The sequence below is a fragment of the Biomphalaria glabrata genome, chromosome 8 (genome assembly GCF_947242115.1).
Source record: "Biomphalaria glabrata chromosome 8, xgBioGlab47.1, whole genome shotgun sequence".
Taxonomy (NCBI): Eukaryota; Metazoa; Mollusca; class Gastropoda; family Planorbidae; genus Biomphalaria; species Biomphalaria glabrata.
The window spans coordinates 11,731,953-11,800,376 of record NC_074718.1 but is presented as its reverse complement, the minus strand read 5'-3'; the positions used below and the strand labels follow the sequence as shown (position 1 = coordinate 11,800,376).

Sequence of the window (68,424 nt, the reverse complement as noted above, 5' to 3'; positions counted from 1 at the left end):
GACTCAAGTCCGTTCAGCAGACAACATTAAGTTTATTTACAACATAATAATAATAATATACTGCACTCCTTGTTAGTGCTACAAGTCAAGAAATAATAATCCTATCCGCATAACAGCGGTATCAAAAGTATCAATCACGTCCGCATCTCAGCGGGTAACAATAAGAACAATTACTACTAGTGACACTGGAGCTTCGACTATAGATATCCATTGAAATACGAATAATACCTTAATATTCAATAAGAACATTATGAAATCAACTCTCAAATATTATTAATCAACAATGACTAGTCCTTCGACTTTCATGCTATATGCATATATATACAAGTGTCCAGGAAGAAACGTCCAACCTTCCTGTACCGGGAGCAAGACCTTACTGACTTGACTGAACTCCAAGTCAACTTTTCATTCTACTTCCTGTTTTCTACATCAGGAATTCCACGTGTCTTTTAAACTCTTAACATGACGTGAACTTAAGATCATGCAATGTCAACTAAGACTGTGACATTACGCCCTTTCCCTCAAAAAAGATTTTGCCAAAAATCTTTCAAAATTTAAGTATCAATACAATTATGTGTATAGTCACATCTTTTGAGAAAAATAATTTATACAAATGTACAATGTGTGCTATAATCTCTTGCACATGTCTTATCATGCTATCAAAAAATTTGATGAGACCAATATGTTGTCTCATTTGACTTCACAATTTGAAAAAAATATTTGTCTGTGTAGACAGTACTCATAGTTGTCAACATTACTCAAAAAGCAAGTGTTTCTTCTTTACACAAAATTTCAAAGTAAATTCTCAATTTATCAAAAGAATGCTTTCAATATTAATTTTACAACAGAGTGAGCAGCCATGGAAAATGCTCGTATACAAATATACTTAGTTTATCCAATCAAGTTACATAATCAAATGAAAAATATTGACAATGGTTACATGGTCAAATGAAAAAATATTGACAATTTTCTTTAAAATAAATCAGTGCAAGTGAAATATCTCTATAATAAATATTTATGTTGTCTCAATGGTTTGTGTACGGAAATAATGACAATGTTTTGACAATGCAACTAAATCATGAAAGTCAAGAAAATATATTCTTCAATGATGATTTATGGGGAACGTCTAAATCATCAAAGTCATAAGCATATTAAAGCGTGAAGGTCGTTATCATGATATTCATTTGGCTCATATGTCTTACTGTGAACTCAAGTTGCTTTAACATATGTATAAGTTACAATCCTCTCTCAAAAAATGAATCAGCCATTAGTAGTGCTCTAATAGTCTTCATCAATCAAATACAATGTTCTTTTCAAAAATCAAATATATTACTTTGAGCCATTAATATTGCTCCAATAGTCTTCATGAATCAAGTACAATGTTCTTTCAAAAAAATCAGTGCTTACATCACACATCAAATATATTGCATTGAGCCATTGATAATGCTCCAATAAATTTCTCATATTAAATACTATCTTCTCAAAAAAACAGTGTCTACGACACATCATCAAATATATTGCTTCACGAGCCATCAATAATGCTCCAATAATTTCTCATATTAAATACAATCTTCTCCTCAAAAAATCAGTGATTACATCACACTTTATATATATTACTTCATGAGCCCTCAATGCTCCAATAATTTTCTCATATCAATACAATATTCTTCTCAAAAATCAGTGTCTACATCACACACTATCAAATATATTACTTCACGAGCCATCAATAATGCTCCAATAGTTTCTCATTAAATAAAATCTTCTCAAAAAATCAGTGATTACATCACACTTTATATATATTACTTCATGAGCCATCAATAATGCTCCAATAGTTTCTCATATTAAATGCTCCAATAGTTTCTCATATTAAATACAATCTTCTCAAATCAAATATACTGCTTGAGCCATCAATAATGCTCCAATACTTCTCATATTAAATACAATCTTCTCAAGAATTCAGTGTCTACATCACACATCAAATATATTACTTCACGAGCCATCAATAATGCTCCAATAATTTTCTCATATTAAATACAATCTTCTCAAAAAATCAGTGTCTACGACACACATCAAATGTATTGTTTCACGAGCCATCAATAATGCTCCAATAATTTCTCATTGAATACAATCTTCTCTTTCAAAGATTCAGTTTGCATTACACAGTATCAGTTATATTTCAAGCCATCAGTAATGCTCAAATAGATCTTACTAATTAAATACAATATTCTTTTCAAAAAATCATTGTTTGTATTACATGTCATCAAGTATATCGTTTCAAGCCATGAATTAAGCTCAAATAGTCTTCAAAATGATGTGGGAAAAAATAAATTCATCAGTGAAGATCAATGTCACAATCAAATCTATACAATTTACAAAGGTTATGTACATTTGAAAAAAGTGAAAAATACATTTCAATAAATAGTGTCACATACTCAGGTTCTAGTATGACTGCGTTCTGTTCAAATGGACTCTTGGAAAAAAAATTTGGACACATATGACCTCTTGAAGTGTCATGTGTATTAATACAATCAAAGTTATATGTAGAATATGGCATCAACAGATTCAATAAATTACACTTGTACTGGCTAATGAGTCCTTAACGGTGCTAGTGTTATGTAAAATAGTGTGATAATTATAGTTGTTGACTTATGTGAACAATGTCATTGTTTAGTTATATTACTGATATTTAATGATTTTGTGATGGTGTTGTATCCTATTGTATAATAAACAAAATTGTATGTTGTGCTGACCTATGTCTAGCTTGCTAACTACTAGTGTCATGTGTGTTTCCAGTTCTAATGTTACTGTTTCGTGGTGCGTTGTCCAGCCGGTTTGTAAGTAATGGATAGGAATTATTTTCTGGAGTTGAGTTCATGAATGCTACATGTTCGAGTTCGTGAGTGTCGATGGTTGCGGCTGAGTTGTCATAACTGCTAGGGCGTCTATGGATTCTATTGTTGCTGTTACTTTGCCATCTGTTTGAAGTATTTCTGTTGTATCTGTTTCGTTCGTAGCCGTCACGTCTGGATTGTCTGTAATTGTTCTGGAAGTTGTTGGTATTGTATTGCTGTCTTCTTTGATAGTTCTGGAAGTTGTTGGTATTGTATTGCTGTCTTCTTTGATAGTTCTGGAAGTTGTAATTATCGTTGTTGGTGTTGTATTGCCTTCTTCTATCATTAGGGCTGTAACTCTGGGTTGCTCTGCTGTTTCTTCTGTTGTCATATTTATTGTCCCGATATGTGCCACTTCGATACTGGAAAGTGCTTCTGTTGATTGATCTACATTGGCTCTTTATGTGACCCTTTATGCCGCAGTTAAAGCAGGTTTTATTGTTGCTGTACTTGAATTTACTTGAATTAGTGTTAATGGTGGCAGCTATTTGATGGTCTCTTCTGTCGATGGTGTGATTGGGATGGCTGTCTTTGAATAAATTCAGGTTAGTTATGAGTTCTGTTTCGTTTTTAATTTTCTTCTCTTTCAGGAAAGTGAAAACGTTGTCTGTAACATTCAATAGTACACTGTCAATTAAGAACATATCAATGATTTCGTCTGGTTTCTTCATGTCACAGTTGGAGAGTTCGAGCCACTTTAAGATATTTTGCTTAATTTCGAAGATGATTCTGTTGTAATCACCGTTCTTTTGCAATCTGATGTCTCGAAAGAGTTTTCTGTAGTGGTCCTCGGATTTGCCAAAGTGTTCGAGGAGTCTGTTTTTCACAGCCTTGTAGTCAGTCTTTTGTTCAGGTGTCAGGGTGGCTATTATGTTCAGCGGTTCACCTGCGAGATTGGCGAGTAGGTGCTTGGCCATATCTCTGGGAGACATGTCATACGTTGAGGCTATGTGCTCAAATTGCACGATGTAGTTTTTAAGAGTTTCATTTTTCTCATTGAACTTATGGAACTTTGAAACGTATGGTTTGGCTTGCTGTGTCAGTTGTAATACGTTCGGATTCACTTTTGCAGCTTCCAGTTTAGCTAACTCAACTTTTCCCTCTATTTCTTTCATTTCTCTCTGATGCGCTCTTTCTGCCGCACGTTCATCTCGTTCCGCTACTTCACGTTCTTTCTTCTTTAATTCATCCAATTCTCTTTCGATAAATTCTCTTTTCTTTTCACCCTTCAATTCCATTTCTCTGGCCAACTCCAAGATTTTATCATAGGTAGACATTGTTGATAGGTATGGGCTTAGGCTTCAAGTGTGTATAATGTCAATAAATATTAAATAATCTTCAACGTGTATAAAGTCAACAAATATATAGGATTCCAATCTGTATGTAGTATTAACTGTGTAGTGAGTGCTTAGTTATCAAAATATAAATAATAATGTCTCACTTTGCATGTATCTTTGATATTTAAATAATAGATCGCCAATAAATGTGTTGAGTTTGTAATCAATGTGTGCCAAATACAATGTACAAATGAGTCAATAGTAATAAGTGTTGCGTCAAAATGTACCAACAAAATAATCAGAGTACGAGAAATGTGTCAATACAGAATAAGTACAAGAGCTCAAAAAATAAGGCTCTAATTCAAAAGATAGTATATATGTACACAATATTATTACTTCAAATATATCTTTGTAACATGTTATATGTGCAGTGAAAAAAGTGAAATGAAAAAAAAATTAATAAGAGAATAAAGAGATAAATTAAAGGATAAGTGACAAACACAAAAACAATATAGATAACAATACAGTCTGCTTTAAAAGAAATCAATAAATAGAAGACTGACAGGAGAATCACAGATGTGTAAATACAAGACTTACACGAACAAACAATATGAATACAAAGAGAAATTACACTACGATTGTACAAAAATAACTATATACGACTAAACAAAAAAATTTCTAAGTGATCTAGAAGTCCCTACCGAACAAGGCTGGTCTACTCGGACCTTATTAGGACTAGAACAAAAAGAAAATCCCTAAAGATCCCTATCAGATGAAGTTAAATGGAACGGAACAAATAAATTGTGCCGCTTCAGTCTCAAAACATAAGACAGACCCACGCCGACCGCCCTTTAAGGTAACAAATATAAAAAATGAAAATCAGTTTAATATGGTTCCAAGAGTTATCTATCACTAACTCTCTATATAATCAACTTCAATTACTGCTATACCACAGCAGAATCAATGTACTTTATTAATCATATATCCAATTCTTAATTATTACTTACAGATTCTTTCTTTTGTAGACTAGTGTAGATTCATCCCCTTCTCTCTTGTAGCTTGTCAAATACAAATACAGCTTGAGTAGTTCCATAATAATCCATGGGTAAGGTAACTAAGTAATCCAATTGAGAATACACATCAATGTGAGCATCAAAGTAGTAGTAAAATAATCCAGTCATATGCCATAAGATGGCTCAAATGCTCAAGTAATGTCAAAAAATATTTCCGCTTGACCTTTACAATTAACACAAGTCCAACAGGTAATCCAAATAATCCAATAAGATAATCCAAAAGGTAGGTGTAGTAATGCAGGCACGTGTTATTTCTTCAGCGTACAACGATGACTAGGAGAGCGCCAATAGGTACAAGTTAGTCCAACTTCAACGTCAAAGATCAATAATCCAAAAGTACTTGAACATTCGTATAAATAATTCAAATAATCCAACAGTACTTAAGTGGAAAACTTCAGCTTAGATAATCCAAATATGTAAAGTCTCTGAAAAAACAGAATGACCATAAGTGAAAAGAGGTCTAAATGGAGGACCTTCTGTATAGCAATGTAAGGTGAGACCTCGACAATGCAAGAGCGTGTCAAAAGTTGGTGACGAGCGCTCACGTGGAAACGATGTATCATCTGTCTTCAGGCGACGCCTTGAATTTTTCACCCACACAAATGTATCAGCTGTCTTCGAGCGACGCCTTGAGTTTTTCACCCACACAAATGTATCAGCTGTCTTCGAGCGACGCCTTGAGTTTTTCACCCACACAAATGTATCAGCTGTCTTCGAGCGACGCCTTCAGTTTTTCACCCACACAAATGTATCAGCTGTCTTCGGTTTCTGCCGATGGTGATGTCACGCCGTGCTAAATCTCAAGATGTCGACAATAGTGGAGAAATAGGCATTGACCAGGTTTAAAATATACAAGCTATTGATGTTAAGTTCGAATTGGTCAATGATAAAGTGGACTCTAGTAAATACGGGTCAGGTCAACAGGTGAAAAAGTGCAGGCTCAGGTTAGTTCAATGATGATCTACTTGAATACTTGTGACTGGTTTCGCTTGAGTGGTGTTTGAGTTGAGTCCGTGCGTGTCTAGCACACAACATACTGGCCGCCAAAAATGTAAATGAATGACAAGACGAATATTTGAGACTGACTCAAGTCCGTTCAGCAGACAACATTAAGTTTATTTACAACATAATAATAATAATATACTGCACTCCTTGTTAGTGCTACAAGTCAAGAAATAATAATCCTATCCGCATAACAGCGGTATCAAAAGTATCAATCACGTCCGCATCTCAGCGGGTAACAATAAGAACAATTACTACTAGTGACACTGGAGCTTCGACTATAGATATCCATTGAAATACGAATAATACCTTAATATTCAATAAGCACATTATGAAATCAACTCTCAAATATTATTAATCAACAATGACTAGTCCATCGACTTTCATGCTATATGCATATATATACAAGTGTCCAGGAAGAAACGTCCAACCTTCCTGTACCGGGAGCAAGACCTTACTGATTTGACTTGACTGAACTCCAAGTCAACTTTTCATTCTACTTCCTGTTTTCTACATCAGGATTTCCACGTGTCTTTTAAACTCTTAACATGACGTGAACTTAAGATCATGCAATGTCAACTAAGACTGTGACAGGCTGCCGAAACTGTCAATAACTTTACTACTGAATTGCTTCTCTTCGCGATGGACAAGACAGCGATGAACGCTTACCGTGCTGAGATTCTTCTTTACGTTGCAGCTGATGCATAGTTTTATGATGAAGAAAAAAACAAGCTGACTTGAGCATTATTATTGCTTGAAAAGTGAGACCTTAATGAAGAAACTAACGAATATAGGCACTCATTGTAAAGCCTTGTTCAGTAATAACTCCCAAAATCCAAGCATCTGGTTTTTGCACTATGTGTCTGTCGACTGTAAATAAGGCAGCACAAACTCAATACCCAGTACGATGTTTGTCTGCCAGCAGTCTCACCTTCTTCAAGAGGCCATCCATGAAGTGTTCCTCAGAATGGTCAAGTTAGGTTTCGAATATGTTGAACGGCCACTACGTTAAGTTGAAAAGACTGCAACATCAGGAAAACTAGTTCAAAAAACAGATGAATAATTGACGACAGTTAAAAGACGAATCAGAAACAGAAGAGAAGCAGGCACTGATTACACGTATGCAGTTTGTCTGGTTTCATATGCAGTCGTTATTTGTTATTTTAAGATCCGCGAAACAGTTAAAGACCTTCTCAAAGTTGTGACTTAGAGCGCTAATGGATTCGTATTTCTCAGTCCATTGTGTTTCACACAGAAGAGGTAAATTTAGCCGAACACCCAAGGATATCTTCTCAGTGCCAGAGATATCTGCAGCTTCATCACCAAAATACCCAGCAAATGCAGTTAATTCATGCTTCTGCTCCTGTTCGTATTTTATTTGTATTTTTTTTTTGTTTCTTGCTGCTGTCTGTTGTCGATACAAATCAACGTTTTGACTCACATGGCATGTGAAGAACTTTCTTATATCTCTTCTATTGTAAACTGGTGGATGTGTTTGACCTGCTATTTAATAGAGCACTTACACCGACCGAAACACTGAAAGACGTAAATACATCTTATCCTCTTATCTTACATAATACAGACGTTACTTTAAAAAAGAAGATGATTACGTCCTACGCGTCATGCATTTAGTCATGCATATTAACCAATGACCTAAATTCTACCAAGTTATTGGTTTTCCTGGCTAGCTCACTCAACCCATGCTATGCTCTAATAGCGCTATGAAAGAAGGCGCATTTGTACAGATTTGTCCCAGCATATGGAATGAGGAATGTGCCTTTATCTTTGTGTCTTTATGAGTATTTTATTAAATTTTGTTTTTGTATTTCAAGATTATGGTTCAGTGTTTTATGACCAAGACGACTGCACTCTTCAATCTTGATAAAAAAAAAACGTTCACGTTTATCACACCGAAAGACAGCTGGAAAAGAATTGTCCTCCAAAGCAAAACACACAGTCACACACACACAGACATAAAAACATTTATCATAATGTAAGCCTTAATTAAATATAATAATAACTATGCCTATAGTTGTGCATGGTAGGACATGAGCTATAGATTAAACTATTCTATTTTATTACAACAATAACTGTAGGCCTACTTCAGTGGAAGCACTACTTGTTAAGTTAATTGCTACTCATAAGAAGTTAATTGATTTGAAGGTATAAAAATTTGCTAAAATTGACTACTCAGAGTTCAGAGAGGTTCACGAACATGGTCAGCGATCAATTCCTGATAAGGCTAGTGTAATGCAAAGTTAACTTATCCTTCTAATGTACTTCAGTCATCAGGTGGAAGCACTACTTATTCAGTTACGAATTAGATTTTAATTGATTTGATGGTGCAAGCACTACTTATTCAGTTACGAATTAGATTTTAATTGATTTGATGGTGCAAAAAATGACTAGAATTTGGTTACTTAGAATTCAGGTAGGTGCATGTGCACCACCTTGCACCCCCCCCCCTGCGGGCGCCCATGCTTATTAGACTTTTAGACAGAAATAGTAGACTATAACATTAGGCCAATGCTATGTAATTAAAACTTCGACTACCATTTGCACCAGAAAATGTACGTTTCCCCCCCCCCCCATTAACAATTGGTCGGGAGGAGCGCTTAAACCTCCCAAAGCTATATCTGAAGTGTGAGAGTCGCCTGATTTCATCCGAGGCAAATGAACAGTGTTTCTAAAACGTTTACCGTTGGCGCCCGTTAAACGTTAAGTCTTTTTCTTTTCGCCAAGCGTTTTCCTGCGTTCTGAGCTTAATAAATTCTTTATCTGACGTCCACTTCGTATATATGTTAAAGTATAACTGAGTCGGACGTTCCGATTATGAAGTATTTTCTTAGAATTTGAGTGCACTATTTACCCTTAAATTAAGCCTAATAAAGAAAGGATGTTCGAGGTACATATAGCACACCTAGGTCTTAAGACATGTTAAGATACGCGAACTTATTAGTTTTTGTCACACAAAGGTCTTCAACTTAAAGATGTTAAACATTTGAGAGAATTTTGACCATTCGAGAAGAACAAAGTAAGCGGAGAAGTTTTGAAAAGTTTTCTTCAAAAAGTTTTGAATCGATAGTGTTGCTAACGCCTCTCGCGAAAACAGTAGACATTTTAAAAAGTCCTTCTAAGAAAATGATTCGAAGTCTTTAACTTACAATATTATCCATTTTTCAACATTGATAATAATGCCATTTTACTGGGATAATATTCAAACACTTATTAATAACTACAATCAAAATACAACTTTTTAAATTATGCTCTTGTAAATTAAATTGAACAGCTTCGTCCCCTCCCCAGTGGTCAGAACGTCGCGCCTCCAATTAGAGGACGTCCCACCCCCTATGGTGAGCCCACCACAACTTGAGAAAAGCTGTAGTAGATCATGCAAGTTTGCAATGGCTTGTCGTTCTAAGATCATCTTTGTGTTTAGCAAGACATTTTGTATTGTAGCGGGCCTGTTAACGTCAGAAGCATGATGTCGGGAGAACTTGTTCCGTTCTGCAGTAGAAAGGAAGTAGAATCACGTTGCTAAAGTGGTATTAAAAAGTTTTCCTTAAAAGATCATTTTGAATAAATCGTTTGGATAAGTCAGAAAGGTTCTAATTAGAAGATGAAACAACGTCACTTAAATTAATAATTTAATTTCTTCAAGTTTGGTAGGCCTAATAATGTAGCTTTAACCTGATCATTGTGCACGTTTTGCTCACTATTCCTCTGCTTTCGTGTCTTAAAGAAGGGATTGGACAGAGTCTGGCTTAAGGCACTCTGGTGAAAATACAAAAAATAGGCCTACAATATAAATAAATTTCTATGAGCAATGACTAATCTGAAGCCAACATTATTTTATAGACCTAAGATCTGATAAAAAAAAAAAAAAAAGACTTCGAAAACATTATCATGGAAGTAAACGAGTTGACTTTTATTTTTATAAACTCTGATACATAATTTACTCGATCGGAGATATCTAGAATAAAAGAAAAAAGAAAATATTTTTGATTTCGAGTATACTTTATTATACCTCTAATAGATCTAAGCCACACTGGATTTCAGAAAGTACATATTGCTTACTATGAAATTTTGGCAGTCGATCTAGACGCATTCTGGCAAGGATTTTTCTCGCTAATGACAGCAATAACTTTATGAAGTATTACAGTAATTATAGCAGTTGGAAGTGTCCATTTTTTTTTATTTTTTTTTTTTACAGAAATGTGATCCAAGACTCCCAGCATAAAGTAAAGAGGTCGGTCTGTTAAACGTTCTGTGAGAGCAGCACACCACTTTAAAGGACTTCTGCCGGAAGACCATAAAATCCAGGCACTATGTCTTTTGAGTTTTCCTATTGCCGTCTCAACTTGATCAAGAGTTGGAAAGTCATAAAGCTTTGTTTCAACTGTTTCCTGCGGAATTTATATCACAATCTGACTTTGTATGGGTTAGGAAAAAAAGATTTAAAATGTTTAGGGTCGTTAATATGTTTATCATAATAATAATAAAACATTGGCTTCCGAAAATTAAGAATGAAAGCAGCATTTCAGACAAAGCCAGTTGCATTTTTTGCATCACCTGATGCAGACAATGCCATTTTTTGCCGGATTTTTGTTTGTTTGTGTGTTCTTTGGTCGGCTGCACCTGTCTTCATTTGATCTCCAAGTGTCCTTTGCGATAGCTCTTCGGATGTCTTTTTCGACTGCTTTCTTCTTTCTAATAATAGCATTAGTGTACCTGGGTTGATCTTCCTGAGGGGGGAGGGGGGGGGGAACCTCTATTACGACATCTACTTTAACACTCTCTCTTTAAAAAAAAATGCCTTAAACATGTTGTCATCCCCCACCTACGGAACAGGTGTCAATTTAAACCAGCGCAGCTGTAAAATAGTAAGTAATCCTTCTACACTCTACACAGGCCTTTAGCAGAACATAATTATTTTAAGGATAGTCTTTTCAGCTTTAGATGCTCCACTGTGAGAACCCATGTCTTAAGAGTCAAACAAAAGTGAGCCGTTGCTTTGTAATCATTGGTAGGCGACATTTCCTATTTCACCATACTCTCATTTGGAGAGGGGGTTGCAGTGGATGAGTGATTATAAGCGCTAGGCTTCTGAATCTGGGATTTCTGGGTTCGAATCTATGTGAAGATTGGGATTTTGAGTTTCGAGATTTTTAGGGCGCCCCTGACTTTAGTTGGGGAAAGCGGTTTGTCGTTGTGCTGGCCACATGACACCCTCGTTAACCGTACTTTAGGCCACAGAAACAGATTACCTTTACAATATCTTCCCTTTACACCACAGGTCTGAAAGGGGAACTTTACATACCTTGGCATCATAACAAACGATGGCGGATGCCTACCATGACGTATCGTGTCGAATAGGAAAGGAAGGAAGCACAATCCAAAGGCTGCAGCCTATTTGGACAAGCCAAGCCATTGGACTTGAGACAAAAAATACACCAGCAGCAGCATATGCATGTGAGACATGGAAGTCATCTGCCAAAATTGAGAAAAGACTAAGTGTGGCTCAACAAAAATGGCTTAGAAGGAAATCCTATACCGAACTGGGAGTCGACCACTTAGTGAGAATGTGACAAAGTGTCGCATGAGGTTTGCGGAACATGTTCTCAGACAAAATGAACAACGCATAGTGCATACCAAGAGTTACGATGACATGGAGGTCAACACGAGGAAAGCGCAAACAGGGACGTCCTCGTATAACATGGCGTCACACTTTCATGGAGGACCTCAGAACAGTGGACACCAGGTGGGAAGAGGCTTCAGACATTACCAGTGACATATATCTTTGTGGAGTCAGCTTGCCGCCCAGTGCGCGAACGGCGCGGGAGGATCTAATTCTAAGTAAAAGAATATTATTTGTGCAAAGTTTCAACTTGATCCGAGAATGGGCAGTGGGAAAATAATTTAATATGTTAAGGATTCCACCGGTCCCATATATACAGGCGAAGTGAGATAATGTAGGCTTTATAAAAGATTTTTTTTTCGATGGTCTTAGGCGACATCTGACAGATTGTCATTCGATACCATCCCCCTCCTGATGGGGGTCACGATACAAAGATTGAGAACCTCAGTATTTTAGTTATAGTCTACATCAAGTTTAGTTGGTAGTGAGGTATTTTTTTTATACTGTGAAATCTCTACGCTATCCGTTTCTATAGCCATTTCCTACAACAATTACAACCAATAGGAAACGAGTAGATTTTTATGTTGGTTCACAGGCATCAATTTCAAAAGCTTGCTTACTAACCAAGAAATCTAGAATTACTAGACTACACCTTAGATCTAGATTCTAGATTTCTTCTAGATCTAGTCTACTCTACTTCTAGTCTATGTTCTAGATCTAGAGTCTACTTAGCTACACCTACCTAGATCTATATAAGTATATTTTTAGTTTTTATGTAGATCTAGTCTAGTTTTCTAGGTAAAATTACAAATGTCTGATAAGATCTCTGTTTTCGCAAGGATTCGGCCTATGCTCACACGGTAAATTTATTATAATAGATCTACTGTAAATTAACTTTTATTAGACAATTAGTCAATTTATAATTGTCAATTAGATCTACATGATCTAGACGTCTAGGACTAGTAACTAGTTTTATATCTTTTTTTCTTACTTAAATTATCATAAAAAACTTGAGATTTAGTCAATTTAGACTCTTTCTACACTACACGTACTGACGTAACACTAGTCTAGATCTAGATTTAAATCTAAAATCTAAATCTATGAATCTATCATCTATGTCATTGTGACTGTCATCTATAATTTCTATAATTAGATCTAGTATATTATATAATATCTCTCTCTATGACTATGAGTATCAGTTATCAGTATGAGTCGAGTATCTTATCTTATCTTATAACTATAAAATAGTTAATACAGTTAATACAGACGTTACTTCAAAAAAGAAGATGATTACTAGATATCTAATACTAATAGTACTATGAGTATGACTATTCTAGATTCTACTAAATTCTAGATCTATCATCTAGTGACTATATTTAATATTAGTCATTAGTGATGGGCAAAAGTTACCTAAAAAAAAAATTAATTAAGGCCAAAAACAAAGTTTAACTAGAAAAAAAGAGTTTAGTCAAAATCATAGTTTAGTTAATTTTTTTTTTTAGTTACAAACTAAAAAGTTTAATTAAAATTTGTAAAACTTTTCAACATGTTTGATGATGTGGTAGCTTTTGAAACGCACATCCCTGTTTTCTGGTCATGTGATATCAACAGCCTTGATTATAAAAAAAATGATGCAGTTAACAACTGTTCTGCCATTCTGCATTTGAAGAGGGTAAAACTAAAGTAGAAGTAAATAGGAGTCAATATCTGCACTTGAAAGTAGCAGTATTATAGTGGGAATCTGATAAATATAAAAGTGAGTTAGGTCAATATTAAGTAGTTTTAATCAATTCATTTGCTGCAATCAATAATTTATTAACTGCAGGAACATCAAGTACAACCTTTTAATTATAGCTTAAACCTTAGATGAAGCCCAAATGTATTTATTATAATAGATTCTGGTCTTAGGACTTTAGATCTAGGTCTAAACTGACAGTTAGGCATATACATCTAAAAGCATTAGGATAACCAACTCTAGAAAAAAAACTACACCCTCCCTGACCAAAAATAAATAGACTGTGGAGTGTGTCTGACTGAATTTAACAACCTGTAGGCCTAGTGTACGTGTCTAGTCGATGATACTACAAGACTACCCAGGTTTTTTTTTTTTTCATTGCGCGTTATGCAATAGTGTTTGCTTAGTGTCAAGTGGTCAGACAAGAAAATAACACACTGGCATGGTTAGTCAAGCATGTTTGTAGATCAATCTTTACACTAAAATAGTTACACACCCTCCCAGCCCAGAAAGTAAATAGACTGTGTGTCCGATTGATTTTAACATCCTGGTCAGATAGACGTACATATGTAGGCCTAATGTACTGTAGTGTGCAGCCCATAATGACAAGACCACCACATGTTTTTTTCCTTGCGCGTTTAACGGTTATGCGATAGTGTTAGTGAGTGTTCAGACAAGAAAATTTTCACATTGACATGGTTAGTCAAGCATGCATTTTACACTAAAATAGTTACACAGGTCAAATGTTTCATAAGACTCCCAACAATTTCGTTTCTATTTCTTTGGTTACTAGATCTAAATGTGAAATTCTAAATCTGTTATTTAATGAGATTTTAAACTCTACCAGTATAAGTAAGATTTTCTGTTATATAATAAGGTAATATAATTAAAAAAAAAAAGAACCAGGTAAAGTTTTAATTCAAGGCAAAAATATAAGTACACATATTTATTTAGACATCTTTTTTTTTTTCAAATTTTATTGTGCATTAACGTTTATGTATGAAACATCTTCCTTATATAAATCTTATTATGTTCTACAACGCTAAAAGAATTAGTTCGAGCCGTAGTCATAGAGTCAGAAGATTATAGATAGATCTAGGTCCCCCCCCCCCCCCCCCAAAAAAAAAAGTTATGAAAAAGTTTGTATAGTTTAATTAATCTTCTTAAATAGTTTAGTTTAACTACATTTTGAAATTTATGGTAAACTTTTAGTTTAACTTCTTTATTTTAGTTGAAACTTAATTTTAGTTTAACTTTTTAAATTAGTTTAGTTCCCATCACTAGTGACTTTAAGTCTAGAATCTAGATCTATCATCATCTAGTATTCTACTAAGGACTACTAGTCTAAATTCTAGATATCTAGTCTAGCATGCCAAGTCTCTTCTATGACATGCATTGATGATGCATTAGAGGTTAGAAGAAAAGTGCCCCCCCTCCCCCACACACAAACACAACTTTTATTGACTGAGTGAAATGGTAACCCTCATCCCTCCTAACTGGTGCCATATATAGATCTATATCATGACTATATCTAAAGTATAAGGACATGTTGAGACTGTGTTCCATATGTTATCTAATAGGGTCTCAATAACTTTTAACATTGAGGTAACAGCTAACTCCAATAATCTAATCTAATCAAATTGAACACAAGCATAGGCCAGCAAAATGAATTGATTGAGACTGGATGCAATTCAGATGAATTTAATTTCAAATCATTAAATGTAGTTGTCACAACGTGGGTTGTGGTGCCGGGGATTTCACTTGAATTAAAATAGTGGAATAAATGACGATCTAGGATTCACAATAAAGATTCTTTGTTAAAACACAACTCTGGAACTTTATTTAAATATAAAACGTAAGTACAGCTTATGTACAAGTTACAGATCAACAAATAATATTACAAAGGCTTCACGTCAGAGCTCTTAGAAACGTGACTGTCTACTAGGACATTCTTTCATCGACTGGCGTTCTTTCTACTTTCGTCAATTCTCTGGCGCTAACTCTTTTAAGAAAATGTCTTTATTTATTTTCAAATCAACCAATAGATTTGCTACATCGTAATTACGTCTCGGATAAAACCTGAGGCGCTGTCAAGGATCTAGATTTGTGGGGTAATTCCTGAGGCTCAGTCAAGGGTTTATATTTCTATTTACACATAAGCTTTTAAATGTGAAATATACAAATAAATCTATAATGGCATCTGTGACAGTAGTATTAAAGGTTAATATCTCCACTATCGTCGCTGTTTCTGTCAGAAAATTAATACTAAGCTGCCTTTTAAATGCTCTTCTGTATCTACTAACCTTTTATTTCATATTATATATAATATATATATATATATCTATTCCTAGACTTCTGTTTTTTATAATTATGCCACAGTCACTAATTTGGCTAGATGATATTTTAAAACATAAACCAAAATAAACAAATCCTAAACTTATGACCCACATTTAATCCCAATATATCTTAACAAGTTATTAAATTGTATGTCCTCCATTCTCTGGACAAGATCAAGCCAGGGTAGGTGAGGTTAATCCGCTTCTTAAAAATGGCAGTATTCTATTAAAAGCCTTCATAATTAGTTGAATCCTAAAGCTCCAGTTAAAAGAAAATTAACCTCTATTGTTTATATATTTATAATTTGTAAATATAATTTATTATTAAATAGGGAAAAGGTGGAGAATAGGCCAACATTCGTGAAAAGCACAGAGAAGACCATTACATGCGATGGAGAAATTTTTAATTTTGGTAAATGTTTATTATTATATTTCTATTTAGCTTTTGGAAGTGTTAATATAAGCTTATAAAAATAAAATTAGTCTGTAAATTGTAAACTGTTTTTGTCAAATTGAATATTTTCTTAGAGTGTTATATCAGCAAGCATGTATTAAGGCACTTATATTTTATAGACATCTAAACTTGATGTGATGGTGTTTTGTTTTTTATTATGTATATATATAAGTTAAATTTATCATTAATTCAAAATCATCATTTTTTTTTCAAACGTGTTGCACTTTAGTTAAACATTTGTAAAAAAATTTTCATCTAGCTTTTAAAATTTATTGCTTTATTATCACAGTAATACATACATTTTGCCTAAACTATTTCTTTCACATAGACCAAGTATTTGATCAGACTGCAACAAACCAAACCATTTACGATCATGTGGCTAAAAATGTTGTTCTGTCAGCAATGGAGGGCTATAATGGTAGGTTTCTATCCCCTAATTAAAAATGATAAACTTTTTTTTCTGGATAAAGTCACATTTCACATTAACTACAAACTTTTATCATTTTAGCAACTCTCTTTATGTATGGTCAAACTGCCTCAGGGAAGACTTATACTGTTAACCATATCCGCCAGGAAGCATTGACTACAATTTATGATTTCATTGAAAATGTAAGTGATATTGATTGCCATTAACTCTTTTGAAGCCATTAAAAATATCTTATATTCTTTTCTTTTTATAAAAGCCTCAAAACTACTATCCTCTAGATCTTTTAAACATACCTATAGAGACAAAATAAAATTATAGCAAATTTAATCAAAATGTTATAATTGTAATAGTAAAAGTGATACTAGTAAAATAATCAGAAATAATACAAACTATTATGACAGCTTGGCTTTGCACTTAAAGAGATATACTATTGATGAATACCTTGTTGCTCTGTACTGAATGAATTGATAAATAATAATAATAATTTATAACAAGAACAAAAAATCTTTAAAGTTCCTTAATTAAGTAACTAGTTGTAAACATATCCTGTAATATAAATTGTTTTAGGATAAAATTTGTTTTTAATATGTGTTTTTATTTAGTCCCCAGATAGGGAATTCCTTTTACGGATTTCCTATCTCGAACTTTATAATGAAAGATTTGAAGACCTTTTGTCCAGTGATGGTGAAAGCAAATCATTAATGCTAAGAGAAGATTTAGTAAGTATGAAAAAAGGACACAAAGCAAAGTACTTTAAATCAATAATTTTACATTTGTCAACTAAAACAAAATTCATAACACTCTTTCCAAGTGTACTATTAGTAATCTGCCCTCTAGATCTTAAGTGGGATGTAAAGCAATATTTATGCACACTGTTATAACTGGCAACATTCTGGTGCGCTGGCTTTTATCTCTTGTGACTTTCTCCACTTCAGATATTTTCCTTCATTTTCTATTATTTCAAATTTTTAACTTAAATGTAATATTTTGTCTTTTTTTTTTTCAACTCAGGAAAAGAATGTCTTTTTGACGAATCAAACAGAAATTTTTGTGACCTCCATACAAGACGTTGCTAACGTATTAAAAAGAGGGGATGGTAATGCATTGTATTTTCAATATATATACAATCAAACCTTATTAGAACAGATTAATCTTGTTCAGTATATCATATGTTGAGTATAATTATTCAAAGTCTTGTGATATTTATGGTGGGGGATAATAATAGAGACTGTTTAGACTTATAAAATAGCTTCACAAAGACATATAACTGGGTTTAGTATATATGGTGATTAGGGTGTTTTATTTGTGTGCATTTTTCAAATTTAGTCTTCATGATATCCTTCTGGCATAGCGACCTACTTTTACTGACTAGTAAGCAAAAAAAAATCCTACATTTTATTATTTAAATTTTATGAATGACTGGTGCTATCCTGTTCAGTTTATATTGAGATGCATGTTTGATATAAGAAAAACTTTCTCTACAGTGTTAATTTCTAAAAAATTTCATGCAAAACAATAAAATGTGTCTATTGCTGTTTAAAGTTATTATAAAGTCAAGACACTTTAAAAAAAAATAGAATGACCATAATGAACATGCTTAGAATTATGTTAACCATATAACAAAATGTAAACTCTTAAAATAGAAAATACAAAAATTTTAACCTAATCAAGATACATTTTGTGAATGTATTCTTCTCAATTTATTGACTATTTGGTTTGGAGAAAGTTGCCTACTGTTGTGGGTCTGTCATTTGAATCTTTGTGAGTCAATGCTATTTGCAGTGTCATGTTCAAATTTTTAAAATTAGGTGACATATAAATGTCTAGTATGCAAAATATTAAAAAAAAAATTAAAATATTTCCACTTTGAATTTGGACATGCTTTATACACCAAATTGTTCAGAAATGAATACTGTATAATATTCAGTTATAAAAAAAAATCTAAAATTTTGACCCATGGGGGTGTGTTTAAGCTGTCCTTAAATTGAATCTTAATATTTAATCAGTAAAACAATAATGACAAAAGTTAATTGAAAGAATTGTTTAAAAGTATTTTATTTTAACATCAAAAGTATAAAACATCCAGAAAAAGAATTCAGATTATATTATATTGTTATCAAATAGTTTTTTTTTTTCTTTCATAATATCTATTAGAAATCTGTTTCAATAATAATACTTTATATTTCCATGGCAATTCAAAATTAGTTAAAAAATAAAATTATATAACTATTAGTGTGGAATATTTGGGCACATTGGAAAAATGAACTGTTTTACTTATAGTAAATATTGTATGAGATGTTTCTTTATTAGATATTTCTGCTTGTTGGCATTAATTCTATTATGCTACATAGTGCTTAAAATATTTCATCATATTTTAATATTAGAAAAGAGACATGTGGCTGAGACGAAGGCCAATGACTGCTCCTCAAGATCACACTGCATCTTAAGAGTAGTAAGTACCACAATCTATCATTGTAACAGTGTAGTGTCTTGATTGTATAAGCATCTTCTATATAAAGAGATTTTTAAAATTCTTGCAAATACTTTGAGTGTTAATTTAAGATTTAAAAACCACTGTGTTTTTTTGTTTTTTTTTTGTTTTTTTTTTAAACACTTGCTCTGCTCATATGATTGTGTTTTATTACAAATTCTTTTTTTTTTTTTAAATTTTGTTTTCTTAGATTATTGAAAGTCGTCTCAGGGATGATCCAGACTTGGAAAGTTCAGGGGTCTTTGTATCCAACCTGGCAAGTTACACATATTTTTTAAATCCTCCCATATTTTCTTCTTATTATAAATGAATCTGTTATTACATGTTATTCCTGATTTGAGTAAAAGGTGATCTCCCCTATAGTCCTTTTACTTAAGATGCATGTTGATAGATTATGTAAATAGTAAATAACTTAATAAGGTAATAGTAAGTGTAATCTGACTCCCCTAATTCTAGTTTATCTAGTCTAGCTAATATCATTGGTATTCTTCTAATGTGAAAGTTTTGCTACAGAACATATTAAGAAATGATCTTGTATGTATGTTTTCTTCTTATTGCTAAACTTGAAGATGCTTTCATTTGGGTTTGTTGCATCAACTTCCCATTCTTACTTGTGTGCAATAATTTAAAAAATGACTTTTTTTCCCCAGACAATAGTGGACCTGGCAGGTTCTGAAAAAGCCTCTGATAATACCAATTCCTATCGCTTCAAAGAAGGCTGCAACATCAACAAATCTCTTCTGACATTATCCCAAGTGATTCGCAAGCTCAGTGAGGCCTCTGACAATGAAAAGTGAGTTTCTTGTTACTTTTGGCTATTTTTACATAGCTGGTGAGGAAACCAGGACCACTGCTTGTGTTATCTTGTGTGATGTTTTCTGTAACTGTCAGGGTGGAGGATCTGGGCCTGACGGTAAATTTATAGCATAACATACTTTGAAATGGTTTAACTAACAAAATTTCTAAACATGTTCAATAATCAACAAACGCAGTAATGAACAAATACAAAATATTTAATGTAAAAATATTAGTAATGAGTAACAAGCCTTCAATAATTGATTGACAAAGGCATGATATTATGCAATGTCTTGGTCAGACAAAGATTATATGTTAAAATACTTAAACAGTCATGTAAAGACAAACCTGATAACTAAAAAATGTTGGTACAAATCAAAGCCTTAAACATAATAATATTTTCTTTCCCCTCATTTTAGCTGTTTTATAAACTATCGAGACTCCAAGCTTACACGCTATTTACAGAATGCATTGGGAGGCAACTCCAAGACAGCCATAATACTTACAATATCACCCACTTCTCTAGAGGAGACAGTATCGACTCTGAAGGTATCAGCACTGCTCGTATTTTTTTTCGTTTTGCTTAACCTTTTGATAGCATTGATATGACTCAATGTTCCTAAACTCAACAGAATCTAAACACTAAAGTTGCCTTCTAGTATCCTGAGTAACATATTTTGTATGAAATTGAACATGAAAATTTGCAAGTAGGTTTTCAATTGTAAACAAATAATAATTGTGGGTTCTATTTCACCCTCTCCCTGCTCCCACTTCAAGTTTTCCAAAACATTAAGGAATAAAAGCTTCAATGATAACAAGGTATTATATAATTTTCCCCACACCATGTTGTAGCCCCCACATGTCACATCCTCCGCATTTATTGCCATGTTATATGCTCATTTTAATTGTGAATTACGTCCCACTTATGCAGCCTTTGTCTCCTCTTCCCCTCACTTCCACCCATCTTGAGTCACAACTAGTTCACTTCTCTTTCACCCATTGCAAATATACAGTTCACTCCTTAACTAATACAGCAGATCTAGTCTGTTGACATTTCATTATTGTGTTTTTTTTTCTCTCCGTGTTGGACTTAATTATTATTATTATTAATTTTTTGTAAAATGAGACTATCATTAGGAAATAAACAAATAATAAGACTGTAATTAGGCCATAATCCTACTTGTTTTAAAAAATAAAAAAAAAGTTTTTATCATAACTATTAGGAAGGCTCTATTTTAATTGTTGTTTAGTTATTTATTTGCATGGGGTAGTGTTTGCAGTTTGGATTCAAAGGCCATGGCCATGGTGACATTGTTGTGACCACTGACCTGAAACCTGTACCACAGGCTTTGCAAAGCGCTTCAATATTGACACTGTCATCATGGGTTCACACATAATAAGCCAATGCTATGGCGTTCAAGTAACAATGCAGTCTGTACAGAGTCACAAAAGTGTGATTGGCAACACTGTTGTAGACTCCTTAGCCCATGCTGTAGGGCAAATACCAATTACTGAGCAGCCTGTGAGTTTCATTCATTCACTGGCAACAATAAAAAAAAATAGAAATCATTAAATGAATTGATCGCTGGGACAAGTCCCCAAAAAACTGTATGGAAGCACACAAGGTGCCCTGACTGTGCCACTGTCTCATATTTTGCATCTCACAACAAACTTTGACTCTCAGTGCTTCACTGCAGGGAGTAAAAGGAAATAGTCAAATATTCTTTTCAATTTACCAGTCTTGTTGATCTTTGTCTTGGTGGGACTGGACAAGTTGTTGACCTGTATGGGAACATACATGTACTTGGTTTAGCAGCAGGGTTTCTGTCCAAGGCTTTTGCAAGAGAAGATTTGTGCCTTTCAGCCCTCACTCAAATGGAGTTTGATGATGATGAAGATTATGTCTTAGGCTATAATTTATATTTATTTTTATTTAATAGTTAACCCCCCAGCTAAACTTTTAACAGCTGAACAATGTTGATCTGATAATGCTAACTCATAAATAGCACATTAGATGAGGCTTATATTTAATAGGCTTTAATGTTGACTTGTTAGGAACAGAATGTGTAGTAAAGTGGAACTAATACGAATTAGTAAGCTCCTATGCAGGCAAAGTTGGAGTGTTGCAATTTCCTTGCATATTTAATCAGATATTTTGACCAAATTACATTTGCTCTGGAAAGTTGGTTTTATCTAGTATTTAATTGCATTTCTAAAACATTTTTGTTTCTATTTGGTGCTCTCCATTCTATTTCTACCTGTGTAATTTGATTAGATTTACTCTTGACTGTCTTATAGAACATCTGATTGTCCATTGATTTAGACACACTGCCTTAGCCCTAATGATTTTAAATTCAGAAGTCATTTTGCTGCATTCCGTTGTACATTGGAAATGGTTTCTTCTTTCATTATTTATTGAAAGAATTTATGCTGAATTTTTAATATTTATTTTTGTACTTTTGTTCCATTATGAAAGAATTTTTTTTTTATATATGACAGTTTGGACAGAATGCTAAAAAGATCAAGAACATACCCAAGAAAAACGAAATCTTAAATGAGCAAGCAGAACTGAAAAGATCCTTAAAAGAAATTGAGAGGCTGAAAGAATGCATCAAAAAAGTGAGTCTCTTAAGCTTGTCCTTTAAACAGCTTTTAATTTGAGATTGATTTTATTGTTTATCTTTAACCTTTCCTGTTACCTTATCAATGTTTTAGCTGGAATCTACTCAGTCTAGCGATGAATTGGAGGAACAGAAAAAGAAACAAAAGGTGTTAACAGAAGAACTCCGCAGTATGCTCTGCATATCTTCAAAAGCATCAGACAAAAAAGAAAAGGTAAAGGAGTCAGCAAACTTTTTAAAAAACTATATCTCCCATCTATAATGGGTGAGGAAAATAATGTTGATTTGTTTTGATTTGTAATTGTGCTGGCTATAAGACATCCCTAGAGGCTGCTCTGCCCATGTCCATGTTTTTACTATACAAAAAAATGCTTAGTATTAACATGCAATATTTAATTACACCCATTTTCTTACTGAGCCTAAACCTATATATTAAGTAGGCCCATGAAAAATGCTTAAATATACAAGGTGGCAATGGCTACACAGTTAACACTTGATGAAGGGTTTGGAATGTTACTGTAGGTACCATAACTTTAACACTTTCTCTCCGTAATTATTTTTCCACGTTTTGGAAGGAATTCTTCATTTTGCTCATTACTATTTCACTACCTTGTTATGATTGGGCTTCAATAGCTTTGTTTTTTGTTATCAGAAACTGTTTTATTTGGTATAGAATTAAAGGGGAATGCATGCTCTTTTTGTATAATTTAAAGTCAAGTTTAAAAAGTAAACATTAATTTAATTTAATGAGGTCAAAATCAAGGATGGTATTTCTGATTAGGAGAGAAAGAGTTAATAGTGTGATTGACTGTGTCTTTTTTTTCCTTTTACTTAGAATCGCAGGCAGACTGTCTGTGTTCCACAGTTCTCGAGATTTAAGGCAGCTACTGGTGAGTGTAGTTACTATACTGATTATTTCCTTTACAACTATCAAAATAATTAGAAGAATGTGTTAATCTTTTTCAGAATTTATTGTGAGCATTTTTTTTTTCTTCTGTTTATTTCATTTCTTTTCATTAAAATATTAAAAAACATTATTGTTTTCCCAAATAAAAAAATCAACAAACATTTAGATGTGTACATATCACCTGTGAAATTGTCTCCACCAGCCAGCAGAATGCCTTCCAGCCAACAAGGGTAAGGCCTTAACAAATTTTATTCTTTGACTTTTGCATGTGCTCTTTCTGTAAGTGGTGGAAAATTTTCAAGCTATGTTCACCACTGGACTGAATCTCTTAGCTCTATAATAAAACTTTGCCATACCTTTTATATATTTCTCCAGAATGACACTTCTATTATCATTTAGATCAATAAGGCTGCCAAGAAGTCCCCAATGTCCAAAGCCATTGATAAAGCTCGCTAAGCTGATGAAAAAAAAAGACCGAAAGGAACCACAGACCGAAAGTGCTGAACGAAGATAGGCGAGCTTAATGCTGCCATATGGAAATGCCAGCTCAAAAAGGCTCCCGGGCCGGATGGTATCACCCCCGAAATGCTCAAGCATGTAGGGGGGAAAGGAAGGGCTGTGCTCTTGGCATTTGTAAATAGAACCTGGGTTGATGGTCATCTGCCCAGGGCCTGGAAATGTGCCACCATTATTCTTATACCAAAAAACGGAAAAGATGCTTCCACTGCTGAGGGCTATAGGCCCATCTCACTCACATCTTGTGTGGGAAAGATGGCTGAAAAAATGGTAAAAGAGCGTCTGGTTTGGTACCTTGAGAGTGCCCGTTTTATAGCTCCAGAACAGGCTGGTTTCAGGGCTGGAATGTCCTCTATAGACCAAGTCAACATCTTTGTGCAGAGCGTAGCAGATGGATTCCAAAGGACCAAAAGCACATATGTAGTCTTCATTGACTTAAAACAGGCATATGATAAAGTATGGCGGCCTGGTTTGCTTCTTAAGATAAGAGCTGTGGGGGTGCGGGGACGGATATATTATTGGATTAGAGACTTCCTACAAGAGCATACGGAAAAGTCTCGGGGGAAATGACCCTCGAGCACGGCCTCCCCCAGGGCGCCGTTCTGTCATGCATCCTTTTCACTGCCTTCATAAATGACCTACCGGCTCAGCTAAAATGTCAAAAGCTGCTATATGCTGATGATATTGTCCTTTGGAAGTCCGGAAGGAGCGCAACCTCTTTACAAAAAGTGTTGCAAGAAGATCTCCATATGCTCTGCTCATATACAAAAAAATGGAGGCTAGAAATAAACACCACCAAGATGGTCTTTTCTCTGTTCATGCTCGTGACTGGCATTCTCGGGCAACCTTTCCGGCTCTCCCTTAACGGAGTGGCTCTCAGCATGGAAAAGCTATCCAAGTACCTTGGTGTAACTTTAGATTGCAAACTAAAAATGTGTGAGCACATCCAGGAAATTGCAAGAAAGGCCTCAGGGAAACTTTGCATTGTGGGGAAGCTGGCATCCACGAAGTGGGGAGCCCGAGCAGACAAGCTCCAATCACTGTGTTTAGGAGCAGTCTGATCACAGATAGACTACAGCCTACCTGTGCAAATTTATACAGTCCCAAGCCCTAAGATTTGTCTGTGAAACCTTTAGGACAAGCCCAGTAAATGCAGCTGAAATAATGGCTAATGTAGGTCCACTAAACCTTAGGAGAGAAAGGTCAGTACTGACCTGCTTTGAGTGGTATAAAAGGCTGGATGAATACCTCCCAGCTAGAAAACTAGTGGATAGTTGGAAATGCAGAAGACGTATCCAGATGCAGTCTTTTATGCATCATGCCACTAGACAATATAATAAAGCTGGCCTCTCCGCCAACAGACAAAACATTAAACGTTTTCATCCCCTTCCCCTTGGTGTCGCCCAACAACCCCAGACATACGCTTGAATCTAATAGACCCTAATGCCACTAAGCTAAGTCCTTCATCTAACGACCTTCAAATTCTATCACTAGAGACGATTAATGCCTTCAAGCCCAGTGCTATTTTTGCATATAATGATGGGTTGGCATTGATAGATTCTGGAAGAGCAGGCTATGGAGCCTACATCGACTTTCTTGGCTCTTACTCAGTAAAAATTTTTGGACCATGTGGTAGTGTTTGTAGTGTTTTGATGCGGAGACCATGGCAGTCTGTGAAGTCTTAAAAGTCATTGACTCTCAACTTGGCAAGGGACATTTGAGGGCAACACAGATTGTTGTCGTCACTGACTCAAAATCTGTACTACAGGCTTTGCACAGCCCTGGACAATGGCCCCCCAATATCGACACTGTCATCATGGCATAAAGCAGCGCTATGGAACCCCTGTAATAATGCAGTGCGTACCGAGTCACATAGGTGTGACTGGCAACACTATTGCAGACTCCTTGGCCCACCAGGGAGGGCAAATTCCACCAACTGAACAGGCTGTAAGTTTTCATCATGCCCTGGCTATAATTCAAAAAACAGAAAAGGAAAAGTGGTTTGAGTGCTGGGACAAGTCCCAAAAAGCTTGTGGAGTCTGGGAGCGTATGAAGCGCCTGATCAAGCTATTATAGCACAGTGCAGGACAGGCCACTGTCCTGTTGGCTCATATTTCTCACAGCTAATGCCAAATTTCGATTCACAGTGCCCCCGCTGCGGGGAAGAAGAGGAAACTGTGCCTCATATTCTGTTTGACTGCCCCAGACTTGCTATCTCTGCCTCCACAGGCCTGGGAAACCAAAATTCTCAACCTGTATGGTGATATATACGCACTATGCAAAACAAAGTTTCTGTCCAGGGCTTTTGCAAGAGAGGATTTAAGCCTCTCAAGTCATCACTCAAATGGAGTTTGATGATGATGATGATTATCATTTAGAAACAGCATTTTTTTTTGTGGTATCAGCTCTCCCATCCTAAATGTTTTAAAAATAATTTTTCTTTTTCCTCCTTCTGTAAGTGTTTCAATTATTTAGAACTTAATTTTGAATAGTTTCCCTTTGTTAAACATCAAGAGTTTTTTCTTTCACCATGGTCTTTGAAGCAGGGAGCTTACATTTTCTTCTTCTGCTTTTTCTGATTGGTGTAACTTAATAATCTCAAGATTTCTGTTTCAAATGTTTTTGAAGGTGTTATTTATAAAGTTTTGTGTAAATATGGATAATTATAATACAAAAGAATTCTTATCCAATCTGGATCATGAAATATTTTCTAGCTCTACTAGTCTCTACATCTAGATGACTTGTCCACAGTAGGCGAGTTTTCATTTTTTATTTCGTTATCCAAAACTAAAAATAACTTTTGGTCCTTTAAAGATAAATTACTTTTTTTTTTAAAAAGGGCATGCATTTCCCTTCAATTCTTTACCAAATATCACATTTTTTGATAACAATAAGGTTATTGAAGTGTAATCATATCAGGGTATTGGATGATGAACCTGCCAAGTTAATAATTCCACCAGAAGGTGGAAAATACTTATAGCGAGAAATATTTGAACCCGGGCCTTGTACTAGACCAAATCATCTAACAATAAAACAAACTTGTGTGAGCACTAAATGTAACTTTGTTTTTTTTTACTTCTCTGAACCATATATATGTTCATTAAAAGGCCATATGTGTACTATATAATAGGTCAAACTCATGCACTCTAGCAAATCCAAATCTCTGCACACCAAAGAAGCAAAAGTTAGATAAATATGTTTTACATAATCAATTTTTACCTCTTTACTCCAGATCTCCAGAAATAGAGGATTTGAATCTTTCTTTTAAAGAATACGAAAAAATCTTTATCCAGGAAGATTCATTTAAGGTTGGTTGAACTAGAAAAAAAAATAACCTGTGCTCATAAAGTGAAAATAAGATCTCTTGTAGATACATTTTTTTTCTTTTAATTGAATAAGGAATCGGTGAAAAACTATGTCTATTTTTATTTATTGACAGAAACTCTATGATGTGATTTTTAAACTGCAACAAGAAAATCAAAGCTTGCAAGAAAGGTTGAACTTTATGAATCACTTAGAGGTTTGTTAGTGATAGCTAAAACAAATTAACACTTTTCACTTAAAGTTCTCATAAAACCAACATTAATGTACAATAACAATAGCTTTAAAATGAGTTCTTTGTTTGTGCAGCAGCTTTTAAACCGGATGAATAAAAAAATGACATGTTACTAATAAAAGCAGCACTAGGGTACTAAAGTAGCAAGTTGATAAAATTTGGTGAAGCATAAGCTCTTAAATCATTGAGATCTGAACTGCCAACCTTGACCAGGTACTAATCTAACATCTGACTGGATTATACAGGTTCCCCCTGAAAAAAGCTTCCAAGCTAGTAGAGTTATTTAGGCCTGTAGGCCTTATGTAACAAGGATAATGTGATTACAAGTACCTCCTCTATTTGTTTTGTTTCACCAGATTTTCTACCTTTTTTTCTGTCAGCAATTATTGTGCTTATGTTATATATCATATTTATTTGATTTAGGAGGCCTGGTGAATGCTTGGCTTCCAAACCAGGGATCCTGGGTTCAACTCCTGATGAAGACTGGGATTTTTCATTTCAGGATCTTTGGGTGCCTTAATTGGTACCTGACATTAAGTGGGGAAAAGTAAAGGCTGTTGGTCATTGTGCTGGCCACGTGACACCCTTGTTAACTGTGGGCCACAGAAACAGATGAACTTTGCATCATTTGCCCTATATTTCGCAAAGGGGAACTTTACTTACAACACTTTTATTTGTTTAACATTTAAGCTTCAAGTACCATTTACATTACCTATTATAAGAATCCCACTTTGTAAGCTTTCCTGTTTAAACGTTAACTAAGTGGTCTTAGATTTAGTGTAAAATGGTTCAAGTCCATGAGACAAAGATGTAAAGAAAGAAGATTTCAAGTGATGATTGTGTCACACCACTCTCTCAAACTAAAGAGATGTTTGTTGTTCTCAATTTTTGATGCAACAAAAACAAAAGTTTTATTTAAAATTATCTTTTGATGATGCTTAATTTTTTTTAAGTTTAAGGACTTCCATTTCACAATAGCTAAATTAGCTAAGATAATATTTTTTTAGTACCTATTGCAAAGTCTGAAAAAGGGAACTTTACTTTGATTTTAGTAAATCTAATTAACCAATGAATTGATTATTTTGTGTCTTTTGTTTTAGAACACTGAAGCCCCATCTCTGGTGTCCAATGAAAGTTTACTGGACTATGATGGTCCAGTGGTTAACTTCACTATGCCTCTAGACGAGTCCCTAATGGATGGCAACCCAAGAAGAAAGTCATTTGTGCACTGGCAAAATGTCACCCTGCGTGACCACAGCTGCTCCAAGCCCCCAGCAGTGGACTGCATCAGTGAAGGGGAAGAGGAGGAGGAAGTCTCTACAGAAAGTACTGCTACTGAAAATCAAAGTCTGGACTTGGAAACCAAGATGGTGTCAGAGGAGGGAAAGCTGGACCAGAAGATGAAGGAATATATTCAGCTTAAGGATTCTGTGGAAAGTAAGATAGAGCAGCTTTGCTACCTAGAACAGTTAAGAGATGAGATAGAGGAGCTGAAGGATGAGGCTCAAAAAGAAAGAGAAAAAGTTGTCGATGAAAGGAACAAATTTGAAGATGAAAAGAAGCAATGGCTTGAGCAGAAAGAAGCAGAAACTGCTCGGTTCAGTGACAAAAATGTGATGATTGAGAATCATAAAACAGATTTATATTTCAGAACTGAAAAAAGAGACATTGACATCCAGACAGACATGAACACTGCAAACGTATTCGATGAGATAAGAGAGGGAAAGTACTTGAGTCCAGAAGAAACACTTAGAATAGAGGAGCTGAAAGAAGAGCTTATTGCCAAAGAGCTTCATTTGAGTGAGTTAAAATATGCGATGGATAAGCTTGAGAGTGCTATCAGTCAAGAGAGGAAAAGCATGGAGCAGATGAAGCAAGAGTTTGCTAACAAAGAGAAATGTGTTCAACAGAAGACTGACCAGCTGAAGCTTGAAGAAGAACTTTTAAAGGATAAGCTGGATGAATTGATCTCTAAAGAGAAATTGCTGTCACGCCAAAAGGATAGTGAAATAGAGCTAGAGAAAAAACTGTTGGAAAGTCAGGTCTGTGAACTTGAGGAGAAACTCCTGGTGTTAAGCCCAGAGACATGTTTGATGTTTGAACAGGAAATACAGACAGATTTATTTTTGGAAGAACTCAGCCAGTTGCAAAAAGAAAAGCATCTTTTGCAATTAGAGAAAGAAAAGGTGGAAGAAATGAAGAATGAACTAGCTACCCAACAGTTCTTATACAGAATGAATCAAGAATCTCAGCAGGAAGAGGAAATTTGTCACAGAAAAGAGAACATGTTAGAAGAAAGAATTATTGAACTTGAAGAGAAATTGCTGGCCGCAAATAAAGAAAGAGGTGAAATGCTTGATATGGAAGCCCAAACTACTGAGCTTTCTAATTCATTCTTTGAAGAAATAGAGGAGATAAAGAGACACAAATTAATAAGATTAGTTGAGAATGAGGACCTTGAAAAAAGAATAGAAGACTTGAAGAACCAGGAAAATGAATTGAAAATCAAAGAGGAAAACCTTGAGAAGTTAGCACATCATGTGGAAGCCACTAGAGAAGAATTAGCAGAAAAGGAATCACAACTGGTTCAAAAACAAAGTCTTTTAGATAGACTGAAAGTTGATCTTGAATCACAGATGTCTAATATGACAGAGAGAGAAAAAGACTTGGTGGAGCAGGAAAATGTGTTCAAATTTAAAGAGGATGACCTTGAAGCCAAAAGAAAAGACATAGCTGAAAAAGAATTAATTCTGTGTCAAGAACAAAATCACATAGATAGACTGAAAGTTGATCTTGAATGCCAGATTTCTAATATGACAGAGAGAGAAAAAGACTTGGTGGAGCAGGAAAATGTGTTCAAATTTAAAGAGGATGACCTTGAAGCCAAAAGAAAAGAAATAGCTGAAAAAGAATTAATTCTGTGTCAGAAACAAAATCACATAGATAGACTGAAAGTTGATCTTGAATGCCAGATTTCTAATATGACAGAGAGAGAAAAAGACTTGGTGGAGCAGGAAAATGTGTTCAAATGTAAAGAGGATGACCTTGAAGCTAAAAGAAAAGAAATAGCTGAAAAAGAATTCATTCTATGTGAAGAACAAAGTCACTTAGATAGATTGAAGATTGATCTTGAATGCCATATTTCTGATTTGACTGATAGAGAAAACTTAATCCAGCAAGAAGCTGATCAACTCAAACTTCAAAAAGAAGAGTTAACCCTGAAAGCCAAATTCCTGGAAGATGAAAGCCAGTTGAAAAATAAAGAAGACATGATCCACAGCGAGCAAATAGAACAATTAAATGCCCTGCTTGAAGAAGCCCAAAATGCCCAGAACTTTCTCACCACTGCTCTAGAAGAAAGATCTCAGGAGTTAGAAGAGGCTATTGAAGAAATAGAACATTTTCAACAAAAAATAGAATGGGGCAAAGGTGTATTAAATGAGAAAAATCTAAAAATAAAAGAGGCAGAGGAAACTCATCAGGTTGGTTAACATTTATTATTTAGCTAGACTTATGTTTAGCCTAAAAATGTGTCATTATATATATATATATATTGTAATGGGTGCGTAGAAGTTGGGACTAATCATCAGGAATATGGGAAGTGTGATCGAGAGGCTTAGTGTGCTTGAACTTGGCTTGGCTACCTATGAAGGGGGCTCGAAGTTCGATACCCGACTCTGGCAGAGTTGTTTACTGTGCGCCTGAAGGCATCACGGAAAAACCTTCTCCCCCTAGATACCCCCTTCCTCCCACTGGTCCACAACTGACCAAAGCGCTCTGAGCATGCTATAAGCATGAATGTAGCGCTACATAAAAGCTATAATTTATTTAGTGATGTGACAGTTCATTAATAACTTAGAAAGGAGACAGATTAATGGACAAGAGACCCACTTGAGCAGTGGTTAGGATAAAGACATATTTTCTAGAACTAGCGACATTGGACTGTGCCCTTCTTCTTGGAATAATTTGTTGAGTTCCTAAAGAGAGGCTGTTTTACTCAAATCATATTTTAAAACAAAATTGGGAAAGAATCAGTTGCATTGCTTGAAAGTTTCATTAAAAATCAGGAGCTAGAAGATAGAACAAAATATAAAAAATCTTACAGCATTAGAAAAATAGATTTAAAACTGTATATGAGAAAAAAGTCCTTGTAATCACAACAAATTTCCATAAGGATCACTAAAGCAGTCTTAGTCTTATCTTGGTGCTATGAGATTGTAACTGTGCTTCAGGACAATACGTTTAATATTTGAAATTGTTCTCTCTTCAGAAACTTCAAGCCCAGTTGACAAAGATGGAGGAGGACATGGACACCATGAAAGCTTCAATAGCAGTAAGTTCTATAATAAAGTTTGATACAGAAGTAAAAGTTTAAAAATAGAAATTAGCCATATGGAGTAAACAAAACATTTTGTATTCCTCAGAACCATGAATCTCAGCTGGCTGCCAAAGAAGAAGAATTGCGAAGAGGGAAAATGACTATTCAGGTGAATTTCTTGAGGGAATGATCCTAAAAAAAGTCTTTGTAGTTTTTAAACACAGAAAAAACAAGAAAAATAAGTATGAAAACAGGAACAAAATATTTTGCTCTAAAGCTTTGAACAGTTAGCTTGAAAGAAGGGTACCTTTAGGAACAATATTTGTCTAGATGGAAGGGCACATTTTTAAAGTTCTTTAATGAGGGGAGTGGATGTAAAATAAACCTTATTAAAAAATTATAATTGGTTAAAAAAATAATTCCTTTTGATTTCTAGAATATTGAAAAAGACATGCAAGCTTTACAATCTATGTTGAAGCACACAGAAGGTAAGACTGCCCTATTACTAACAAATATTTTATTGTAACTTTCAGAAATAAATTTGTTTAGTTGTTTGACATAACATTCTGATAATAGGAAATCTCTAGCTCCGGTTCTAATGATAGTCCCTTGCCATTAACAAAGTCAGAAGGTTTTGACTTTGGTTTGTAAAAAGATTTATGTGGTATTTGTAATGCTTGCTCATGGAAAGTAAATTATATAAGTAAAAAAGTCCGAATGACCAGGTAGCCCATCCATACCTGGTTGTCATTGTAGGCAGAAGGCTTTTGGGGGGGAAAACTATCTGATAGGAAAGGGAAGTCACATTATTTTTCTTGTATGAATTAAACACTTTAAAAGTTCAAAAGTATATCATTGTAAACTATTACAGTGCAATAATACAAAATATATTAACATATGCAATAACTTGTTGGCAAGGATGCCCCACATCTAGCCTATGACACTTGTAGTTGTATAAATGTATAGTCTTATTAAGAGAGCGTCAAAAAACCAGATAGATAACTTTTACCCTCTACAACTATGTGAGATCATCTCAAAATGGACAAATTCTGTCAGTGAAAAAACTGACAAAAACCGACAAAAACATAACAAATGCATTAATAGTAATCATTGCAATGTATTTTTATATTTTATCGCTAGAAAAGAATAAAGAGCTTCAAATGGAGAATTCTTCATTAAATAAAAAGGTTAAAAATCTGTGAGTATCTGGTTTTAAAGTTTGTTTCTTTTTAAAATAATTTAATAAATATTTTTTGTTTGTTTGACCTACTATCATTTTACAAACATCCATAGTTTTCGGATCAGTGCAGATTATCAATTTTTTTTGTCAGTGGACTATTAACTTACTACTTGTGATTAGTATTTTCAGCATCCTCATTAAATTTTTCAAATGTTTGCTCTTGTATCTTGAGTAATAACTTTTTTTTTTAAATCCTCAAAAATTTTGTCGTAAGTTGTTCAAGTAGTTACTAACTCCTAGACCAAGACCATTAATGTTCTTTCTGTGTCCACTTCTACTTTAGTAATGTTGATGATTTTCTGTTTATACTTTGTTTCCTTTTTCTAATCTTGTTAAATATTTGATCTTGTTGTAGCAAGGAAAGCAATGAGTTGGATCGAAATTATTACCAGAGAGCCATCGACAACTTAAAGAGGTCTCACAACTTTAATGTGGACGGCTCATGTAAGTGTTATTTAGATTAGTACTTCTACTTCAAATTTGAAAGATCTTCTTAGAATTCACACAAAAGAAACTTATAAGGAAAATAAACAAGCAATAACAATGAACCATCATTCATCTTGTTTATATTGTGTAGTTGCTAATGGCTCAAACCTATGAGCTTTGCTACTTTATTTCAATTCTTTTTTTAGCATTATGACTTTTTTAAAATTTGATACTTTGAAACAAGAAAACTACAAAATAAAACAACTTAATGAAAACAGCCCAGCTACTATTCTCCCTATACAAACTCAATAGCTTTAAACTAAACAAGAAGATCTTAGATAATTTTTATGGCGCGACTGCTAACATACTGAATAACTTGTTGGCAAGGCAATGCTTCATCTAAACTGTTGCACCGCTTAGAAAACATTATAAAGAGGGCATCAAAAATCACACGCACAACATTACCATATTTGAATGAGCTTTATGAACAGAAAAATCTGACAAATCTTGGAAGACAATAGCCACCCACTCCATCATAACTATGTCAAGTCGTCGCAGAGTACTACTGACTACTGTCAGTCAAGACAAGAACAGAGCGGTACAAAAATTCATTCCTACCTTACTCGGTCAGACTATATCAACGCCATCCGTTGATCAGGAAACATGAGGGCCAAGATGCATGCGTGTAATCGCTGAATGAACTCTTTAAGTTGTGTCTGTTCTATTTATGTGTATGTTTCTGTTGTGTTGTCTTTATATGATCATGGATAAATAAAGCAGTCTTAGACTTAGTCTAAAAAAAAATTCCTTCTGTGTTTATTTAGAGCTCTGTAGTTTGTAAAGTCCTTAGTCTTTACCAAAGTCAAATGATCAAGGTAGAATAATTTTGTTTGACTTTTCTGGAATAAAATTTTAATTATTATTATTTTTTTGTTTGTGTTCAATAGTTCTTGAGCAGAAAGCTCCTGAAGTGCCTGAGATTCAAGTAAAAAAGAAACTGGAATTAGAATTCAGCCTCCAGATGAAAGAGTTTGAAAGGTCAATATCTGGCAAAGATGTAAGCATCAAAGATACATGTCTAACTGTTGTCACTGTAGAGGAAACTGTAACGTTAAAAAAAAAAATTCCTATGCTTTTTTTTTTTTTTTTTTTTACAAACCCTGCTTTTTTCTTAGTTCAATGATTCTTCTCAAGGACTCAGCATTAATAATGTTTAATTTTACTTGTTTAGATTTTAATCTGTTTTTATAAGTCAAGTTTACGTAACCCTTTTACTAATATGGAATTCTTGAAAGGTTTAAGAAATTCTAATTTATCATTCTTGTAATGGTCATTGTATTTCCTTTGAACACATGTCACTGAATATCTCCGCTACACCACCCTGTCATACATATCCTTTAAATAGTGCACGCAATTATTGTAACAATACACGTTTCATTTATCAATCAGAAAAAAATAGATGAGTTAATGGAGGAAATAACAAAAGTAAAAGAGGAACTTCATCTAGCCAGGTCTTCATCTGTTTTAAAAGACAGGAATGTAAGTCTATTTTGTATGTTGCATTTTTTTCCCCTTCACTTAACAATTGATTCATCAAGCAGACTAGGGATTACTAAGACACTCCATTCTCCTGTATTTAACCTTTTTTTTGTTTCTTTACGGTGCTGTTTGTCCATTTAAGAAACTGGTGAATTCTAGGAGTCAACCTTTCATTATGTTGATCCCCTCACAGCTTAAATTCAATGGCACACCCTTAAATCTTAACAAATGCATCATGCCCACCCAGTTCAGAAGGAGGCTTTTTATAGTAGCACCAGCCTTAACATTGGGCTCTACTCAACAAAATCTACTTAGACAAATTCCTTTCTGTCTTTTCAATTTTTTCCTTACATTTTAGTGCTGTTCTGTGGAAGCTTTTAAAACTTCATTGAAACATTTAGAACATGCACCAAAATTAAAAACTCCACTCTCTTGATGGCTAGCCATGCAGCTTTTGCCATTCAGCTGCACATCCCATTTATAAGTAGAAAAACTCCTGCTCATGAAAACTATAGACTGAATAGATTTTAAAGACATTTTGTAACTAGTATTTGTTTCACAAAGTCATTGATGCTTCTTAAAACACTTTTTTTTTTAACGTATTAATAGTCTATTAATTTTTTTCTAATGATTCATTTTAACACAAGGATGTCTACCTGGTCGTGTGGTATGTGCTCTGGACTGTCATTTGATGGTCACACTGTTGACTTACTAGACTTAATCCTTTTGACTCCCAGAAGGGCATAGGGTTTTAACAGTACCACTCCATGAGTGTCTGTTCTGGGCAACTCCCTCAATTGAGTCTATGTTGATGTTGCCATCATGGCTGCCTAGCCATGTTCTATGTGCTGTGTACTGTTGTTAGATCATCATGTTGGTCCTGGGTTTTCAACCCTACCCACTGCCATCCCTTGCTGTTCTGTGGGAGGTTTGGGCTAGGGTGTAATTATCTTCAAATCTGAAGGAGCATCTGAAATATTTAAAACAAAACATAAAATAAGAATAAACTTGCTTCATAAAAAAAGCTGTGTCAACTTGTAAAAGAACAGCCCACAAGACTTATGAATTCAAATAGCTACCATGTTTTGTTTAATAATAGAGTTTAGTTTGCTTACACATGCTTTCACATAAACTCTGACATTTATAAATCTACTTTTAGCAGCTCCAACGTTCTGAGAACATTCTAGAAACTAAGAAAGAGAGTGAAGTCAGCAAGTTGCAGGACAGGATTCTATCACTGGAAAGAAAGTTAGAGGAAGCCGATATGAAAAACTTAATGATGCACAAAAAATATCAGCAGCTGAAAGTGAAATTTGCTGAGGTATTTACCTAGTTTCAGACTCTTGATTTAAAAAAAAAAGTCACACTACATACAAACTAAATTTGTATGCTGATTCGTTGCTTAATTAGTTCATTACAAATATATTATGCCCAACACTTGAATTAAACACTCACACACAGAAACATAGACAGCTGCTTTAATTATTTTATTTTACCTCATATTATTTTTCTTCATTGTTATCCAATGTGAGTGAGTTTGCCAAATTATTAGTAATCCTATGTTAATCATTTTTTTGAGCAATGACCTTTTTTTTCTTGCCTTTCTCTGTTAACAAAGTACAAAGTATGGTACAGGCTTGGAGAAATGAGTTGCATGAGTCCATACCATATTTGTAACTGATTGTCCTGATGGAAAATCAAATTTGAATTTGGCCATGTCAGCACTATTGATAGGGGTTAGGACCATTGAATGTGTGTGTTATCTTACTCAAAATTACTGAAAGGAAATAGACTATATACATTCTATATATTTTTAACATTTTTGCTTAGCATATTTCTCATGCTTAGAACATGATCATCACCCATTTGTGTGTGTGTGTGTGTGGAAATGTAGGGGAGGGGTATTTGGGTTAAGGTTTTCTGTACTGATTTAGGCGGCCAGCAAACAAAACTCAGTTGGGTTTCAAACTGAAGCCTCCTTGTAGCCAAGCAGTTTATGCCACTGACTTGTAAGAACATATTCTTCTTGTTTTCATATCAACACAATTGTTTTACACTTTATTGTTATTTTTTTTTTAGTCCTATAAATTGGGTGCTGCTGAGGCATTTCAAGAATTTCAGAGTACTGTGCCCATGCAAGGAGGTGCTGTTGAAAGTTTCAAACTGGTGAGCCTGGAGAGAGAAAACAGGCATCTTCAGAAAAAATTGGCTCGGTTGGAGGTAATTATGCACAGAATAGTGATGCTTTACACTTTATATATTTATATTTCGCTACACACATTATATCACCCAATTATATCACAAAATAAGGACAACAAAGATTAAGACTATTAAGGTAAATGTCCTTATTATGCATTACAAAAAAGTATTGTCAATGTACTGTGCTCTCATCTGTAGTATTTTAATTTTAATCTGCCTGGTTTGGTAATCTAAACATTAAAAATAAACTTAATACAGCCTTAAAAGCTGTTAGTATGATCATTGGCAACAAACAAACCATACTTGGATACTTATTCAAGGAAAACATTAAGAAAATTAGAAAGATTTTAAAGATAAACACCCTCTGGATCACAATTTTAACATTTACTATCACATGGACAATATAAATACACTGATCACAAAAACAGACAAACACTCTTTATGTTCCCATAGCAAATTAATTATTGAATAAATTCCAACTTTAGATTTTAACTCCTAGTATTGTGTTGAAGTGAACTGGGCAATGAATCTATATAATGTATTTATTCATTACAGTTTAGAAGCTATTAGAACATAGATCTTCATTAAAAATATTTGCTAAGTATTTTTTTAATTCTATTTTACTGCTACATTTTTTCAGGAAGAGCTAAGAAAAGAAACAAAACTGGCAAGAAATGAATGAACAATCTTGGAGAAATAAAAAAATGAATGAACTAACAACATCCTTTAAAAAGAAACCAGTACAAAGTAGCAGTACAAATAGCAGTACAAAGGTTCTGTTTATACCAATCAATGGTTCTAATTCAAATGAAAGCCACTTCATTCTCCCTAAAAAATGCAGTACAAGAGATACAGTACATGTGAATATGTCAATGATTGGTTGATTCATACCAGTATTTGAATAACATATATTTTAGTTTGATGCCCAAGATTGGCATTGACTCTGGACAAAATACCTGTGTTCATACACAGTTTGACCCTAAAAGAAATGTCGAGACATTTTTGTCAAGATTTTCAAGATCAAGCTACTACACTCTTTTAGTAATTAAGTTCTACAATAGAACTTAAAAAGATGTTTATGGAAATTGTCTGAAATTTCATTTCACTGAATAGACATTTGTTTCTCATAAAAATTGTGCAATTGAAAATGTCTGTTCCATGTGCTTTTATATCTAATATTTATGAATATATATATAGAATATCCCCTGCTTATAAGTATGCTTTATTGGAATATGTTTGATGTCAATATTCAATATTTGTAATAAACTGAGCAAGAGGTGTTTCACTCTAGTAGTTTAGATTTTCATATGTTATGAACTAGAGGCCTTAAAAATATTGACTACTATTGGACAAATTTGTCATCACTGTTGATGTAAAAATAATGTAACTAGGCCTCAATGTTTCCTAAATGGAGTAAAGAGAAAGAGCATCTACATTGAACCGTTGGGGCACCATGCAAGATTTGTTGACCGTCTTTCTCCATTCTTTTGCCTTAGTTAGAACCTCGTTCAATGGCAGGTCCATCCATTCTTTTAAGTTTCCTTTTTATCACTTTCTCTGTCTCCCTGTTCTTTTTCCTTCATTCTTTTTTTGATTTTGTCCCATTTACTTGTCATTCATTTTTTTCATAAGCTGTGTCCCTTCAATAACCTTTCAATGATATAAATTATTCATGTGTACATTCTTGACCCTACAAGAAGAATTTTATAAAGAAATGAATGACTCAAATGTTTGTGAAGTGCTGTGAGTAAGGAGGTAGTATAAACTTGCCTTTGATTATTTGATAAATTTGATTTTTAAAGTTTGGATGATTTAAAAGAGGACAAGGGTATTAAATTGGAAGGTAGAATTTACACAAAAAAAGTTTTTGACTTTGTATATTGTGAATAGACACGTTTTAAAAGCAGTGAATGGGGCATGATGGCTGAGTGGTAAAGCACTTGGCCTCTGAACTAGATCTCAAGTTTAGAATTTGAACTGTGAGATTCTTAGGATGTCCACCCAACTCCAATGAATACCAGCCACGTTGAGAAGTAAAGGTGGATGGTTGTTGTACTAGCCACATGACACTGTAATTAATTGGTCATAGAAAAAGATCAGATTAACATCAAAGATGAAAGGTAACTTAATTAAACTTTCAGGAAATTGTGTGGGTATTTCCACTTGTTTGTGTAACACTATTATACTAGATGAAGACATGATTGATTAGTTAGGCCTAATGACTACAACCTGACAGTTTATTCAATTAATTTTTAGAAAGAACAAAAAATAAAAAGCTAAAATATTTCTCCAATTTTGACACAAATAAACAAAATTAATATGACCATTTTTTTAGGAGCTTGTAGGCTTATAGGTATTTAGGCATGGTTGTATTTTACAAAGCTGCAACTTTATTAATACATAAATAAGCCATTCTATTTTAAATATGTACTGTAAATATGCACTGTACATAAAGAATTTGTAGAAATAGCTATTTGTTCTTCATGTATAGCCTTGAATCTTTTTTTTTTTTTGTTGCTATTTTGATTTATCTGAATAACTTGTATGATAAACTAATTGTATAATGTGTTTGTAAATATTCATATCAGATATTCTCTTTTACTGTTTATTATGACATAGTCTTAAGTTTAAGGAAGAGGGAAGTTGTTTTTTTATGTATCAATGCAGACCACGAGTTCTATTATAACTGTCTGCCCTGTCTTTCAGTTTTTCTTGGGGCCATCTTGGTTTCTTTGTGGCAGTCTGTATTTATATTTAGTGTATTCTTGCCATTTTATGCCCAAAATGGAGCCCAGACTGCTTTGGTTGAATCCTTCTAGTACCCTTAAATGCTTTGCATGTATCAGCCAAATATAAGAGCCATATAGAAGTGCTTTGGGCACCACTGCTTGGTAGATATGTAACTATATTATCTATCATGTCATTGCAGAAGTGTTGTATATAAAAACATTCGTACTGAAGTTTAACTGCCATTAGTTAGAATCAATATCTTAAATAGAATAGGGTGTAATTTTTAACATTAAGCCTCAATATCTTGAACAGAATAAGGTGTAATTTTTAACATTAAGCCACAGAAATGTGACCCCACAATGACTATGCTACTACTACTCTACAAGTAGTAGTTATTATTTATACTTTTTGCAATCAATTTTATTGTTAAAGGCCCATAGCACTATTAGATTTATGTTAGCTTAGTGCTATTGTAATATGTGATTTATATTTGCTGAAATTTTATTGTTTTCTCCTTTGTTTAGTAATATTATTTATGATTGGATTAACATGAATTGGTTCTGTTACTTTTCATAATATTTGTCATTACACTGCAACTTTGCCTTACTGAACAAAATGTTCTAATGAGTGAAAATAAAAGTAATTTATTTTCTCATCTTGTTTTCATGTTTCATCAATTTTTTCTTTTACTTGGCAGAAATGACAACAGATTAAGAAGCATCACAAAAATTATCTTGGGATATAAATAGGGTCATCAAGTTGGATTATATACTTTAAAAACCAAACCTTATAGTTCTTCAGTTTTGACTCAGTGTCATGTTCATTTGGTTATTCTGTTCAACACATTTGACTGAAAGCTTAAGATTTCAAATTATTGAAAAATGCTCAACATTTCTTTAATTCTGTTTGAAATTAAGATTAGACTAATGAAAATAATTAAATAATTTCAAATAAACTTTAAATGGGTAAAATATTTGTTAAAAAGGAAAGATAATATAAATCTAAAGGCTGTGGAATATGCTACATTTGAAGTAAGTGGGAACTGGGGAAAAGAGTTTCCGTTACAACTCACATGGGAAATAACTGAGCATGATGTCTATTCTACAAACTTACTTTTCTTGTTAGGGAAATTAAGCATGGGGAAATAACGTTATATGAGTGATATTTGTATTTTCTCTCCAAAGAATTTGAAGGAAGGTACCATTCTATTTTGATAATATAGGTCAAGTCAGTGAAAGCAACTGCACTGCGACAAAGAAAACAATAAAGTGGAGGTCTTTGATCTGATATGTTCAGTTAGTATAACGCATATGAGCACTGTCGAGTAAATTATAATTTTAAAATGTTTCGTATAATCGTTTTTTTTTAAATTTCAAACATGGGTATTCATCTAATTTAAAAGTTGGATTTACATTAGAGAAAAAAAAAAGTGTTTATTTGACACGGTTTTGGTCTGGGTAGTAATGAGCTCTTCTGTTTAAAAAAATAAGAATTTTTCGTTGTTACAATTTTTGATTGTATGACAATAGATCTAATTTTTCTAAAGTCTAAAGAAATCTAATCTTAGATGATAGATCTAGATCTATATTGACTAGATCTATATATATTTATAGGGTAAGATCTATTCTAAAAATAAAAAATACCAGTGCTTTTTGTATACAAATAATTTAATTAAATTTTATTAAATAGATCTAGGTGCCGGTACTTAGCAGCGCCAGTAGTAATAAGTTTAATAAGTCATTTAAGTTTTAAGTTTCTTATCTTATCTTATATAATACAGACGTTACTTCAAAAAAGAAGATGATTACGTCCTACGCGTCATGCATTTAGTCATGCATATTAACCAATGACTTAAATTCTGCCAAGTCACTGGTTTTCCTGGCTAGCTCAGGCAACCCATTCCATGCTCTAATAGCACTAGGGAAGAAGGAGTATTTGTACAAATTTGTCCTAGCATATGGGACGAGGAATGTGCCTTTATCTTTGTGTCTTTCAGAGTATTTTATTAAATTTTGTTTTTGTATTTGAAGATTATGGTTCAGTGTTTTATGTATGATTGCTACTTTACTTTTGAGCCTTCTGTCCTGAAGGCTTTCTAAATTTAGTGATTTTACTAAAGGTGTTACTCTAGTCAAATGTGAATATTCGTTTGTTATGAATCTCACTGCTCTATTTTGTGTCTGTTCCAGTTTCTTAATGTTTTCTTGAGTTGAGGGGTCCCAAACGGAGGATGCATATTCTATTATTGGCCTAACCAAGGTTAAGTAACATTTTAGTTTTATGTTCTTATTTGATTTATAGAAATTTCTTTTAATAAATCCTAATGCTTTGTTTGATTTTTTTGTAGTTTCATCAATATGTGGATTCCATGATAGTTTTTCATTTATTATAACACCTAGGTATTTTGTGTTTTTAGTCTGTGATACTGGTTTGCCATGAATAAGATAAGTGGAATTAATTTGTTTTAGTTTTTTTGTTACTCTTAACAACTGACATTTTTCTGGGTGGAAAGACATGCTCCAATTTGATTCCCATTTCTGTAATTCATCTAATTCTCTTTGTAAAATATCTGTGTCTTGTGTTGTTTTTATTGTTCTATATATTATGCAATCGTCTGCAAATAATCTGACTTTTGTTCCTGAACTAATGCAATTTGGTAAATCATTTATGTAAATTAAAAATAGTAGTGGACCCAAGACTGTACCTTGAGGTACACCTGAGTTTACTGTTATCGGTGTTGATTTAGAGCCATTTATTATTACAGTTTGTTCTCTCCCTATCAGAAAGTCTTTAATCCACTGATGCAGTGGACCATTAATGCAGAAATATTTTAATTTTTTAAGCAAACTATGGTGGTGAACTTTGTCAAAAGCCTTAGAAAAATCTAGTAAGATAGCATCTATTTGTTCACTATTATCTAAACCTTTTGAAAAATCATCAATTAGTCCTATTAGTTGTGTTTCACATGATCTATATTTCCTAAAGCCATGTTGGTATGGTGTGAGGACATTATGTTTGTCTAAGTGGTTTATGATGTTGCTACATATTATGTGTTCTAGGATTTTACATGTGATGCTGGTAAGTGATACTGGTCTGTAGTTCCCTGGGTCAGATTTTTCTCCCTTTTTTAAATAGGGGGGTGACATTAGCTTCTTTCCAGTCCTTTGGTACTCTGCCCTGGTTAAGTGAAGCCTGAAAGAGTATTTTGAACACTGGGGCTAGCTCATTACTTAGTTCTTTGAGTAATCTAGCTGGAATACCATCAGGTCCAGAAGCTTTATTTGGTTTGGTGTTGGCTAATAGTTTTTGAATTCCATTTTCTTGTACTACTATATCTTCTATGTTGTCTACTTGGTTCAAATTCAGTTTATAAGTTTATAAGTAATACTACTACTAACTAATAGTAATAGTAATACTATTTAATACTTTAAGTTACTGATAATCATAGTGTCAGTGATAGTGTAATAGTAATAGTAGGCGGTACTCAACACTACAGTCTCAGGACTCAGTCCAGTGATCATGATCATGGATTGCATAAATAACTTCTAACTACTAGATCTAATAAATTAATAATAAACGTTAAAATACAAGAAAAGTAATAAATATAATAATTTTTTCCCCACATTGAAAATGAAAAAGGTGCCAGTACGCAGTCACAAAAAAAGAACTGTCTAATACTAGATCTAACTGATGTTATTCATAGTCATGATATTGATAGTGAGTCTAATCATGTCAATCATGACATAAATAATGATAATGTCAATGAGACTAACTCCCCTCTAAAGTCTAAACTCAATGTCATAGTAATGCCATGGTAAATTAAAACTTAGACTTAGTAAATCTAAATGTAGATATAGCTACTAGATCTAGTAAGTAGTAGTCTAGTAGGGTTCTATGACAATTCATTCTCTGACATTTTTCCTTCATGACAAATTGTTCATGACTAGATCTAGCTTCTAATCTAGATCTAGTTTGTAGTTGGGTGAATGAATAGATGTGAAAATTTAATTTGTCAGTACATAAACACACTCATGCTACTCAGATACTTCTAGATCTTAGTCTAGGTCTAGAGTCTACTCTAGAGAATAGACTAGATCTGTCTTGGCTTGCTGACCAGACGTCTTGTCTAGATGTGCGGGTATATCTCCAGAGGTAGAGATGAACACTTCTTTTGTTTGTTTAGTCCATAACATTGAGTTCATAGATACACAGGTGACCACATTAAGCTAGATGTCAACATGTTGACTCTGTCTAGAGGTCACACCTTATGAGGGAATTGAGTTTGTTTACTTGGAGAAGAATCTTTATTAGTGGGCTGGACTTCAGGCCACATCTCTACACAGGTAACAAGGGTAGAGATGAGCAACTACCACCCCCTTTTATTTGTATAGTCCATCACATTGAGTTCATTGATAGACAGGTGACCACAAGTCAAATATGATGGACGTAGGTACTCTCTAGAGGTCACGCGAGGGAACTGAGTTTGTTTACTTGTAGCAAATCTTAATTAGGGGCTGGACTTCAAGCCACACCTCTACAGGGGTAACTGGACAATGAGTTTGCTTAATCGCAATCACGTGGCTGGACTACAGTCCACACCTCTTCACGAATGCCTAGTTTGCTTACTTGGATATAAATCTCAATTAGTAAGCTGGACTATAGATCACACACACTTTTTACACACCTGACACCAATAGGCTTACTTTTGTGGCCTTTTGTAACAGTTACAGAAACTCAGTAACAATTAAGGAAGTTGTTTCTTACATACGTTCTTTGCATTCAATGTTTCTTACACACGTACGTTCGTTGCACAATAAAATAAAACAAAGATGTGCATGCGTGCGTGTGTGTATTTATTTGCCTTGTATTAAAACCTTTAGAAAGAAAGCTAATTTCATTGTTTTATTCTATTGACTTAATATATAAAGGAAAACCTTACAGTAAAGTTTCAAATTGCAGAACTAAAATAAATTGATCTAAAGCAACACAATTAAATCTAGAAAACAATGAAAAAATACGCTGGAAATTTAAGAAACACTTGACCTCTGTAACTAGTATACAGATATAATTTACCTACATGCTTGACTGACCATGCCAATGTGTTATCTTTTTTGCCTGACTACTCAACACTATTGCTTATGCCCAAGGAAAAAAAAAAACGCATGATGGTCAACACCATCAACTATACACACTACATTAGGACTACATATCTAGGCCCAGGACCTCTATCTGACCAGGCTGTTCAAATCAGTCTATTTGTTTGTTTTATAGGGAGAGTGTGAGAGTTTTTTTTATTCTATAGTTGGTTTTCCTAATGCTTTTAGTTCAATACAACTGTAGATCTAAACATAGATATCAATAATAGACATACAGACTACAATTAAATCTATGCTTCGGCACCATCTAAGGTTCAAACTATATATAGGTACAATTGATGTTCCCGCTGTTAATAAAATAGCGTTTGCTGCAAATATATTAATTTAAAACAATAAAGACCTACAACGCTTCAGATTCCAACTATTAAGAAACAGCTACTATCAGTATTAAGCCCTTGAAGCCAGAACCGGTCCTTGGACTTTAAACTCAAGCCTGATGATCGGTTGTTGGTCTGAAATTCATGAATACATACATCCACCAATACAAGCCATATTGCACTATACTTTTGAGAGATTTACATTAGTAAGTAGTAAAATATATACTTACATATTTTACATTGACTCTTCCCCACACACCCTTTACAGTTGGTGACCTCGTATGTAAACACACTCATGCTACACAGATTAGTTAATTAGGTCTATCTGTTTATAAATACTCTTAAGCATTAATTTATCAATCAGTAACAGAGTTTAAAACAATAAGGTATATAAAAGGAAAAATAATTAACATGAATATAGGTATGTTATTTAACAGTTATGCAAAATGTTCAACAACACAAGCTATTTTTAAGACATGTAGGGCTCCGGCTGAATATCAAAAAGTACTATCCGGTACACCCCTAATACAGAGTGTTAATTATGTTGGGCTGTAGTGGTAGCTGGGTCTGCTTAAGGTGTATTAAAAAGGTACATTCAAAAAGGATATATTTTTCACAGTTTTGTATGGGTTGGGACTGTGTCTACATAGAATGGGGTGGGTGAGTGGGATTTATTCTTCTTGATAATTTAAGGTGTGTGTCCTGTTCTTAGTTGGAAGATTGTAGATTTCTCTTTGGGGGTGAGGAAATTGATACTATCCAATTTGTTTGGTGTTATTTTTTCTTAAATAACTCTGCCTGTGCATCCTGATGCCCATTGGTTGAGCCACTCCTCTTTGTGACAGCTAACCTTAACATAATTTTTTTAAAAAGTTTTAATTTTCATTTTGTTGTAAGTAAAGACTGTAGACTAACCTATCTTTAATTCCTACATTAAATAGAAAAGTGGGCAAATACTGAAAAGGTTAAACAAAGGAGATTATCTAGTGCTGGTCCTTAAGAAACAAAATGGCATATTTCCAATAACAATATACCATATATATAACTGTATTAAATTAAAATTAGAACAATTACATATTTAATTTGTAATCTGCATTTTTTTCATACGAATTCTTGAAATTGTACTGATACCTGATTCCAGGTATCTAGTCACATAAACTAATACCAAAGAAAGGAATTGAAAGTAGAATTGGAAATCCAGATAGCTAGATCTATATATTTAATGTAATGTAGTAACTAAAGCAGGCTAACTATGCTTCAGCAGTATTACCATACACTAACATAGGCATCTATATCTAGATCTACAAACTAATTTGTATTATTGTCGATTCTAGATCTAGTATAGTCTTACTTAGTATTTCTTTTAGATACCTAGAGTGAAGATTTAAAAATATTTTGGGTTGTGTCATGGTCACATGTATTCCCAGCTCTGCCTTTAAATCTCGTTTCAGACCATTCCAAGAATCTAGAAGTTCACCATTACTTTTGCCTGCCTGGAATGTAATGCTGTTAAAAATATAAGTTCTAAACAATATTTTAAAAATTATTAATAGTGCACAGCAGGAATTTAAATGAACATTCTGTTCATTATTAGTTGTTTTGGTGGTAAAACAAACTCAGTTCCCATTTTTTAAACTGATCCAATCCTTATAGTAATGCTTCTATAGCTTGTGTTGTTTCTGACATTTGTGAATGAACTATTACCATCCTGTAAATCTTTAAGTAAATTAGAAACATTAGTAGGTCTAGTCCTGTTCCTAGTGGAGCTGTAATGATATTAACAATATTTGTACATATATATTAACAATATTACTGTTTTATTGATAGATAGAGTAGGAGAAAAAATGACTAGTGCTGGATGTGAACTTGATGACTGGGATAATGATGACCTGTTGTTGGCAACGCTTGAGGCAGATGAGATCATTGAGGCTAGAAAACATGAAGGAAACACTATACCAGGTAAAAGTTGTGTATTTTTTAGTATAAGTTAAAGAATTTAATTTTATTCTTATACGGTATAACTAGATTTTTTTTTCTAAATAGATCTGGGCTTAAAATCAGAAAACCAAAAAGGTCTTCCCTCTGCTTTGAAACTAAATACTTCAGATGATCAATTATGTTTCAGTTTCTAGTGTTGAGGTACCAGACTCCTTCCCATTCCCTTTCACACCTTATGACATACAGAAAGATTTTATGAAAAACTTGTATCTGTGCTTGGAGCTGGGAAAAGTTGGCATATTTGAAAGTCCTACAGGAACAGTAAGTTTACCTGAATGAATAATGCAATGAAAATAAGAAACAAAAGTTATATCTTTAAAAAAAAAAGTCTAAAAGGAAGCATTGCCTCATTGTCATTCCATGAAATTGTCAGGGGAAGTCACTCAGCATTATCTGTGGTGCTCTGAAATGGTTGAGAGACTTTCAAGAGAAACAAAGAAAGTATTTGGAAACTTTGAAATCAACAGACAGGTTTTTACATTCTTAGTTCTTTACTTTCATTCTTATATGTCATTGGCAGTCAATCATCTTTTGTTTGTTAGGTTTGTTCTACTATTCTAAACTTAATCAACTAAAGTAAAAAAAAAAAATTGTGAAAAAGTTACGTGGATTATGCAATTGTTTACTTTGAAATTCCCAGCGTTGCAGTCAATACATTGACTAAACCAAGTTCTGAGAAAAAAGGTAACTCTAAAAGTTTCCTTTATCTTTACATTTACTTTGTTCATTGTATGTGGCTGTAGTGTTTTTCTCCCTTTGTTTTACATTTTGAAACGTTTTTATTCTCTGTCATTTATTCTAGAGCCTGAATTGGATTGGATCCATGAGTTCACAGTCAAACTTGAACAAGAAGCTCTGCTTTCTAAATTAAAGGTGTTGATTAAGTCTGTGTGTTGTGTGTGTGTGAGGGATGTGTATGAGTTAAACAAGAAAAACTTTAAAAAATATTTAAAAAATAAAAGCTTATATTAAGTGTAACAGTATCAATTAGTTTGGATCAGTTATGTAATTAAATTTGAAATAGATCTAGACTAACAATAATAAATCTGTGAGATTAAACATTTTTTTACCAATTGTTTTTGTTAGCGCTATGTCATGTCTGGACCAGTTGGTAAAGGGTGGGAAAGAATCGACCTTGTGGGTGAATGTTACTGTGATTGCATTTTTTAAATGCAAAAAAAACAACTTGTTCACTCAGGGCTCAAGCCTCCTCAAGGGGATTAATTCATCTTATACCACCACATCTGTCAAGTACAATTTCTTTCCTGTGTTTGCTATCAAACAAAATAATTAATCATCAATAGTTAATTAACTAATTTGTTAATTTTTCTATTGATTCTTGTTTCGTCAGCTACAAGAAATAATTGTGCAAAATTTCAACTTGATCCGAGATTGGGTATGGGAGAAATAACACGTACAAACTTTTGATCAGACAGACAGAGTAAGTTGATATAAGCTTTGTAAAAAACAGATTGTTAAGTTTTGTTTTTCATATTGATTGAAATAGAAGCTACTTATTTGAAATATGACTCTATTTGAAATTTTTACTTTGTTTGGAATGACAGAATGAACAAGAAAATATCAAGAAAAGAGAGACCAAGTTAAAAGAACTGGAACAAGTCGGCAGTAAGAAAAGAAAGGTTATTTTGTTTTCTTACTTTTGAATTGTACTTCAAACTTTAAGCTTATATAACAATCAGTCCTATTATAAACATGTACATTTAACCAAACAAAATTGTGCCCAAAAAAACAAATGGCCAAATATTGGCAATTATATCAGCACTTGGACAAATTTGAGATATTTTGGTTGAAGTGCTGACCATACAAGAACCTAATAAACTACAGAGCCAGGTCAAAGTACTTTGAACTATGCTATGGGCACAGCTCTACCACCTCCTTCATACCCTTTTGAATTATAATCCAAAGTATTGCACAGTCTCCAACATATTACAATTAGTTATGTGTTAAATATATTTGATCAAGCAGCCACCCAGATTAAAAAGCATAGGCCACAACCTAATTTAGATGTCTACAAAAATTTAACAAAGGGCCCTAAAGCTTAATAGAATAAAACAAATGAAAAGAAGATTTTATGCTTGCATGTCACCATAGCCTAAATCTAATTGGTACTAGTAGTCAAGTTCCTTATAGCGAACTAGTCTGGCTTTGGTTATCCTAGCTTGGATAAAGATGTTATCTACTGAGTTCTGATACGTTCTATGTTGTTGCCCTAAATATTGAAACTGTTTGAAAACATGTTTTGTGTAAAATTTAAGTGATTATAATTCTTCTAGTTCACCAAGTAATTTTCAATGCACAGCTTTGTCATTGCTTTTGTTTCTTGTATAGTTTAACATTAAGTAACATTTTGGTGGATTCTTGAGATCCTAGAAACATAATTATATTATCACAATTTAAATAGATCAGTCTTACTGTACTACTGAACTCTATTCTATTCTTTAACAGTTTAATGCTCAGCTGGACTCCAGATTTGAAGATTTGATGACTGATGCTTCAGAGGATATAAAGAGAGCTTGCAAGGAGGAGTTACAGGCCTTGGATGCTGAACTGAATGATAGTGAATCTGGGACACATCAGGACGATGAGGAAATTATTGTGGCTGAGTACAACAGTGAGGATGAGAATGATGGGAAGGCTAAAGCAAGTGACTGTGAAGATGAGGAGGAACATATTACCAAGGTCTTGACACAATTATTTGTTTAGTTCTGCTTTAAATGAAGTGATCCATGGATGATTACCACTTGATTGCTTAAATGTAAATTTGTGCCAACTATGTTCTTTTATTTCTATCTTTCCAGATTTATTACTGTAGCCGCACACACTCGCAGCTGTCTCAGTTTGTGAAGGAAGTGATCAAGTGCCCTTATGAGAATGTGAGAGTTATCTCTTTGGGGTCAAGACAGGTGAAGTTTTAATCTATGAAATCAAATGTTTTGATATTTGTTCTTTAAATTCAGTACTAATCTTGCTTCATAATGTACATTTGTTTTTCAAACTGTATACAACGCTTATTCATTGCACCACTGTGAATATTTCTTTATAAAACACTACAAAAGGTATTTAAGATATGATTTTGACAAACAGATGACGATTTTAACTTTGGTGTATTTTTATCCAGCACATGGCTTGAGTTCTGGACTTTCCAAAAATATATTATTGACATCATTCACCAGCTGGGCAAGTAAAGTTAAATGACTCTTGTGCTGGCAACAAATCCATATGGTATGCCCTCGGCTCTTACTTTCACTGCTCTTTTGTACTCATGATCTTTAAGGTTAAAATTCTTTTTTTAAAATTTGTTTTGACATTTAGATCATAAGCTTTATTTATTTCCTTTCTTTTTTCTTAAGAGTTTTCATTTAAGTTTCCTACAGCGTTCTAGTGGAATATATCCAGGTTAATGAAAATAATATAAAGCTCATCTGTTTCTGTCTAATAGTTAAGGAGGTTTTTCACATGGCTAATACAATGAGCATCCATCTTTCTTTATCCATAACTAATGTTAGGTGTCCATTAGGGTTGTGCTGTTTCATTTAATTAGGCTTGCCTAATACACACTTGTAAGACTTTCCCATTAGTCATTTCTTTTTGCTGGCAGACTTTAACCAAAACTAATGTTAGGTGTCCATTAGGGTTGTGCTGTTTCATTTAATTAGACTTGCCTAATACACACTTGTAAGACTTCCCCATTAGTCATTTCTTTTTGCTGGCAGACTTTTCTCCTATGACCTCTGAAAATTTATACAATTCTGTGGCCCGGAATGTTGATTGACTGCTTGGTCATTGTCAGTAGATTAAGAGAAAAGGCAGGCGACCCAAAGGCAGACCCTGAATGTGATGGATTGATGATGTGGAAGCAGATCTGCAACAGCTTGGGGTTAGGCCCAGGAGAGATCTGAATGGAAGGATGTGTTGAAGCAGGCTGTAGCGCCACTGGGATAGATGGATGGATGGGTATCAGAGTCTTTGTCCAAAGTGTTTGCAGAATCCTACATGACATTTTACCAAGCAGCACAGAGAGGCTGACACTTGATAAGAAAGGGCTTATATAACTTTTAAACCATGATTGTAGTTAACCTTGCTTAAAATTTTGGTGGAAGAAATGTGCACTGTACAAACAAGCTGAATTTTTGTATACAATATTTAAAGTAGTTTGTTCTTCTTCTGGCCAGCTTTTTGCTGCTGAGCTGTAAGATCTTTAGCCAAGGAAAAAATAGTGTGCTGTTCTCTTCATTTGTTGTGAGAGTTCAGAGTGTTGGTTATGTTAAGCTGTAGTGGTAGTAGGGTCTGCCTAAGGTGTAGTTCAAAAAACATTGTTTTCCTTATTACTCACTATTATCTTCTTGTTTTTTTTGACAGAATATGTGCATTAACCCAGCAGTAAGAAAACTGAGCTCACTAAGCCTAATTAATGATAGATGTTTAGAGCTGCAACAAAAGAAAAGTGAGTAGAGTTCAAGTCTGTTAATATTATATTTTACTTTTCCTTTAGTGTGAAAAATACATTTGTAATAAGCTAATTGTTTTTATGTATGAAGCCATATATAAAATACATGCAAATAAAAAAAATGTTTTGTTTATATAAGGTAAAAAGAAGCCAGGCTGTCCATTTTATAAACAAGAATTGTTACAAACATTTAAAGATAAATCTCTGGTAAGTTTTTAATTTTTTAAAAATATTTGTCTTTAACATGAGGGCAAATTTAGGCTGATAATGTCATCATGAGTGATACAAGTATCAGGCAAGCTAATTTGAAAAGTGACAAGTCAGTTTGGCTATGCTGTATTTACCCCCAAAAAAATTAGATAATTGAGGCTAGTATAAAGTCCTGTAGGCTAGAAACCTAATTTCCATGTGTTTCATAATTGTTTTGTAATTTAAATGAAAATGTAACACTGGCTTTGTTTTTCTTGCTCAGCTGAAAGTGGTAGACATTGAACAGTTGGTGACTACAGGCAGAGAGATGAAAGCCTGTCCTTATTATGGATCTAGATTGGCTGTACCTCCCGCTGAAGTAGGTTTTCTTCTCATACTTTTAGAATCCAGTCTCCTTTGGTAGCTTTGACTTTTGAATATCAATATAGTCCTGTTACTTGACTTGTTTTGTCTTCAGATAGTGGCCTTACCTTACAACACCTTGCTTCACAAGTCTACCAGAGATGCCTGTGGGATCAAGCTGACAGGCAATGTTGTGGTGATTGATGAAGCTCATAATCTTCTGGAGACCATCAACAACATACACAGTGTGGAAATAACAGCTGCGCAGGCAAGTCTCGTCAAGTTTCTTGGTCATAGGATTTTTTTTTTAAGTTCTCAAAGGATTTTATTTATTCTTTCTTTGTTACATTAGGTTTAATAAGTCAGCTATATGATAACTTTTTACTATAAAAACAACCCTAAGAGCATTAAAGTAAAAGTTGCGTTACAAATTTAATGAAAATATCCTGGCAGGATTTGATAATCACTTGATTGTTGTGACAATCAATGGCTAAACTATCATGGCTTCTTGCTGTAAAGCACATTAAACAGTGACCATGAGTGCCTAGTCAAAAGTTTTTAAATGGAAGTTTTACATCTTTGTCACCAAAAGCTGGCTCTGATCATAATATTAAACAAGCTAAACTAGCTATTTTTTTCTTCTTATTTTTTCTTATTTACATAATATATATATATATTTACAGTGCTTTTTTTGTGTAAAAAAATAGGTGCCGGTACTTAGTGATGTATTGCCAAGAAAAGTAATAATTTTTTCCCCTCCTTGTGCGTACCGTCACATATATATATAGCTGTACAGATATCTTGCTCACCCATATCAATATTGTACACTGCTACATATATATCTTGCTCAGTCTTTTAGATATCAGTTTACAGTATAGATCTTAATATCAGTTTACAGTATAGATCTTAATATCAGTTTACAGTATAGATCTTAATCTCTTTCTCAGCAATTGAGATCCCTTGCTCAGCCATTTTCTTCATCTATTAAAAGTTGTTATTCATAATAAAATGTCAGATATTGTGCAAGAGTTATCAAGTTAAATCAAAGCATTAACAACTGTCTATTATTTTCTGACAACAATTGTGTGTAAAGATAGTCAAAGCCCACTCACAGTTGAGTCAGTATGAGAAAAAGTTTAAATCTCGATTGACAGCTAAAAACTTGATGTATGTCAGACAAATTCTGTTTGTCTTGTCACACTTGGCTGCTGTCTTAGGAGGTCAGTAAATACATGGACACTTTCACATAATTTATTTATTTAAAATATTTTTTTAAAAACAGTTTTAAAGGATTCAGAAATAATAATTTGCCATATTTCTGAAAATAAAAAAAAATTCTAATCAATAGTTAGTAATTTAATTGATGGATTTCAGTCTTTCCAAACAATGTTCTGTTTTATTCTACAGCTAAGGTCAACAGTTCAGTCATAACACAAACAGGGGGCAAAACAGGTTAGTTAAATGGAACAGTGTTGCAAACAAATGATGCAGCCTATTGTCTACTTTGTCATTAGTCTAAAGTCTTTGCTATTTCTTTAAACTTTTAAAAATATGAGTCAGTCTGCTGGTTGAAATGGGAAAGAGCTTTTCTTGTTAACAGAGAGTTTTTAGTTTAAATATCAATCAAGACTGAGATTCCTTATTTTGAATTAAAAAAATAAATAAAATCTCTAAAAAAATTATTTTTTCATTTTATTGTTTATCTATGTTATTTTTTTTGTCCAGAAATAAAGCTGCAGAACTTGAATGACTTTCTGTTTGAATCTCAGCTTGATAACATGAATATGTTTAAATTACTGCGCTACTGTCAGCGTAGCCGAATCAGTAAAAAAGTGAGTACTGGTAATACTATTTACTGTGCATGTGTGAAGGTTAGTCAATTCAGTCTAAAACTATTTCCAAATAGGAAGACCAAATATTATCAAATAATTCCATGAAAATGTATTTCTTATCTTTTCCTTAATTTTTAAAAAATAAATATAACAAAAAAACTGGAAGGTTTCTGTGACATTTGAAAAAAAAAATTTGTCTTGAAATGAAATGTAGAATTCATTCTGTAAGTGTTGCTGACACAAATAGATCAACAATAGGTCAGATTTTTGCTTGCTCTAGAGCCATATGGTGCCCATAGTGAATGATTGGCTAACATTTTGTAACTATAATATTAACAGACAACATTCTGACCTAAAGAGTCAAGCTGCTTGATTGGAAGGTGAATGTGATTCACAATGCAAGAATGAAGGCTGAGGTTGTAAGGCAGAGGACCTGAACACAAAAAAAATCAGAAATGAGAACCAGAACTAAAGATGTAGGAGGAAATGGAAAAATAATTTTGCATTGAGTGAATGGTGTGCATTTTTAGTGTAGCTTTGCATCAGTTATCATTGACAAGAGCAGTGACTCAAAATCTCAACTTCAGCTACACAGCCTTTTTTAATATTTTAAATAGTGATAATACAGACAATTACCAGTGACCAGAATAAATAAATAAAAGATTTGTGTGTAGTTTTGAATTTTCAAATGATATTTTAACATTTAATTTATTCAATTTTAGTCCTATAGCACAACAGCAAAAAAACTGTTATTCAATGGATACCAGCACATATACAACTAGAAGGAAATTAGAAGGCTGACACACTCGCCAAGAGTGGGAGAACTAACTCTCAAATAAACTCTGCACTCTATCCAGAAGAAATGAAGAAATTAATTGTAAACAAAATAAATGAGAAATGGACAAGCTCTCATCCAAATCACAAGAAAGATGACGCTTACTATAAGCTATCCCGACAAGACCAACATCTAATCTTTCGACTCAGGACCGGACACAACAGAATGCGACAACACATGCACTGGAAGCTCAAAATTGGAACCAGTGAAATCTGCCCATGTGGAGTATCACCAGAGAATGCCGACCACGTCCTCCAAAACTGCTCTCTTAACCAAGAGGCCCGTATAAGACATTGGCCCCAAATCACCCCAATAGAAAGAAAACTATTTGGAGAGCTCCCTGATTTGGAAACCACTGCGCAGTTCATCTCATGTATTGGTCTAGTCATATGAACACTCCAACATAACAATGAGAACGATGAAGAAGAAAGAAGAAGTCCTATAGCCTACCCAAAATTTCATCAACCAATATTTCCGAACAAAATTTCAGATCTACACCATAATGTAGCTTCTTGTCTCCTTCCATCTGTTTTATTGAATACTTTAATTTTAACATTAACTTAAGATTGAGTATTTGCTGTATTTAAACTTTCAGCTTCATGGATTTGTAGAGAAGTACCAAGAAGCAGAAGTAAAAACAGGTACAACAAAGAACAAAAATGATTAAATAAAAATGTGACTAACTTATTTATTTTTAATTTGTTTAAAGAAACTTATTTCTAATAAAGTATATATATATATATATATATATATATATATATATATATATATATATATATATATATATATATATATATATATATATATATATATATAGATATATAGATATATAGATATAGATATATATATAGATATATTTCTTATTCCAAACATGCTTTGTTTCTTCTCACGAATTCTGTTACTTTCAAATGTTTTAGAAGAAAGTCCTTGTTCTGGTGTCTCCAAGTTTCTTCAAGAGATCAATCTTTTGAAAGGAAAACAAGACAACACTAATCCTCAAACTTCAGGTTGTGTACAGTTCTTCTTAAACTATACTTACATGCTAACCAATGGGTTTGTTTTCAATTTAAACTGACTAGTTAAAAGTAAAATAGTAATAATAAAAATTGTTTTCATAAATTGAGTCAGCAAGACCTAAAACAATGGATCTATTGTTGTTTGTAGTAACTAAATTAGCATTGAAATTTAAATCAGGCTATTAGTTTATTGATATTTATGAAAGATATTCAGTTGTTGAGAAATTAGAATGCCAGGCTGATGGTTTAATGGTTATGAGTTACAGTAATAGAAATGTTGCTCGATATTTGAGGGTGTTCCTGAGTATTAAGAGAACATCAAATTATTGAGGAGAGTGAAGCAATCATGGGGGCAAGCTTTGTGTTGTTTAATTATTGAATTGTATTGTACACTTCTGTCACGCCATTGAGTCAGTGACTATTGTTTGTAACCTCTCACTAATAAACTACACTAGCATGATTCTGTATGTGTATTTTACAAGAAACCAACTTAACCTAAAGAGAACACATTGACATGGCCAGATGCTAATAAATAATTAACAATAATTATCTTTGGATGCCATAGTCCACACATAATTGCCAACTAGGTCCCAAGATTGACCTCTAGACTAGCAATGACAATGCCCAAATAAAATATATTTCAAATGCTCTCTGTTACACAATTAAAACTATTCCTGGCAGTAATGATCATTTAATTGAAAATATTCCATTAACATTTTTTTGTTGCTTTTAATTCTATTTTCTGTGGGAAGGTTTTGGGAAGTAAATACCGGTACAAATGATCAACAGTTGATATACTTTGTAAAATTCCTTCACAGCTGTAACTTCAGACCACCAGCAAGCCAGCTACATGAGCTCACCACTTATGCAGATTGAAAGTTTCCTGGAAGCGCTGACCAATGCTGACAAAGATGGCAGAATTGTAACTCATAAAGAAGGTATTAAACAGTTGATCATATGCACTCTTAAAGAAGATGTATTCTGTAGACTCTTTCTTTAACAGTTTTACTTTTTTCCCCCCGTTTTTGGCTTAGAGCTTGTTCTTTGTTTTAGTTTAATAAGTCTTCAAAGTTTTAATTTTTGATGAGTGAATGGGTATGATGAAAAAAGAAAGTTTCACAAAAGCCTTGTTGTTTTTATTTCCCTATTTTGTTATTTCTATGAAAATATTTTTATAGGCATATTAAATGCTTTACAACTAAACCATAGGCATGTTTAATGTCTTTAAACCTATGATTCCTGTCATTGTTAAGTAACCCAGTTTGGTTGATAAAGACATTTTTACTCAAACTATTCCTACAATTTTTCACAAACAGATTATTCAGGCCATTTCTATCTGTGTTTCAGTTTATCTACCAATGTTATATTTTTTGTACTTTTCTTCTCCATGTTTATTTACAGCTGTTTTGAGTCAGTCTACTTTAAAATTTATTATGCTAAACCCTGCAGTGCATTTCATCAGTGTGTTAAAGGAAGCAAAGGCTGTTGTTGTGGCTGGTGGAACTATGCAACCAGTAAGTACTGAATGGATCTCACATTATGTGTGAAGTTTGAGATGTTTAGTAACACCTACTCTACTGATATTTATCTTGCAATCACTTCTTCATAATATAGTAACAAGTTAAATTTAATCTTTTTTGAATTTCTGCAAGAAAATAATTAGTTACAGCAAATCTGTTTCATTAAGAAGTGTGAGAGATGAATTTGGAGCTAGAGTGACGTCTAAAAATCCTAAATAAAAATACAAAATGAAATGCAAAATCATCCCCTCAGCAATCTAATTATGTACACTTCAGCTACCATGTCCTAAACGTAAAGACAAACATTTCTAGTGGCAAAACTAAAAGCTTTAATCTTCTCATTATTATGAAAGTTTGCTGTAAGGTATCAGTACTGAAGTTAAAACTTGTATAGCTCCAATGTCTAGATTGCTCTGGACAGATCTTACACGAGTTGCTCTCTTAAAAATAAATCTGTTAATTGTTTTAACCATTTTGTTGTTCAACCCAGGTCTCAGAATTCAAACACCAACTGTTTCATGCAGCTGGAATATCTCCTGAAAGGATCCTAGAATTTTCTTGTGGTAAGTATCACTGTCAATAAATCTGATTTCATATACTTTAGATACTTTGTATGATGCTAGTTCCATTCAAGCATGGAAATCAATGACTTAAGTTTCATTTTCTAATACCATAAATCTTTTTTTAATATGTGGAGTAGCATAGGTCTCTCTCTCTTTTTTTTGTTGAAGGAACATGCAATATTTAAGAAAGATATTTTTTTTCTAATAAGTTACCATTTTCATATTGTTTTATAAGTAGCCATCTTGATGTCATGTTTGTACGTTAGAAAACCATATTTGCTGAAATATATATTTTTTTCATTGTTATTTTTTGTCACTTGATGATTAGGTCATGTGATACCAGGGAGACAGTTGCTCCCTCTGGTGGTGACCAGAGGACCTACAGGTGTCACTCTTGATTTCACATACCAGACAAGAGATAAACCACATATGGTAAAGTTAGAACAACATACTGAAAGTTTCTCTTTTTAGATTACTTTGTCAAAATGATGCTGACTACAGCTGATAGAAATAGTTTGAGTAGAACATTGTTTCTAAACAAATAGTTTGAGTAGAACATTGTTTCTAAACAAATAGTTTGAGTAGAACATTGTTTCTAAACTTTCTATTCATGAGATTTAAAAAATGCTCTCCTGCCAATCAGAAGAAGGAATGCTTAAAGCTCCCAGTGTCAAATAATTTCCTGCATCATTCTGAGTCCTATTTTGAGTACAGGCAAGAATTAAGAGATAGGCTGCAAACCAACCCCTCCCACTTTTATCACATCTTTTCATTGTGGGGTCACAATCCTTGAGCTAAGTGTAGTTCCTGCCTTGTCTCCTTTTTTCTAGGATGGCATTTGTGTCAATCATACTATACTAAATCTTTCCAAGGCTACAGAACTTTAAGATATCAACAAGTGCTTATGGTGGCCACTCAGCCAATTTGTGACACTAAGTTTTCAAAATGGAGGAACTCTACAAGTTTATGAAGCTTTTTTCAATTCTTACTATTTGTGCTCACATGGTCAAATGGTGGTCTAAAGACACAAGTAAAAAAACTGAATCATTTATTTCAAGCAAATATTTTGCATAGTAGTATGGCTGGTTGGCTAAGTTGATAGAGTATGAAGCTACTGATGTGAATGTCTTGGGTTAGATCCCCATACTGAACAGCTTTTTTTTTCTATTTATTTTACAAGTATAAATAAAATATGAATGTTTAGATATTTGAAATGAAAAAAAAAAACTTTGTAAAAGAATCTAGATTCTAACTTTCAGGTAGAAGAATTGGGTCGTGTGATAACTAATATCTGTAACGTGGTGCCAGGTGGTGTGGTTTGTTTTTTTCCTTCCTATGATTATGAAAATCTTATCTACACATATTGGGAGAAAAATGGCACTATTGGAAAAATTGAGACTAAGAAAAAGGTAGGACTTAAGCTTTACACAAAGTTCACATTTCTGGTCTTTATAAAAATGAATATCTAGTTTCAGTTTTTTATTGTTTTTTATTGCAAAGGTGTTTAGAGAACCAAAGAAGAGTGGATTTGTGGAGCAAGTACTTTTAGAATATTCCAATTGTATCAAGGTAGCACTTGAGATAAGTTTCCTTCTTTGAGCATGTTGGCATTGTTAGATCTATTTAATTATTTCAACTGCAGTTTGTTAAACTAGAACACTCAAAAGTAAAGTAGCAGTTATACATAAAACTCTGAACCATAATCTTCAAATACACAATTTAATAAAATACTCAGAAAGACAAGGATAAGGGCACATTCCTCATTCCATATGCTAGGACACATTTGTACAAATGCTCCTTCTTCCCTAGTGCTATAAGAGCATGGAATGGGTTGCCTGAGCTAGACAGGAAAACCAGTGATTTAGCAGAATTTAGGTCATTGGTTAACATGCATGACTAAATGCATGATGTATAGGATGTGATCATCTTTTTTGAAGTAGCGTCTGTATTATATAAGATAAGAACAACACATGAACTGGCAAAAGAAATTTAGGCAGTACCACACTAAATCATGGCATTACACAAACATAAACAAGTATCAACTATTTCACCACAAAAACATTCAAATAAATAAATGATTGTGTTATCCGTGAGCTGGAGTTTCTGGTCAACTGCTATCACTCTAATTTGTCTGTTGATCAACAGAGGTGTTCTTCTTGGCAAGGTTCAAGAACTGGAGCTCTCTTAATGTCTGTAGTTGGAGGGAAGATGAGTGAGGGTATCAACTTCTCTGATGACATGGGAAGGTAATAGTCTTCCACTTCTGCTGTGGCTACTCTACTCATAAGTCTTCCACTTTTGTTGTGCCTACTCTACCCAATCTTAGGAAATATTTATTTACTGTTTAGAAATGCATATAATATATATTGTTGAATATTTTTAGCATAAAAAAATAAACATAAATTCATTTTTCCCTCAGATGTGTAATGATGATTGGCTTGCCGTATCCTAATATTAATTCCCCTGAGTTGAAGGAGAAGATGGCCTACTTGAATTCCACATTTGTAAGTGATGAGTTGCAGTAAAACTACTTTAGAAATTTTGAATTCATTTATTTATAAAAATGTAATTAAAAATTTATTTTAGAACATTTAATAAAAGTTACTTATGTTTTTTCTATCTTAAAAAAGATAATAAAGTAAATTGGTTTACACTGACAAACTTGTAGACTATTATTGCAGGTCACTCTTACTCACACAAACTGTCTTTGAAGTCTTGTTTAATATTTTTATATATATGTGATTTCAATGTGCATACCTAACTTCTTTTTTGAAGTGCACACTCTCAGTAGTAGCTGCACTTATAAAAACATACTTTGTATGTATAATTAGAGCATGAGACAGGCATTGATGAAATCTGAATTTGAAAAGCACTTATAGATTGTTTTTTATAGATCTAAATGTAACAAGATTGACAGAGCCTAATGAATATCAGCTTTTCCCTATGATCTGCCACTTAAAAGAAGCACTTATAATGTTTTGAAATACTTTCAGAGTTGTTCAATAAAATGTCTTCCAAAGACTTTCATGCTAAGTCTGTTTTGAGTTAGAGGATAGAATCAAATGTTGAAATATGCTGAGAACTTGTTTATTTATTGTGCAGCCGAAAGATGAAGAAGGGAGATTAGCGGGACAAGTTCATTATGAAAACTTGTGCATGAAGGCAGTCAACCAATCTATAGGTATGTTTTACAGGAAACAAACATTTTCTATTTAAGTTACACATGTATGAAATGTTAACATGTTTAATACATAACTTTGAACAAAATGATTATTTAGGTCGGGCTATTAGACACAAAGATGATTATGCTGCGATTCTGTTATTGGATCAACGTTATACCAAGCCCAGCATCTATAACAAGTTGCCAAGTTGGATTAGCCAGCACTTAGACAAGGCAGACAATTTCTCCAAAGTAATGCAATCTCTACCAAAGGTATAAATAGTTCTGTCAATTAATGAAGTTTAAAACTATCTTCAAATAGTTGTTACCTTGCTCATAATTCTACATTAATAAGAGAAATATTTGTGTCTAGTATCTAGTAATAACACATCTTTGACATGTATTTTTTTCTTTCCAGTTTTTTGCTCCTTTCAAGTCAACCTTATAGCAAGTGTTCTATCTTCACAGGTACACATCCATGTGATAGTGATCAATTCTTGTTCTTATTAGTTCCATTATTGAACTTATGTTAGTAAAACACACAAAATAATTACTATAGCTTTGTGTTGAACATTATTTTTCCACCAGTTTTTGTTGCAGATAATGGATGAAAACATAGCACATACAATAATGTTTTTTTTTCTAATTTTTTTTTTTGTAGGCTTCTATAAATAAAATTCAATTCAACAAGAAGCTAAACTAGACACACAAGTTCAATACAAATTGTTCTTATCAATAGCATTTATTATTGTGTTGCATCTGTAATTTTTTTTTCAACATAATTCTACTGGATGAAACCCATGGCAGTACTTCAAGCATTTGTGTACTTTGACAAATAAAACTTATCTGTAATGGATCATTGTTCTTTAAATTTATTACAACTTTTAATTATAATATTTCAATTTTTTTTTGAGTGAAACGTTTGCAAGAGCTATCTTCCTTTCTGAATAAAAAAATAATAAAAAATCCCCCCCCCCCCCCCACTCGGCCGACCCGACTCGATGCCAGGAGAATACGTTTTTGCAGTGAAGAATGCAAGAAAACGCTTTTGGCGTCGGCGCACTGAACTTTATTGATGAATAATGATCAGAATGCAAGAAAACGCTTTTGGCGTCGGGGCTTCGCCCCGAACTCCATTAATGAATAATGAGCAGTAGATGCCAGGAGAATGCGTTTCTGCAGTGAAGAATGCAAGAAAACGATTTTGGCGTCGGGGCTTCGCCCCGAACTTCATTGATGAATAATGAGCAGTAGATGCCAGGAGAATACGTTTCTGCAGTGAAGAATGCAAGAAAACGATTTTGGCGTCGGGGCTTCGCCCTGAACTCTATTGATGAATAATGAGCAGTAGATGTCAGGAGAATGCGTTTCTGCATTGAAGAATGCAAGAAAACACTTTTGGCGTCGGGGCTTCGCCCAGAGCCCCACTAGGAAACCTTAGAGCGCTGCCCCAGTTTTTTTGTTTTCGCCGGAGGTTGAGAAATCCTGCTTTTTTTATTCTCATATATATATATATATATATATATATATATATATATATATATATATATATATGATATATATGTGTGTGTGCTGTACGCACGTTTATGCATAGGGTTATCGTTTACTGGGAGTTAGGGTTTGGAAAAAAAATCGCCCCCCCCCCCCCCCCCCCCCACTCCAAAGTTCTGGATCCGCCAGTGCCCATAGCATGAGTGGATTACTTGAATAAAAATATAGCCTATATTTAGATTACACTTGCAATCTATACTTTATTAAACAATAGTTATAAAAAATCTTATTCATCTAACAGCGTTACTTTTAATTACTTTTTGTTTGTACACAAATTGGTTTTTAAAAAAAAAAGTAACTAAAAAAATTCAGAACTGAGTAATGTTTTTTATAGAATAGATAACAATGCATGTCATAATAGACAAATCAAAATGAATTTCATTAATCATTAGGATTTTATCATTTAGTAATTCTATATTCTTTTTTCCACCCCACCATCCAGTTCACCCCATTGCTCAGGTCTGCTCTTTTATGTAACACCCATTAACTTCAGAAACAAAAAAAAAAGGTTATGAATTTATCCTTAGAAGTTATAACGATGATAAGAATAGGAATCCTAAGTTTAAAACTTGCATTACAAAGTTTTTGTCCTTGATGAACAGATTCTCATTAAAAATATCTAAAAGAACCCAACATTTTAATTACAAAAATTTTTTTTATTTATTTATTTAGTTCTAGGCATTGCTTTAAATAAAATACTTGTAGCAAAATGATAAATTTATAAAAAAAAAAAACAATTACTATTTAAAATAATTTAAGTGTATCTAAAAATGTATCAGAAACAAACATTTTCTTATAGAATAAACGAAGACATTACAAAGCAGAGATTTCAGTTTTAAACAAATATAAACATATTTCTCACATGTTCATATATACTCTCTTCTGTTTCTTACTTTTAACCAAATATAATAACATTTCCAATCCAAATATAAATTCAACACAAGCATTCAATCTTTAAATATCATGACACTGCAGTTTTAGGAATCATCACCAGTCATCATCATCACTGTCTGTATTCCCATCGTCTCTTAAATTCTTTGCAGTTTTGCCAAATATTTTCACAGATTTTGGGTTTTTGTTTCCAAGAGTGGGTGGCTCCAGTAGATCCCCTTGATAGTTGATCATATCACTTCTAGCTAGTCTCCACTCCAGCATCTCTGTTGGGAACTCATCTGTTCCCCCCAGATCGTCAAAACCAACAATATAATCCACAGTCTTGCCATCTCTAGCTAAGCATATTGTAGGCAGTGTGGTTATCCTTAGCCTTTCGACCAAGAATTTGGAGCGTTCAGCATTGATTTTGACAAACTTGGTTTCAATGTGTTTCCTGGCTATTTCTGTCAAATGTTTATCGACAATCTTACATCTGATAGTTGCATCTCTGTAGAAATGGCAGACTACTTTCTTACTCTTTTTACAGGTTTCAAAAAATTCTTTTTCGTCAGCTATTTCACTGTACTCCCCGTGGCCTGCTGCAAGCCATTCTTGTTTTTGCTGCTGCGATTTTTTCATTGCCTCCATTCGGCGTTGGCGCAAAATCTCAAAGTCATCGTCATCCATTTTTTCAAGCCGCTCTATTTCAGCATCCACTTGGTTTTCAATTATCTTTGTTGCTTGAAGCAATTGATTCTCTAAAGGATTAGCCATTATGCTTTTCTTTTTTTAGAAAATCTGCAAAGAAAAAAATTAATATAGAATTTTCTGCTTAATTTATAGAATCACATTTCAGTTCATAATATATAAAGTTAAAGGACTTTTCATATTTCATACTTTAAATTGTCATTCTTTAAGAAAACTATACCAAGCATAAAAATCTAAAAAGACTACAAAACCTTATGAATAAGTGGAAATGCCTATATTTTTCAAAGATAGAATGCCAGCATACTTTTTTTTTTTAGTTCAAAGTCTACAAGCTGTTAAATTTCAAAGTGATATATTCAGATTTTCTATTTAGAAAAAAAAATTATATTCTAATTCTGAAGCGGTGGCAAATAAATTGTATTTTTAGTCATCTAACAAATTACTACATTTATAGATTTCTAGATTTAGACTATAGAATACTATTGACTCTGATTAGATTTAGATCAAGTACTCTTTAAGACATATATGGTCTAGAAGCACTAGAAAGATGTATTTTTACCATCTAGTCTATTCTAGATTTGATTCACATTATGATTACAGTAGTCCTCAATGACAAGGTTCCATTCCAACGACCCTCTCATTAAGCAAATGATAATCCATCTTGAAAATGAGTCTGGACATGCAGCTAGGTATTTTGTAACCTAACTACATAATGCCTGTTTGTTTGTTTTTAATCTTGACTTGTACATACAAACAGCTTTTGCCGGCACAGTACTTATTATATTACCTTTGGGAAGAGTTTAAAGAGGAACTATCCTTGTCTTTTTCTTCGTGTTTTGACTTCTTGCATCTAATTGGGTTCCTGACAGTAGGTTGGGTAGTTTAGAGAAGGCAATTTGGGGTCACCATTTCTAACCCTGTCCTCATGCTATGGAGGTGAGCAGTGCACTCCTAAATACAGCTGCTCAGGTGGCTGCTAGACTACACTGCTGCTCTGTGTTAGAAGAGAATGACCATATGGCCCTAGCTGCACGCATGCAGGTTGCTGCTATGGCTTTCAGTTTTCCCACACCTACCGCTAAGTGACTTGCGCTGCAAATTTTGATTTAAGTGAGGAGGATTTCCTTGGCACAGTCTGCAAAAGAGCTCAGCAGCAAAAAGCTGGCTAGAAGAAGAAGAAGTGAGGAGGATTTGCAAAACATGACTTCACTCTCTCACCCTAAAGCCCATCCCTTTCTGTCTGATTTGCCTAGTCACGGTGATGTTTCATAGAGGCAGCTAAGTCCAGACTTCAATTGCTAGGACACGTCAGATAACCTCTACCTGGTTTAGCTGAACAGTCAGAGCCATTTGGCTGTGTGGCTGCTGTGCATGTTACAATTACTGGGAGCTACAGGTAAGAGGGTATGACTGCCTGTCCACTAGAGGTGTGCTTTCCCTCCTAGATACCCCATACACCATCTGCAAAATGGAAGACTACTGCATTCCTCAATGACTCCTTTATGGTCAATTAAACAAAGGAAAGTGATCACAAGGTGGACAAAGAAAATGCTTCAGAGAGACCCTCAAAGCTTCTCTAAAGTTCCACTTTCAGACCTTGCATCATCTGTTTCTTTAGCCAACTGTCACGTGGCCAGCACAACAACCAACTGCCTTTACTTTACCCTTTTAAAGTCAAGTACCTATTAGAGTTGGGTAACCTAAGGGGCGCCCTAAATTCAAAATACCAGTCTTCACCAAGATTCAAACCCAGGACCTTGGGTTCATAAGCCAAGCGCTTAACAACTCAGCCACGATGCGGTTCAAGCCCTCAAAGCTTCTCTGAAAGCCTATATTATGTCTTCTAGCTCTAGATCTAGTAAAATTATAAATCTATTTTAATTTTAAAAATATAGGCTGAATAACCAAATTAACTAATAATGATTGGTCATAAAGTCTATAAATATTAATATAAATTTAATTTGGTTACTAAATCATTAGATCTATTAATATTACTTTCATTAGTATCATAGACCTAAATCAAGTCGTGTTATAATTATAATTGATTAGTTTACAGTATAAAAATAAATAATGAGTTTTATATATTCAAGTTTATTATATTGAATATTGATTTAGACTGGGCTGGAGTATGATCTATGTAGCTATGTTAGGCCTAATCTAGTATAAATTCTTTTATAGCCTATAGTGTGACTAATAGAGTCACAAAAGACATATATAAAAATACTTAAACTAACTTTAAGACAATTTAAGTGATCTGAATGAAGTCTGAAGTATGTTCGTCTATTCAGATTGAGATTGTGACACACTCACATTCAGACTCACACTCAATTGTAGTGTAGATCTAGAATCTAGATAATACACTCACTGCCAGTACAGTAGTCAGTCATAGTGTATTTAGACTTTATAGATAATAGAGTATCGTTTAACTATAACTATTTATTAGATCTATTAAATCTATAGACTATACAGTATACTTAAATATATATAAATATATATACCAGTGATGCCCAAAATACAGCCCGCGGGCCAGAACCGGCCCGCGAAGTGGTTCTATCCGGCCCGCAGAAACGTCGGCATAATGTGAAGAAAATCCATTGTCCAAAAAAAAAAGTTTCAAAAATATCTTTCCCTACGTAGAGTAAATTGATTGGTACCGATAGTAAGCCCATATATTTGTTTTATAATGAAAGGGTGGCTCCCTTTAAAAAAAAATAACATTAAACAGCTTTAGGAAATCAAACAAGTAAATAAATAAGGTGGCATTCATGGTTTGAGACGCCATTGTTAGATTACAACTAGAGTGGAGAATTGATGAAAATATTTACCTAAAATGAGAAGAAAATATGTCGGCTGCATGTCTATTTTCTGTTGCTGCTGACAAGTCTACTGACATATCTGATACCGCTCAAAATTTTGGTATTTATTCGCGATAAAAACAACAGTTTTTAAATCAGAAAAGAAGTAGTTATTTGGAGCATGGATGGGATCGCCGGTGGCAAAACTATGACAAAAAAAGTTTCATCCATCACAGAGAATCTTTTTCTCTTGGAGAAATTAATGGGAGTGACTACTGATGGTGCCACAACTATGGTTGACAGCAATAGTTTTCAGAGATCTAACGAACCGAGCCTCTGTGGTCTCGCTGAATTATTCACCAACAAAATCTATGGACCATGTGATGATGATCGTGTTCAGATGGAACAATATTTGTTGTTTCTAAAATCCATCTGCAGCCAATGTGCCAAATGCCCAGACAGAGCTGCAACTGAAACGGATAGACTTACAAACTAGACATCCTTGCTTGATACATTTCAAGTGATGCAGACTATTGATTTCTACTCCATCTTTCTTGCATAAACTTTTCGAAATCTCTGCAACAAGTGTTATGGATGATCACACTATTTGACTTACTGACTTAACCCTGCGCACTCCTAGGGGAGCCAAGGACCGCAACACCTATCCTCCGAACTCGGTTCTGTGCAGTGTTCTTCATCTGCTCCCAATAATTACAAGGAGTTATTAGTGGGACAAAATTGTTCAGTGATGAATCGTGCCACGTGCTACGTAATCGTATCGTCTCTTAGACGAACATCTAGTAATTCTAGATTCAGTTCTTCGACTTGGCGTCTCAACTATGCAGCCGGATATTTAAAAGTAGTTTAGGATAAAGTTCTCATAAATTAATGTTAATACTAGATTCACTG

The 68,424-nt window shown here is 33.7% G+C and overlaps 3 protein-coding genes across 9 annotated transcripts in view; 2 read left to right on the top strand and 1 right to left on the bottom strand.

Annotated features, from left to right (window-relative positions):
- The first annotated feature begins 12,461 nt into the window (after positions 1-12,461).
- On the top strand, positions 12,462-40,826 carry LOC106060837 (centromere-associated protein E-like). Of its 2 annotated transcripts, none has more exons than XM_056037585.1 (27): positions 12,462-12,741; positions 16,285-16,364; positions 16,735-16,824; positions 16,915-17,015; positions 17,436-17,552; positions 17,845-17,929; positions 19,218-19,285; positions 19,515-19,580; positions 19,975-20,117; positions 20,539-20,668; positions 22,619-22,738; positions 22,835-22,954; positions 23,576-23,630; positions 23,814-23,877; positions 27,396-27,471; positions 27,603-27,683; positions 28,820-31,201; positions 31,990-32,052; positions 32,144-32,206; positions 32,474-32,525; positions 33,178-33,235; positions 33,633-33,721; positions 34,651-34,760; positions 35,153-35,242; positions 36,405-36,563; positions 37,322-37,462; positions 38,082-40,826. In XM_056037585.1, the coding sequence occupies exons 1-27, from the start codon at positions 12,692-12,694 to the stop codon at positions 38,121-38,123; spliced, it is 4,695 nt and encodes a 1,564-aa protein (XP_055893560.1). In that variant the 5' UTR covers positions 12,462-12,691; the 3' UTR covers positions 38,124-40,826. The 2 variants fall into 2 exon arrangements, with proteins under 2 accessions (XP_055893560.1, XP_013074302.2); XM_013218848.2 differs by having other exon boundaries at positions 36,402-36,563.
- Positions 40,827-41,660: 834 nt separating this feature from the next.
- Positions 41,661-62,442, top strand: LOC106060838 (ATP-dependent DNA helicase DDX11-like). Of its 4 annotated transcripts, none has more exons than XM_056037588.1 (30): positions 41,662-41,785; positions 47,472-47,603; positions 47,770-47,903; positions 48,016-48,113; positions 48,283-48,326; positions 48,445-48,515; positions 49,208-49,282; positions 50,109-50,342; positions 50,462-50,566; positions 52,023-52,107; positions 52,250-52,317; positions 52,583-52,678; positions 52,778-52,930; positions 53,756-53,882; positions 54,070-54,114; positions 54,388-54,494; positions 55,925-55,970; positions 56,247-56,336; positions 57,164-57,283; positions 57,747-57,859; positions 58,356-58,428; positions 58,757-58,860; positions 59,688-59,837; positions 59,929-59,997; positions 60,574-60,674; positions 60,848-60,932; positions 61,531-61,609; positions 61,707-61,861; positions 62,007-62,056; positions 62,250-62,442. In XM_056037588.1, exons 2-29 carry the CDS (start codon positions 47,489-47,491, stop codon positions 62,034-62,036), a joined length of 2,772 nt encoding a protein of 923 aa, XP_055893563.1. In that variant the 5' UTR covers positions 41,662-41,785; positions 47,472-47,488; the 3' UTR covers positions 62,037-62,056; positions 62,250-62,442. The 4 variants fall into 4 exon arrangements, with proteins under 4 accessions (XP_055893565.1, XP_055893563.1, XP_055893564.1 ...); XM_056037589.1 differs by lacking the exon at positions 62,250-62,442 and adding an exon at positions 62,177-62,196; XM_056037587.1 differs by lacking the exon at positions 62,250-62,442 and adding an exon at positions 47,096-47,144 and having other exon boundaries at positions 41,689-41,785; positions 62,007-62,243.
- A 1,660-nt stretch (positions 62,443-64,102) lies between these two features.
- LOC106060839 (thioredoxin domain-containing protein 9-like) overlaps positions 64,103-68,424 on the bottom strand; it is a 5,161-nt gene continuing 839 nt past the window's right edge. For all 3 annotated transcript variants that reach the window (XM_056037602.1, XM_056037600.1, XM_056037601.1), the window contains exon 2: positions 64,103-64,810. In XM_056037602.1, coding sequence (XP_055893577.1) covers positions 64,127-64,786 — 660 coding nt within the window. In that variant the 5' untranslated portion in view covers positions 64,787-64,810 and the 3' untranslated portion in view covers positions 64,103-64,126. The remainder of the gene's footprint in view (positions 64,811-68,424) is intronic.

What these genes read in the sequence shown, in the direction of transcription:
- LOC106060838 (XM_056037588.1), top strand. Translation starts at nt 47,489, where the DNA reads ATGACTAGTGCTGGATGTGAACTTGATGACTGGGATAATGATGACCTG. An exon ending in AGGAGGAACATATTACCAAG is followed by an intron (nt 50,343 to 50,461) that starts GTCTTGACACAA and finishes CTATCTTTCCAG; the next exon opens with ATTTATTACTGTAGCCGCAC. An exon ending in GTAGCCGAATCAGTAAAAAA is followed by an intron (nt 54,495 to 55,924) that starts GTGAGTACTGGT and finishes TTAAACTTTCAG; the next exon opens with CTTCATGGATTTGTAGAGAA.
- LOC106060837 (XM_013218848.2), top strand. Translation starts at nt 12,692, where the DNA reads ATGTCTGATAAGATCTCTGTTTTCGCAAGGATTCGGCCTATGCTCACA. An exon ending in ATGCCTTCCAGCCAACAAGG is followed by an intron (nt 23,878 to 27,395) that starts GTAAGGCCTTAA and finishes TCTTTACTCCAG; the next exon opens with ATCTCCAGAAATAGAGGATT. An exon ending in AAAAATTGGCTCGGTTGGAG is followed by an intron (nt 37,463 to 38,081) that starts GTAATTATGCAC and finishes ACATTTTTTCAG; the next exon opens with GAAGAGCTAAGAAAAGAAAC.